This window comes from Chrysemys picta, chromosome 4 (genome assembly GCF_011386835.1).
Source record: "Chrysemys picta bellii isolate R12L10 chromosome 4, ASM1138683v2, whole genome shotgun sequence".
Taxonomy (NCBI): domain Eukaryota; kingdom Metazoa; phylum Chordata; order Testudines; family Emydidae; genus Chrysemys; species Chrysemys picta.
The window spans coordinates 5,312,203-5,384,018 of NC_088794.1; the positions used below are offsets into that span (position 1 = coordinate 5,312,203).

General features: G+C 45.2%; 3 protein-coding genes and 1 pseudogene across 3 annotated transcripts; 2 read left to right on the forward strand and 2 right to left on the reverse strand.

Moving 5' to 3' along the window:
* Positions 1-1,802: 1,802 nt before the first annotated feature.
* On the reverse strand, positions 1,803-10,881 carry LOC135983304 (up-regulator of cell proliferation-like; annotated as a pseudogene).
* Positions 10,882-19,831: 8,950 nt separating this feature from the next.
* LOC135982854 (up-regulator of cell proliferation-like) lies at positions 19,832-32,074 on the forward strand. Its single transcript, XM_065591229.1, has 3 exons — positions 19,832-20,400; positions 25,226-25,342; positions 26,970-32,074. The coding sequence occupies exons 1-3, from the start codon at positions 20,124-20,126 to the stop codon at positions 31,274-31,276; spliced, it is 4,701 nt and encodes a 1,566-aa protein (XP_065447301.1). The 5' UTR covers positions 19,832-20,123; the 3' UTR covers positions 31,277-32,074.
* Positions 32,075-49,768: 17,694 nt separating this feature from the next.
* On the reverse strand, positions 49,769-50,698 carry LOC135983475 (olfactory receptor 4S2-like). The gene has a single exon (XM_065595781.1). It carries the CDS (start codon positions 50,696-50,698, stop codon positions 49,769-49,771), a length of 930 nt encoding a protein of 309 aa, XP_065451853.1.
* Positions 50,699-59,493: 8,795 nt separating this feature from the next.
* Positions 59,494-60,423, forward strand: LOC135983476 (olfactory receptor 4S2-like). The gene has a single exon (XM_065595782.1). The coding sequence runs from the start codon at positions 59,494-59,496 to the stop codon at positions 60,421-60,423; it is 930 nt and encodes a 309-aa protein (XP_065451854.1).
* Positions 60,424-71,816: the final 11,393 nt, after the last annotated feature.

The window sequence follows — 71,816 nt, forward strand, 5'->3', positions numbered from 1 at the left end:
AGAAATGAGGGCTCAGGAACTGGAATGGATCAAGACATAAACACTATAGGCCCATTACTAGTGCCTCAGCTTCAGGAGTCATGTGATTACAGCAAAACCTCAGCTTTCATTTTAAGCAAAGGTTTTAGCGCTGAAGAAAAGTTGGCTGCTGTTGAGAACTGATCAAAGAAGCAAACAAAATATGAGCATTTATAAAAGATGTCTGGTTCTTTTAAAAGGATTTTGTAATGTAGTTGATGGGGCATTTTAAAAATTAATCCTATTTAAACGCATGCAAGTTTCTCCTCAAGTTTCCCAATCATTGGCCTTCTCCATGTTCCGACCCAATAGGATCTAAAGTTTGCTTCCCTTTCTTCCCTTTTCAGCACATCCTTCAGGTAGCGAGGGAAGATGATTTTATCATCGTTCAAGAGTCATCATATATAAAGGTTAGGAATAAAGAATTCTGAGGGGAAGAGAGCCAAGGTAAATTTGAAAACAAATGTTACAGAAATTGTATTGCAATTGTTCATTAAACATGACATGATTTTACTTAGCTGGAAAAAAAATCTCAATTTTAAACATTTTACCACCTTGGATCACACATTGCCTAGTAAGGAAGTAGACTGAGCTGCTCCCTCCAGATAAGAAGTGGATAATTTGTGGCAATGGAGCAGAGGCGGTGCGTGACTCCTGCGTTTCGGGAGGCTGGGCGGCATAAGTGCTGGAAGCTCCCTAGAAATTGGGGGAGCCACCGGCACATGGACCGTGGCCCCACCCCCTGCTCTGCTCTGAGGCCGACACCCACTTGGCCTCCTTCCCCTGAGGTCCCGCCCGTGTTCACCCAACTCCACCCCAGCCCTGGCCTCCCATCCGCAAAGCTCCGCCCACACACCTGCCACTCTTCGCCCCCTCCCCTGTGGCCCTACCCCACCCACTGTTCGTGTCTTTCCACCCCGAGCGGTGGGCGGGGAGGGTCCTTGGGGGAAGAGGCGGAGCAGGGGCGGGAAGAGGACAAGCAGGAGGACGGCCTCAAGGCGGAGCATGGCGGGGCTACAGCCCAGATGCCCTTTTGACGGTGGCGCTCACTAGAGTTTTGTTGGCATGAGTATGTCACTAGGGGTTGTGGTTTTATCAGGCCCCTGACTGGCGTAGCTATGCCGGCATAAGTTTTAAGTGTAGACCAGGCCGAAGCAGATCAAAGGTGATGCTTAAAAATGCTAATTACAGAGCTGCATTTTTGCATATTCCTCACTTCAATTCTGTCATAAATCACCATGATGCAAAATGTGAGGGGGAAAAATTCTTTCCCTGTTGAACTCTCTTTAGAAACTCTGAATTTTGTTACAGAATCTGCTGCCGTGTTTCGGACCCTTCAGTGGCCTCTGTGATCACAACAGCAAGCTTGCTACGAAGCTGTGGACCTACAGAACCACAGTTATGGCAACTCCGTTGTATGGCGGTGAAACATGGGCACTAAGGGACACCGGACTGAAGTTTTCAGTTCTCGTCCTCAGCTGCTCCGTATCCCGTGGCAGGACTTGATCGGCAATGAGGACATGTGAAGCTGAACCCAGCAACTGCCGGCATCAGCATGACTGCAGGTTCGGTGGCTTTGTTGGCATGGATGTAGTATTAAGATGGAAGACCAACAAATTCTAAAAGGTATTTACCAGGGAATGTTGCTACGTGGCCGGTGATCTTGTGGGCACCACAATATCACTAGTGATGGACGTAAACTGAATAACCACCTGAACATCACCTGAAGGATGTAGCCAGAGATCAGTCCAGGTGGTGCTCGGTCTGCAAGTAAGCCACATCTCTTTAGGATTTCCCATAATCGTGATTTTCATGAGCTAAAGAAATATGTACATAAGAAGCGATATTTTTGCATGCAATTAACAAAACAAAACAAAAAAACCCAACACACCCTGTTTTTTTGCCTATGTCCATCCCACTTAAAAAGACTCTGAGCTGTTTTTTTGTTTTATGTTAAATGCTTCCTCTAGGCTCTCTATCGCCTGCTCCTTGGTTATTTTTTTCCAACCCTGCGGCAGATTTGCTGGCTTAGCCTTGTACTTCTTAGCAAACTTATAGTTGAACCTGTTAAAAACAAACTTCCAGTAGTCAGAAGTGTCGATGCTGGGATCGGGCTGGATGCGCCATTCTGGGTAATATCGTCGATAATCTTTATAGGGATGAAATTTCTCTTCCGTTTCTGAATTCCTAAATACAGCGTTGGAAACCACATCGGAAGAACACAAAGAGTACTCAAGCATTCCTGTCCGTTTGTTTTTGCACTGCCCTAATCCCTGAGGCCGATGGACTGTAGCAAAGTGTTCCGTATGATCCATGCCTCCTGCTTCACAGGGGACTTTACAGAACGGGCACTGCTTCCCGCAGCCAAACACGCAGTTGAAGATTTCATCCTGGGGCTTCATGGACAGGTTGGAGAGTTTGGATTCAAATTTCAACTCTTCAAATTCAGCTAAGGTTTCTTTTTCCAGCTCGGGAAGGATGGCCTGAACGTGAGCCGAAAACTGTGCAGCATTTGCCGTGTTTTTAAACCGCACCACTCCTAGATGGTCCTTGGAAATCACCAAGTCTTTCTGTAACTCTCCACAAAATGTGTCTAAAAAGTCACAGACCGTGCTGGTGCTTTTGTCACGGAGAGACTCCAAAGCAGTCCTGACTTGTTTTATTACTGAGGACAGAATCTCTTTTTCCAGGTGTCGCAACCGTGCTGTCTGGCTGTAGCGATCTAGCAGGTGTCCTTCTACCCAGATTTTGACAAAACGTTCATAGTTATTAATGTATAGGATATAGGTGTCAAAGTTTTCATATTTCAGCAGCTTCTTCAAGACAGTGAACTGGAAAAGGCTTCGGTTTGTATATTCATCATACTGTCCACTGTTGAGAATGTCATCGACTATTTTTAACCCAAGTCTATTGTTCACATAGTCCACCAGGGCAGGTTTGAGACACCAATGACAGAAATCCCTGGCTCTTGTTTGGCAGGAATCCTTCCCCAAATAAAGATCTTTAAATGTGGAGAGATACTGCGGTTTTAGTTTCTCCAGAAATAGTTCAGGATCGTTTTCTTTGATGAAGCTTGCTTGCATCTTCTCTAATAAAGGAACCACTTCCCCCAAAATGTGAAGCTTCAGGTCAACTTTAAAGCAAGCGCTCGTGTGAAGTTCCTGAACGTCTGCCTCTTGAAGCCTCTCATTGATCATCCTCAACAGATTTCTGCTGTAAATTTCATCATAATCTACTTCGCCGTCTGCTATATTTCTAATATAATCTTTGCACTGTTCCATTAATGATTTAACAAGTTCTTCTGTTTTATGCCAGCATTCCTGTGTGAACCATTCATTCAGGGTCTTAATCCATGGTAAATCTAAGTATTCCTTTTTCATAATGAAAGATTTTGTTCCATAATTCAATAAATTGCTGTATTCCTGTAGCTTTAGACTGGATGGATTCCCCTGCTTTGCCAGGTCCTCTCTCAGCAGCAACTCAATGTCTTGATAAATTTGCCTTTCATCCATACAGCCGAGCCGTATTTTTGACACTGTCTCACTCCACATTTCCTCAAACTCCATTTCCAGTTCCTTGTTGTCTGCTTTGTTCTCTCTCATTTTACAGTCTTCCAAAAGCATGTCCATTTCACCTTCAATTGTTTTTATGCACATAGCCTGAATCGTGTTTTTCTTTCGCCATCCTTTGCTGGCAGTCACCAGATTGGAACAAATGGCACGTGAATAACTTGAACTGTGATGTGCAAATGGACGTGAATGCCTAACAAAATCTCCCATGTTCTTGTCTCTAACCGACTGCTTTACTGCTGCACTTTGAATCCGCTCCCAAATCCTGTGCGATTCACAGCTCACTTTCTGCTGAGTCTCACTTGTTAAGTTGGTCAGGACACAAGCATCTAATTTAGCTGGAGGTTGATTCTGGAAGAAAGTTTGTTTTTCAGTTACCCACAGATTCATTTCCTTGCGGAACTCCCATTCCCATCCTACAGACTTTGCAGCTATCTTGGTGTAGGCTTCAGTTGTGAAGGGGTTTCTAAAGCTGAAGAGGAAGTCATCATGTTTTAGAGCATTCCACAGACTCTTCACCCATTCGATAAATTGGGGAATGTCTTTGGGAATGGTGTTAAGTGAATGTTGTCTTACAAATTCAAACAAGCCTTTCTTTAGCCCCCACACACTCTCACTGTACCCAGTGTTCACTGGTGCCATTGGAGGGTCCCCATGCCACTGGCTGGGGATGTACCAATTGTGTTTCTCAGGATCATGGTCCATAATGTCAGAAACCGTAATTTCTTTCTGTAGTTTTTCCATCTTTGCTGCAGCTACAGTCATTTCATTCAGCTGCTCCACAAGATATTTCTTGTCTCTCATGTTTTGTTCATATGCAGCTACATCATTGACGTTCTGATGCGCAAATTGGCAGATGGGCATGTGCTCCGTTTCCTCCATTCTGAGAAAGGCATGGACCACAATTTGCAGAACATCCTGCATTTTGGTGGCATTCTCCATGGCCAGGTTAACGATGGTTATGTCGCTCAGTCCAATCACCAGTGTGGCCAGCTCATTGTCATGTTGATAACTGTCCTCCAGTATGGCCAGTTCAGGGGCTTTCAAGCCTTCTGTGTCTATTACAAGGATGAAATCACAGCCCAGTTCCTGCTGAAAGTTCTCTGCCACTTTAATGAGTGACATGAAGGCTCCTCGCGTACATCGGCCACTGCTCACTGCAAACTGCAGGCCGAACATGGTGTTGAGGAGGGTGGATTTCCCAGTGCTCTGCCCTCCCAGCACCGTTAAAACCAGCATTTTGGACTTTCCCCCCAGCTTGGCTTGGAGCTCAGTCAGAACATCTGTTACCCACTGCAGTGGGATGTTGGATACATCTCCATCGATCAGCTCCATGGGAAACCCTTCCAGCATCAGGTCAGCTGCTAACCTCGGGAAATGAATGAATTTCCTTTGAATTTTTCCCATTTTGCCTTCCTTCACCATTGAGTGTTCAGCCTCGTAGAACTGCCCCAACTCACGCAGGAAATGCTCCACTCCTAGGGAACTGGCAGAGATGGATTCATCCAGTTCTGGTAGCTTTTGTTCGTTAGGCTGCAAGTTAGGACGGTTCCCCTTAGCAATGCCATCTAAATTAAATTTCATGCATTTCAGGAAGTAGCGTATTTCCATTTGAGATAGTGTTCCTATTCCACTGATAAATTTAGTCAAACCATCAGTAAGGTCACATTTATTCTGCTGTGTACGTAACTCCAACAATTTCTCTTTCAGCCTAGATTTATATTCTTCTGTGGGGACGTCCCCTTGTCCTTTCAATCTGCACATTTCTCTTTCCACGTTGCTTAAGCTCTTCCACAGGTCCCCTTGCAGTTGCAGTGTTTGCCTCTTGTAATTTCCAATATCTTTTATTTCTGCCGTGATTTCTTTAACGCGGTTCTTTGCTCTCTGACATTCCTCACAGTCCTCATCCAGATGGATTCCGAGTTCACGTGCGGTCACAGCCATGCCTTCCATATTCATGTCCTTGTGATGATCGTTCATTATACTTCCTATAGCAGAGCACAACTTTTCCATGAATTCCTCTTTCTTGGTCCCGATTTCTTTCTCTAGGACATGTTGTTTACTCAGTTTCAGCACTGGTGCTAATTTATTAAGGAATTCCTGAGTTTCACTCTGTTTGCCAGACTCGTAATTGAGGATGAAGTAGTATTTAGTGGCTGATCCCTGCAGAGATGATAAGAGCGTGTATTGTCTCTCATTGATACGCTCCGTTAATATGAACACTGCTGAGGAGATCTCTGTTAAAAAGCTGAACTGCAGCCAGTGGGACTCAATGTCTCCACGCAGATTTGTAACCGCAACGGGCTCTGGGAAAAGATCTGAATCCTCATTTCCAGCAGGGAAATACCAGGAAATCTCGACCAGCCCATTTGCGATTTCCCGAGGGATGTTCCCAGACTCCATGTCCCGATGGATGAAGAAATCGTGGTGCTGCTGGGAGGGGCTGAGAACCTCATTGAGGAGTTTGGACTTGGAGAAGCTGCAGCTCCCCATCCGCACAAAGGAAATGGTTGGCATTGACGTGAGCACCAGGCTCTCCTCTCTGAACCCTCTGCTGTCTGCCAGGGAGTGTGGCCTCCACTTCCTCACAATGTCCCTCATGGCCCACAGCATTAGGTGCACCTGGGGGTGTCGAGGGCAGGGAGCAGCAGAGGGAGGGCAAACTGGCACATGGACATTTTGGACAGGATCTCCTGCTGCAGGAAACTGTCTGAGCAAAGCAGAACGGCACAGAGAACATCGAGGGGGTGCAGAGAAGCTCTAGCGTCCATGTTGCTATAATGAAGAACATTGCCACCATCGCCTTGTCTCCCATTGTCATCACTGCTTGCTTTGTCAGCAGATGCTCCCTGCCCAAAGCTTGTGTTTCTGGCGGTCCCATTCAAAGCTATGACCTTCCTCAGAAAATGCCACGGTAAATCCCCTAATGCCCGAGGAGTCCAGTTCTGTAGACTTTCTGGGTTGATTTCCTGGAGTTCTCTCAAGCCCAGCTTCGTGCTTCTGTGCTTCTCCATCTTCAGCTTGGCCAGAAGGTCCTGGAGTGCTCTCCTTCTCTCTGCAGAAAGAGGTTAAAGCATGAGCAGGTTTCAGAATCCCTCTGGTATTAAATATACCTGTTTTGAACGTGTTTATTCTGACACGTATCAGTGGGAATTATCTGTTTGCAACCCCTGCTAATGCAGTCTGGCTCTTTTTCCTGCACTAGAACCTGGAACACATATGGAAGTTTGAGTCTGCTATAGCCTGCAGGCTATGGAAACTGGCTAAATCGATACAGCGGTGTTGATTTAGTGGGTCTAGTGAAGGCACAGTAAGTCAATGGCAGAGCGCTGTCCCGTCAACATCTGTACTCCACCTCCCTGAGGGGCAGAAGCTATTTCAATGAGACAGTGTCTTCCATCGACATAGGTCGACTTACAGTGATGTCTATACCATGCTAAGTTGCATCAACTTCAGTCATGTAACTGAAGTAGTGTAACTTAGATCAACTTTCAGCATTAGTGTAGACCAGCCCTTAGTATGTGAACCCAAGTTCCCCCTGGCATGAACACTCTAGGAAACTGGAAGTTGACATACCAAAGCCTTCCTTTTTACAATCTCATTCTAGTCAAATTATTGACAGAAGTACTGTTAATCTAGTGCTTCAACAGGTATTACACGGACTCTTACATTACACGATGTTTCCATTAAAATAAGAAAGATTCAAATGTATTCAGTGTCCATGCTAGAAAATGGTTCCTCAACAATTAAACCCCATTCCAGCGGCCGATACGCTCAAAATATAGCTAAAAAAAGAAAAAAACTAATTTCTGCTGTAGGCCAAAGTTTGCTTCCCAAAATGCATTTACAACAGACAGCCACCACTGCTGCTAACCCAAACCAAAACTCACTGAGTTCCCCTTCTAGGCCTAGACCTTTTCTGTTCACACGCACACACCACTGGATGGAGAAAGGGAGGCCAGCTGCCTTAATGTGACATGCTCTGTTTTACTTCACATTCATGACACACATAGACATGGTCATACAGTCAAAGCGAATGTGATGAGGGTCACATCTTCAATTAAGGAGTGATGCATATTCATACCTCAAATACGGATAGAGAAATTTGGGATGCTGTCTCTCACACTGACCCACTTCTGTGGTCTCATGCCCCCTTTTTTGCTTCCTTTTTACCAGTAGATAGCGCTCTCTGGGATGAACTGGGGGGACATTTTTGTCATGAAAGCAAAAAAAAAAAAAAGTATCAACTCAAACCAATGGGGTCTCACCCTAATTTTTTCTGGCCCTGAGGTGCTTCCAACAAAACATGCAGTTGGAAATTTTGCTCTCTCTCCTCTCATTCCAACCATGAGGATCCATGGGCCTTGAAGGCTGGTCCCCAGGTGGCCTTCGCATCCCGGCCCTCATCCGGCCACTTGTTAGTAAGCGATGGGCTGAGAATGACTAATGGAACCCTAGCCCCACCAGAAGCACCGCCCATGGGAGTCATGATTGGAGGAGCGGCTGAGCTTTTTAAGCCAGAAAGAGACACAGGAAGTTGTCTGTGCAACGAGGTGAACTCCTGGCTGGCTGCTATGTCGGTCTCGGCCTTCTCGCCGAGCCCTGAGCCCAGCTTCCCTGCCTTGCTCCTGGTTCCTGCCTTCCAACGTTGTTTGTGATACCTGCCCCGGGTCTATGACTCTCGTGCCAGTCTGACCCTTGGCTTGACTCCCGACTCCAGCTCTGACCACTAGGTCTGACTGTTCATGTCCTGGTCATGATGCCAACCATGAAATCTCTTCCCAGTTTCTCTCCTAAGTTCCAGGACTATGGAAATGGCCATGTTTAGCCTGGAAGGGCTAGGCGCTTACCAGATTTCAAAAGGGGGACTGAGTCACCTACAACCAACATTTTAGCACCACTGGCATTCACAAAACTTCTGCTTAGCTGCTGCCTTATGCTGTAGATGCCCAAAATCCCCGAGGTGCCCAAGTTTCCACCAGTAAAGTCCCTGAGGCAGCTCAGTTTCGGCAGCTGGGCCTGCGCGCAGACACCTACATCTTGACGCTGCCCAGCAGCTTTGTGTCTAACTAACATACCAGCCCTGGTAGGACTCAAATTCAGCCTCCCCCTGCCTAGCTCGCCCAGACTGGTCAACGTGCTATAGCATGTCTACTAGAGCAAACCTCTTGTTATAGTTAGTGGGTTGCTCACTGTCTTAAGATATAAAAGATCTGGGTTCAATCCCCACTCTGCCACATGCCTTATTGGCTAAAATTGCTGGGAATCAACTCATACTGAAAGTCATTCCATAAATGTGTTTATCTAGATACAGAAGAGGAATTACCTACCTTTAAAAAGATCTTTCTCCTCCAACTCTGGATCTTGCTGAGTGTCTGATTCCTGTTTGGAGTTTAAAGCATCTAGCAAAGAAAATCAGAGAGACAAACACATATTGGTTCTACGTTTATATAATCGCTGTGCATTTTCTCTAGCGACTTACGTGTGTCTGTGCATTTTCCCCACCTTTGGTTTCATTAGGAACAACATGAGCATGATGACGAACTGTTTAAAATTCCATGAAAGTAATCTGACACAAGCAGGTCACAATAGGGAGGTGGAAACTGTTGGTAGAAGACCACACCTTAACTTTTGGTAAGCCAAAGTTGGACACAAGCCACACGATGACTCAATTGAAATGGAAACTATTTTTTAAAAAAAGCATTGACTAAAAGTGCAGAAAGTTTCAAATAATAGGTAAGAAAAGCAAAATGAAAATAAGAAAAATATGCACGTTACATTGGAAGGTCAGGATAGTCGTCTCCCTTTTACAGATGGGGAAACTGAGGCACAGATCTGGGAAGTGATGGCAGAGCTGGGAGTAGAACCCAGACAGTCATGATCCCAGAACCAGTGTAAGGAAAGAGCTGCAACCACAGGTTCTGACTCCATGGGTGCTCCAGGGTGCAAGCACCCATGGGGGAAAAACATAGTGGGTGCTCAGCACCCATCAGTCACAGCTGTTCAGAGGCGCCACCGATCAGCTGTTAGAGGGGGCTGCCAATCAGCTGTTTGGTGGCTGGGGGAAGCACTTGGGGGAGGGCAGAGAGCAGCAGGTGGCGGGCAGGCGGGGGCCTCGTGGGAGGGGTTGGAGCAGGGGCAGGAAGAGGCAGAGTGAGGGCAGGGTCTCAGGGGAAGGGGTGGAGTGGAGTCAGGGCCTCATGGTGGAGTAGGGGTGCAGCGTCCCCAGGAAAAACGAAAAGTCAGCCCCTATGGCTGTAATGAAAATCAAGAGAGCATTTGAGGCACAAAGAGGTCAGAGGGGATATTTCTCCTGCTTGAAGAGCTTTGCACAAACTTATCAAGGGGAAACCATTAGAAAGGAAAGAAACTGCAGCTGGGGAGTGAGAAAGGAAAGCAAATCCAGAAGTGAAGAATATTCAGGGTGGGGGGCTGATTTTTTCCTGGGGTTGCCACTTACCATTTCCTGTTGCCTTGGCGAGTTTCTCTGCTAAATCCCTCTCATTTATTGATTTCAGCGCCTCCACGGTCACCTCCACCGCATAATTTCCTTCATAGCAGCTGATCAGCTTGTCAGTGAGGTCGATGACATCCACTTTCTTCAGTGTCCCACGGCCGATATGTTCATATCCCTCCTTCAGTGGCATTTCGTGCAGTTTGAACTTGAACTTCTTGAGCTCATCTTCCCCCAGGTCTTCCAGGGTCAGCAGCAGATGATCTCTCAGGGTCTTCGCCATCCTGCCTCCTCAGAGGAAAGCTGTGCACACTGCCAGGCCAGGGCAGAGTGTGTCAGGAAACAGCTGCACGCACGCAAAGGGCAAATTTCTTCCTGAGGCTCCGGAAAGCTGAGAGGTTGTTTGTTTAGAGACCAAAAAAAAAAGCAGAGAGAGCAAAAACGAAACTAGAGCTGTACGGAACTAGACTCGAAGCAAGCCCCTCCTTTCTCTCCTCCAGCTCCCCCGACAAAACCAGCGCTGTGCCTCTGGTTACTATCCCCCGTGCAAATTCCAAAACACGCATCTGATCCCTTGTCTCCATTCTGCTGGCATCTCCTTGCACCGGCATTATGACTGCATTCCTATTATTACGCCCTCCCCTTTCCCTCTTGCTATCTATGGTAGATAAAGACACTGGCAATAAGAAGCCCACCTTGTCTCTCTCATACACACATTTTTCACCATTGATTTTAGTGACGTCATTCCTGATTTACGTCAGTGTGATGGAGAGGAGAATCCGGCTCAAGGAAGGTTTGGAAACTGGTGAATGTTTTGGATCAATGCTCTGGGCCAAAAATCCAACAGAAAGGAATGGAAAAGTAAAGAAAGGATCGGATTGAGTCTAAGTCCAGGTTTTGAAGCTTACCCAAGATGCGAGTCTGTTCGTCTCAGTACTGTTTGATAAGAAGCAGGGGCTGTGACTGCTTCCTGTTTGGAACCTGCGGAAGGAAGGTGTTGGGAAATCAACAAGGGATGATCATCATTTAAGCTGTGCAGGGCTGTTAAGTGGGTCCTGTGTCAAGCTGCGCATGGTGCAGGGAAACAGATAAAGCCAATGACCCGGGCTTCCCTCGCTGTGCTGGGGTGATTAATGGGATGCGTATCTCCCTTTGTCTGTTCCCCCATAGACCCAACCTTGCCTGTGAGTGCGCACACCAAAAGAGCTACTTAGTGATTGTTATGCAGGCCTAAGTGGATCACTGTGGACAATTTATCAACATTAACATTGGCTGGTCACGATGCTCCGCTTTTTAGACCCAGAGGACATTTTGACAGGGCGAAAGCCTTTCTGAATAAGTCATAAATTCCAAGGCCAGAAAGGACCATTGTGATCATCTAGTCTGATCCCCTGTGTAACATAGGCCAGAGACCTGCCCCAAAATAATTCCTAGAGCAGATCTTCTAGAAAAACATCCAGCCTTTAAAAATAGTCAGTGATGGAGAATCCACCACGCCACTTGGATCAGTTGTTCCAATGGTTAATTACTCTCACCTTTTTTAAAACGTGTGCCTTATTTCCAGTCTGAATTTGTTTAGCTTCCAGTCATTGCATATATACTGCAAATACGTTCTTAAAGTCTGCACCTGTCAGACAGATGGATAAATATCTCTGATCTGTTGACATATTGTTAAGTTGCACTCCTTATTCTTTATGGAAATATGCTTATGAATATGACATAACTGGAATACGCTTTATGCAAAATGAGTCATGTAAAATAACTTTCCCAAGGGTATCATCTACTGAATGTGTTCATTCTATTTGCACGCATATATCATTCCTATGTCCGAAGTTTGAAATATGAAGTGTAAATCTATGTTATTAATGTAGTTATGCCAAGTGAGGGCCTTTAACGATACTTCAGGATCTTGATGACGCTTAAGCAAGAAACAATTGGCTGCGAATGGATTTGTTTTTCTGTAAGTCCGTGGGACACCTGTGAGGAGGAGGGGCGATGGGGGTCCCTGTGAAGACGTGTCTGTGTCATCTGATGCTAGAATCCATCTTGGATTTTATATTTTTCCATGAGGCATGGAAAAATTTTAAACAAGAGAACAAAGGATTCCCACCTTCTGCAAAAGCTATATAAGGGTGGGAAGCCTAACATGAGAGGCCAGTCATGAGGATACCCACTGCTTACCACCGAAGATGTCTGCTGGAACTAACAGAGACTGAACAGGGGGAAGGATTGGGCCTGGACTAGAAATGAGTCTAGTGTGTGAAAGAAGCTTATTGGAACATCTTTGAGGCTGAGATATTACATGTCATCAGTTCCTTAATGTATTAAGCTTAGCTTTGCATGTTTGTTTTGTTTTGCTTAGTAACTTACTTTGTTCTGTCTGTTACCTCTTATGATTCACTTGAATCCTACCTTTTATACTTAATAAAATCACTTTTGTTTATTAATAAACCCAGCGTAAGTCATTGTTACCTGGGGGGGGGGGGGGGGGGGCAAACAGTCTGTGCATCTCTCTCTTTACTTTGAGAAAGAGGATGAATAACAAACTTGTACTGTATAAAACTTTATACAGTGTAAGCTGAATTTATCTGGGGTTCAGGCTCCCAGAAGGGCTGTGCACTGGGGTGCTGAGGCAAGTCCCTTTAACTGAGTCTGCCCAGAGCTGAGCTGATCTCAGTATCTGTATTCTGCCGAGGGGCGCAGCCCTATCTCTGTGTCTGTGCTGGAGGAGGCCTGGAGGGTCTGGCTCACCAAGACAGAGGCAAGGGGTGCCCATTTTGGCAGAAGGGTTAGGCTCAGTGGTATTTCAGCACATCCAGTGACAGTCCCAAAGGGGTCCCGATGAGAGAACCCATCACACATGTAAATTGAATATTGTCTCATTCACAGTGGGTCCTTTATTACCAGTCTGAACTGAATGAAAATGAAGGATTGTGAGGACATCAGAGAAGAAAATTCTAATAGGAAAAGACAAGGAGTGGGGAAGGAAAAAAACCCTATCTGGAAGAATACGTCAAAGGTTTGCTCCACTATATCTATGAGACAAAGACAACAAGCTGTCATGCATAAAGAAAACGGACACTACTTTTGCTTGATTGAAAACACTGAGGAGACCTTTGGGTGAGAGAAACTTCTGTAGACAAGAGAGTAACGTACTAGTTAAGTTTAGTCTCTAGAAAATGTGTTGTGATTTTGTTTTATATGTAACCATTTATTTCCAACGTTCTTACTCGTTATGACTTGAATTTCTGTAAGCAGGATATTTTGCTAAAGAAGCAGCATCTTTAAACATAAAATTAGGGCTGCACGAGAGTGATATTTTTGGAAAGATAGCTGCTGGGAAGCTAGTTCAAAATGACTTGCAATGGTGGGAAAACATATATAAACAAAGTGACGTGCAAAGCATTCCTGTCATGATGATTCATTTATTGCATAGCTATATCACAGAGAGGAATATTACAGAGAGGCAGGCTGGACGGCTTTGTGGCATGGGACTTGTGTGATCTTAAGCAAGTCGTTGAATCTCTTTTCCCATCTGTGTGGATAATACTTCTTCCTGTGTCTGTTGTGTCTATTTAGATCGTAAGCCCTTCAGGGCAAGTCTTGTCTCTTACTGTTTATGTGCAGCATCTGGCAAAAAGTGTCCCCAAGGCACTACTGTAATATAAATAATGATATCTAGCCTGATCTTCCCTGCTTCTGTTGGAGCAGCCAGAGAAGTGGATTTGAATAGGCCAAAGCCCTGAATTGGAAGGGTGATATGGTGTTGGAATCTTTCCCAAAGAGTTTTTCTCCTAACTCTCTGTCAGGCATTTGAGTTAAATATGGATGCACAAAAAGCAATCAAAGAGCAGTTTAAAACAGCCTGACTTAAAAATCGCTTCCCCCTTTACCTCCACTCCCATGGTTCTTGCGATGTCATCATTCTACTAATTTCCCAGTTGTCCATAGTATCTTCCAAGGTAAATAAGGCCTGCATTTTTAATGCAAAAAAAAACCAACAAATAAAATCACACACGCATCACAAAGAAAACATGCTCACCCCACCCACTGAATGCACACACTCTAAAAACACATGTACTTTTAGGCCGCCTTTGTTCATTAAAAAGGCCACAAATGCATTTCCTTTCTTTTGTGGGTCACCCTTCAGTTACTTGTCTTCCTGTCCCCGAGCTTGTGTTTCAAAGCTACGTGCTTAATCTTCACATTCTACCGCAACACAGAACTTGCACCAGCAGATGGGTTAAATGTTTGTATCCCGGCTGCTTGGAGGGTTAGCACTGCTGCCCTCAGACAGATTCCTCAGGAAAGGAATGAACGACAATCACTCCGCCTCTTTTCATTGTAACTAGAATCTTTGCTGTTTCCTGTGAGATTAGGGGTCTGATTAGTGGAACTCCAGTTTGTGTGTGTGCATCTACTGCCCCCTATTGGTTGGGATTGTATGTGTGCATGCTAACAACTGATGGTTATGCATATAAAATACAAAACCCAAAGCAAAGTTCCTTACTGGAAATGAGATGTGCGAGGAATATTGTAAGGAAATTAATTAACAGAGCCCTCTGAAAGTATTATGCTGAGGAGGGAAAAATCAAATGCACAACTACAAAATGGGGAATAACTGGCCAGGTGGTCATGCTGCTTAAACGGATCTGGGGGTGCTAGTGAATCACAAATTGAATTTGAGTCAAGAATGTGATGCAGTTGCGAAAATGGCTAATATCGTTCTGGGCTGTATTAACAGGAGTGTCGTATGTAAGACAGGGGAAGTAATTGTCCCGCTTTACTCAGCACTGGTGAACCTCTGCTGTAATACTGTGTCCAGTTTTGGGTGCCACACTAAGAAAGATGTGGAGAAACTGGAGAAAGGCCAGAGGAGAGCAACAAACATGAGAACAAGTTTAGAAAACCTGACCTATGAGGAAAGGTTAAAAAAATTGGGAATGTTCAGTGTAGAGAAAAGAAGACTGAGGGAAGATCTGATAAGTCTTCATCTATGTCAAGGGCTGGGATGAAGAGGACAGCGGCCAATTGTTCTGTATGTCTGCTGAAGGCAGGACAAGAAATAATTGGCTTAATCTGTAGCAAGGGAGGCTTAGGTTAGATACACCTCTACCCCGATATAATGCCAAAAAATCTTACCGCATTATAGGTGAAACCGCGTTATATTTAACTTGCTTTAATCCACTGGAGTGCGCAGCCCCGCCCTCCGGAGCACTGCTTTACCGCGTTATATCCAAATTCGTGTTATATCGGGTCGCGTTATAGCGGGGTAGAGGTGTATTAGGAAAAACTTTCTAACTGTATGGATAATTAAGTGCTGGAACAGGCTTCCAAGGGAGGTTGTGAAGTCCCTATCACTGGAGGTTTCTAAGATCAGGTTGGACAAACATCTGTCAGGTGAATCTAGGTTTACGTGGTCCTGCCTCAGCTCAGGGGGATGGACTTGGTGACTTCTCATGGTCTCTTCCATCCCTACATTTCTATGATTCTATAAATGGGTCAGATGTTAGGGAACAAACAGAAAGAAACTGGCTAGAGCAGGGACGATGGGCCATCTAAGCACCGAAATAGGCTGAATTCAACAATGGGCACTGGTGTCTCTGGGACTCGTTCCTTTCCCATTCTCCCAGAGAAGCTGATGGTAAATTGCCCTTTGACTTCAGTGGAACTGGCCCTCTTGTCCGTAGTCTCTGGGTAGGGAGGAAGAGGGTAATAATATCTTGCATAGGTGCCGACTCCGGAGCACCCATGGAAAAAAGTTAGCGGGTGCTTAGCACCCACCGGCAGCCATGCTCCCCTTCCCCCCCACACTCCCTCTTGCCTGTGGCCCCCGACGATCAACTCCTCCCCTCCCTCCCAGTGCCTCCCGCCCGCCGCAGAAGAGGGCTCTGCTACTTCCCTCCACGGGCAGCGTCCTGCTGCCACTAGCACTGGAATCCCCTGATTCCCCTGAGGTGAGGCTCCTTGTCCAGCCCAGGAGCAAACCACCCTGATCCCAAACTACCAGCCCTTCCTGAACCCCCAGACCCTGAGCTCATCCCTTCCTAAATGGAGAGGGGAGAGTCCCTCTCCAATCCCCCAAGCCTGAACTCCCTTTCTTGTCCCCAGGGGGTCGGTTGTGTCAGTTTAACTGTCACTCCAGAGACATGCCCAGCTCCCCTCTCTCTTCGGGGCCGCCTGGGCCCTCGTTAGCCTCAGGTCACGTGGGCAGGGCGCTCGTTTGCATAAAGGGATGCTGGAGAAGCCAATCAGGAACCAGAGAGAGGTCTTAGGGGAGCTCCCCAGAGGCCCTGTGGCTGGGAACATGTCTATGGCAATCAAGCCTGTGATGCAAGGAGTCTGGGCAAGGAGCACAGGGGTCTGGTCCCAGCCCCACAGCAGGGAGGGGCAATGGGAAATGGAACAGGAAACATAATTGCATCCAAGAAAGCAGGGCTCAAATCTGGACAAATGAAAAAGGGGTGGTGCCCTCCCAACCTCTGCCCCCAAGCCAAGCTACACCCATTGGAGACACAAAAAGGAGATACAGCCGATTGCACATGGGTTCAAATGGGCACCAATTTTTGGTGACTGGATACTGGTAAAAGGCTCTTATTCAGTCAAAGAGTCCTCCGTGGTGAGGGAGAAAGGGTTGGTTCTGTTGTTCCGTTTTGAATCATGAATGAAAGTCACTTTCTTGCTTTGGACAAAACAGACCGACATAGGATGGGGAGAAGAGCTAGGAAAGTAAAGGTGAGGGAGATACGGGTTTTGTTGGTGTTCTCGGGATACAGGGCAGCTGGTCAGTCACGGATGGAGGCTTTGGGGGGGGGCAGGTTGGCCGTGGCCGCTGTTTCTCTGGAGACTCCAGTTCACCTTCCCCGTCAGGTACGTCTGGTCAGCTCCCTCTCTTTCAGTGGTCCTTCACAGTCTGGACAGAGTGGGAGAGGCCATCTCATCTCACCGTGCTGGTGCCATGCACTACAGATGATTACAGGGTCAGATGAAAAGCCCAGAGGGAGCGACTGGACAGGAGGAAGATGAGGGGGGCAGAAAGGGGCAGACAAGGGAAGGGAAGACAGAGCAGGATCTCCCATATATCAGGTTGAGGTTCTTGCTGATACAGCAACGTCAAGCGTCCCCATTGGAGTACCAAGGTCTGGCGTCCGAACAATCCTTCTGCCACAGCAGTGGTGATGGTAAAAGAAAGGTGGTTTTGTTCTCCCTCTAAGTCTCTTTTTAAGAGCTCCAAACAGGTGGTGGGTGGAACAATCCATCGTCATTATTTGATCCACCAATTAGGTCTAATTTCTGACACACCAATTTTGGTTCATTAATTTCCAGTCCTCTGCTCCTCTTAGTTACCAGTCAGAATCTTAACACAGCCCTGGAATGGTGTCAGCAGACCCTCTGATTACATGAATACAATCTTTCGGTCCCCCCCTCACAACCTTTCTTAAACAGTTTGATATCACAGATCATTGTGGCAACAAAGGAACCTTTACTCCCTTTTCACTATGTCGGCTAATTACTGAGGTAGGCCCTGCTAGGCCCCAATTATTACAACTGGGCCCCTGCAGAGGTTACTCCTAAAGGGATTCTGCGTGACTGTGTCGCCGCAGAAAATGCTCCCCACTCCCGGGCAGAATTCCTATGCTTCCCTGCTGAAAACAGCAGCGAAGCCGCACAGGAGAGGGTGGATGACCATGGATGCAGTTTTTTGGGGGGGGGGATTGCTCCCCCCAAACAGAGGTGAGGCATGAGGGGGCACACGGGGTTATGTGCCGCTGCCCCCCATCTTTTCTGCAAGTGCAGGGCTGCCCGGCTGAAGGAGGTTGTCTTGGGTCTGCTGACTCGACAGATGAACGCCACCTCCTGGGACCTAGTGCCAGTCGTGCTCCCCTTCTGTGTGCTGGGAGCCTTCCTTTTTTCTGTGGAACTGTGAGTGCCCGCCGTGGGGCTGGGTAAGAGGGGGTGGAGGAAAGGAGGGAAGAGAGGGTGAGGGGATGGGGAAGGAAGGGGGTGGAATAGGGCAGGGGGAGGGGAATGTGGGAGTGGGGGGAGGGGTGGAGAAGAAAAGGGGATAGGGGAATCGCGGGAGAAATGGGAGCACAGTATGCAGCGTCCCCTCAGTAGCAGCTGGGGCTCTCCCGTTAAGCAGGCCCATCAAACCCTCACCCTGACAAGCCCTACCCCCCTATACCTGGACCCCTCCGACAAGCCCCCTCACCCAGACCCCCACCCCACCGAGCCCCAACCAGCTGCACCTGGACCCGCACCCCATCAAGCCCCTGGCTCCCAGACCCTCCACTGAGCCCCCTGCACCCAGACTCCCCCGCTGAGCCCCATCTCCCCACACCCAGCCCCTCCTGCTAAACCCCAATCACCTTCACCTGGATCCCCTGCACAGTCTCATTGTCCCTGCACCTGGAAACCCCCAACAAGCCCCTGTGCATCCAGAGCCCCCCACTGAACCGCCTGCACTCAGATTGCCCCACACAGAAACCACTCACCCCACACCTGGATCTCCCCACACTAAGCCCCTCCACATTTGGATCCTGCTGGGCTGAGCCTGCCTGCCCACACCTGCTGCATCTGGTGCAGAGGGCAGGGCCCCGGGGTGTTTCTGGGGCAGGCCCAGCTCTTGCACTGTGACAGGGTCAGGGGCAGCCTCACTGCCGAGTTCCTGTACCAGGGAAGGTGGAGGCTGCAGGGTGATCTCCCACCTCAATGCAACCAGTGGCCTGTGCTCCCCAGAGCCATGTTGGAGCCACATTTATGTATTGACAAAGAAAATGTGCATAATTTAAAAATATTGTGCGCATACTTTTAATTTTTTTGGCGCACAATTCCCTCAGGAGCAGAGGTGCATGAATGCAAACTTGGGACCCACTTCTGACAAGAGACACCAGCAACAGGAGTTGAGGAGTTTCAGCAGGGACTGTTGGAGCCCTCTGTCTTCTCTTCTGCTACATGACAGGTTTCAGAGTAGCAGCCGTGTTAGTCTGTATCCGCAAAAAGAACAGGAGTACTTGTGGCACCTTAGAGACTAACAAATTTATTAGTTATTCCACTCTGTATGCATCCGAAGAAGTGGGCTGTAGTCCACGAAAGCTTATGCTCTAATAAATTTGTCAGTCTCTAAGGTGCCACAAGTACTCCTGTTCTTCTGCTACATTTCGTCCTAATAGATGTAGGACACTTGGGCTTCTTAAGCTGCTCCCCCTGCTCTTCCTCCAGCTACGGCAGAGTAAGACAGGGATCATACAACCCAGGCAAGTACCTGTGCAATGGAGACTTCTCTGAGTCCACAAGGATCTGGGCGAGTGTTTAGGGCAGGGATCTCAAACTCAATTTACCTTAGGGCCAGGGCCAGTCCTCAAATCCTCCCAGCGGGCCAATATTGTCACTGAAGATGGTGTTCAGAAAAGAAAACGTTTATATTGTATTTTTTATTTCAAATTTCTTAGAAATAATACAACTTTATACAATTCTTCACCTGCCAGAGAGTTTTTAGTGTTTGCCAGACACCTGGCAACGCTTCAGTTCTGTCTGTTTGTTGATGTTTGGCCTCAGTGACGGAGCAGTTGAAACTTTCAGGATTGCAGCAAGGTGTGCATCAGATAGTTGTGCTCGGTATTTTGACTCGCTTATATTCATTGTGGTAAAAAGTGATGCTGCCTCCATGGCTGACTCTGCCCGGCAACTAGTGATGGTATTGTTGTCCCTCTCCCCCAGCCAATGGGAGCTGTGGGGGGTGGCACCTGCAGCAAACATTGCCCTCACACCGGCAACGCAGCTTCATGTGTCTCTACTCAGTGGGCCGCAGTGGTGAGGTTCTCGGGCCGCAGATGGCCCGTGAGCCGGGACTTTGAGACCCCTGCTTTAGGGTCTTGCCTTTGGGACTGTGAACTGAACTGCCCAGGCCCGAAGCAGAGATGTAAATTTCACGGGGCTGGCTGTAAGCCAAAAATGCTAGAGTTTTAGTTTCATTTCCTGAACTTGTTCTCTCTTTGCAAAGATTTTTTTCCCCCCAGCCAAGTCTCTGGCTCTGGGGGCCAGTTTGTGGCTCCTTCCTGCGCTGCCCTAGGGCTTGTGGCATGGAGAAGACTGTGACCGATCTCCTGCTGGAGACCCTGGAAGAGCTGGGGAAAGATGACCTCAAGCGATTCAAGTGGAAGCTGAAGGAAATCAAGGTGGAAAACCAGTATAACAACATCCCCTGGGGCAAGCTGGAGACAGCACGTCCTGTGGATGTCGCCAAGGAATTGCTCAACTACTACGGGGAGCACTACAGGGTGGAGGTGACCATTCAAGTGCTGAGATCCATCCACCGGAGAGACCTGACAGACAGACTCACCAAGGCAACACAAGCTGGTAAGGGAGTGACCAAGTTCCTTCCCCATACGTAGGCTCCCATGGGCTTTGGGATTCTGCTGCAGGATCTAAGCATCATTGTTGCAAAAATATCACAGATCTAGCCTTTATAATGGCTTAAAAATATGAACTGTGTGTGGCGATGTCTGCCCGAGTCTGCAGACAACCTGGAACAAGAGCATTGAGGTTCATCTCAAAGCTGCTGGTGAATCCTGATGTCTGAACCCTAATGACAGAATGCCAACATTGTTAACTCTTTAGGTGCTGATAATTTAAGGAGAAACATCCAGCGAATCCCACAATCCATTACCTCTTACCACCGTAGAAGCCCCCCGGGTCCCTTTCCCAGCTGCCGAAATCTGCAACAGCATCTGCAGTGCAGCTGTGTGATTTCAAGGCAAAGTTATGCGGCATATTGAAAACTAAGACTTATAGGGCAGGGTGAGATGCACTGAACTGAATATCAGATAAAATCGCCCAGGAATTACAATATTGATTGTGTTATTCATTTATGCATTTAAGTCAATGAAACTCCTCTGTTTTTAAGAAGCTATTGGATCGCTAGTTTGCAATACCAGAGAACCACAGAACTTGAGGGACCTTGCTGCAGAATTTAGGCCACAGAATATAAGGGACCCTGGCTCACAATTGGACACCCAGCTGCACCACCTCTGCAGTTTTACAAGCTATTGTCAGATCCTTCTTAACTACTGCACTAGCAGCTGAAAGCCAACTGGGCCAAGTAATCCACCATCTGTGCAGTCTCCTCCACACAGCCAATGAAATTGTTGTATGCAGATTAGCTGTAGAGTAAGGGTGTTGATTGGCTGAGCTACCTCTGACATCACAACTGCCTAAAACTTCTGGCATGGCATAGCTACATGCCTTGCTTTTGTGCAGGTGTAATTTGTAAAGTCAAAATGGCTGTGACTTAAAAATTGGACAGTACCAATCCGTGAAACCCAGTGGTGATTGGTAATAGTCTGAACAGAAAGTGCTCTGGCTTCAGAGTGACGCACAGACAGAGACAATCCTGGAATCTTCTCATATAGATAATCCTACCTTCCAAGGAAACTTGCAAAGGAATAAAATTGGGCATGTGCCCTTTTTTTGGTGCTTTACGAGCCTTGTTTTGAACACAAGTTCCCTTTTAGGAGGGATGTTGAAAAATTGGAGAGGTACAGAGAAGAGCCACAAAAATGAGTAAAGGGCTAGAAAATATGTCTTGCAGCGAGAGACTTATGGAGCATAATCTGATTATTTTATCAAAAAGAAGATCCTAAGGTGACTTGAGGACAGTGGGGAGGAAATATCAGGTACTAAATGGCTCTTTAACCTAGCAATGAAAGGCAGAACTAGACCTAATGGATTCGAAGTTAAAACCAGATATATTCTAATCAGAAATAAGGCACCATTTTTGTTGGGGGGTGGGTGATTAACCATTGGAACTAATTCCCCTGAGAAGTGGTGGATTCTCCATCCTTTGATGGTGTCCAATCCTGCCTGGATGTCTTTCTAAAAAATGCTTTAGTCAAACACAAGTTACTGGGCTCAGTACAGGGGTAACTGGGTGAAATTCTCAGGCCTGTGTTACACAGGAGGTTAGACTAGATCAGGGATCGGCAACCTTTGGCACGCAGCTAGCCAGGGTAAGCACCCTGGCGGGCCAGGCCGGTTTGTTTACCTGCCCCATCCGCAGGTTCTGCCGATCACGGCTCCCACTGGCAGCGGTTCGATGCTCCAGGCCAATGGGGGCTGCAGGAAGTGGCGTAGGCTGAGGGATTTGCTGGCTGCCGCTTCCCACCGCCCCCATTGGCCTGGAGCGGCGAACCACGGCCAGTGGGAGCCACGATCGGCAGAACCTGCAGATGCAGAAGGTAAGTAAACCAGCTCAGCCCGCCAGGGTGCTTACCCTGGGGAGCCGCGTGCCAAAAGTTGCCAATCCCTGGACTAGATCATTTGACGGTCTCTTCTGGCCTCAAACTCTGTGAATCTAAGAAAAAAATCCTCTCCTCTAAAAAGGCACACAACGTGTTTGCTGGCTTATTGGCAAGCCACATATATACATGTTTTGGGCAGGTCAGCACCCAGCCTCATTACAATACATTTGGGAGCTGGAATGAGGAGCAGGAAATAAGACTGAAAATCATTGACTCATAGAAATGTCAGGCTGGAAGGGACCTCGAGAGGTCATCTACTCCAGCCCCCTGCGCTGAGGCAGGACCAAGTAAACCTAGGCCAACCCTGAGAGGTGTTTGTCCAACCTGTTCTTAAAAATCTCCAGTGATGGGGGTTCCACAACCTACCTTGGAAACCTGGTTCAGAGCTTAACCGCCCTTAGAGTTAGAAAGTTTTCCCTGATATCTAACCTAACTCTACCATGCTGCAGATTAAGGCTGTTATGTCTTGTTCTACCTTCAGTGGACATGGAGAGCAACTGATCACTGTCCTCTTTATAACAGCCCTTAACATGTCTCAAGACTGTTATCAGGTCCCTTCTTTTCTCAAGACTAAACGTGCCCAGTGTTTTTAATCTTTCCTCATAGGTCAGGTTGCTCTCCACTTTCTCCAGTTTATCCACATCTTTCCTTAAGCATGGCACCCAGAATTGGACACCGTGCCGAGTAGAGCAGGACCATTACTTCCCATGTGGGACATACGACACACCGACCTGTTCATACACCTGTGGCGCTTTGGGGCTTCACCCAGATCAGGATTGGATTCTGTCACTGCTGCCCTGGAACCCCGGGTGCCTCCTGCTGTGTAGCTTTAGCTCTGAGCCCTGATGCCAGCCATGTGCCCACCGCACAAAATTCCCACCCTGAGCTACTGCCAGCCCAGTTACTCCTTGCAGGTTGACCCCCAATGCCCCCCTCTGTCCTGAATCTCCCCCAAACTGTCTCCCCTGTCGTGTTCCTCTCACTGGACACTCAGAGTTAACACCACATTCGCGGCCTCCCGAGCCAGGGCACACCACAGCTTGTTAGCTCAGCGGGGGTGATACACTCCACCTTAATGCACTACCCTGAGACAATCTGATGTAAAACTAAGGCTAAGTTGATTAACAAAGAACATAGATTGGTGTGATTTCAAGCCAGAGTAAAAGGGGCATGAAAGGGTTACAAAGCAAAACACGCTTTCTAATGTCAAAACTGAATTGTAGCAAGATATAGCTTCGACTATTATTATTGTTACGTCAATTTGTCAGCTTTCTTCAGGCCTGTTTTAGCAGGAGGACCCATTTTTCACGAATACAAAGCATGGCTTCTTCGTTCTCTCAGGTGATGGATTCCTCAAAGTTGTTCAGCAGTTCCTAATATCCCCAAATTTTATCTTTGTCTTAAAAGTTAGGAAGCACTCCTGGGGCTCAGCTTTCTGGGTCCACCAGGGAGCGGACACCAGGTAAATTTTCTCCTGTGATTTACAATGCAAATGATCCTCCTGAAATCTCCAATGCAAATGAATAACCCATGGACCCTTTCTCTGGTCACACCTAGTTTGATCTGCAATTGAGCGAAAGAGATGTTTGTCCTTCCCCTGCTTTGACTTATTTGTCCGTTTATAGACTCCAAATAGTAATATCAGAGAATGCCCATCATTTCACAAACAGCACTGTTGCATAGATTTCACACTGATATTTAATGACCAGCATGTTATTAGTTTTCAAATGATATACTACAAGACACCTTTTAAATGAATATCATGACAACAGTGTGTGAGGTTTATGAGCTGGTCAGGCCAGCTAAGATTTATGGTTACATACCAGGAGCACCTTGCCGTCTGGCATTGGGGTGCTCTTAGGGTCACAACACCCCAGAATGATATTAGTTTTTTTTGCAACTGCATCATATTTGTTGATTCATATTCAATTTGTGATCCGCTCTAACCCCCAGATCCTTTTCTGCAGTACTGCTGCCTAGACAGTTATTCCTCATTTTGTAGTTGTGCATTTGATTTTTCCTTCCTAAGTGAAGTACTTTGCACTTGTCTTTATTGAATTTCACCTTGTTGATTTCAGACCAGTTCTCCAAGTTGTCAAGGTTGTTTTGAATTCTAATCCTGTCCTCCAAAGTGCTTGCAACTCCTCCCAGCTTGGTGTCATTTGCAAACGTTATAAGCATGATGCATGCATCCTTCAGCAACATTGAAAGGCACAGTAAAAAATCTAGGGGCGGGCAAAGGGAATGTTCCGCTTCATTCCCTGCACCTGATTCGCTGCCTCTATGACAATACTAAGTTTCTGACCTGGGTTTACTTCACTCCAGCAGCTGGGACTAGGGTGGAAATATTTCTGCCGTTCTGGCTGCTCAACACATATGGTGGGACTGGTCGGCAGCCCGCCAATGCAGCTCCAGAGACAGGCAAATGGGATGCACCATATGAGTGGGTGGAGGAAGCGGGAGCAGGCAGGCTCCTACCATGGATGAACGGGGGCAAGAGAAACAGGAAACCCCACATAAAAAATAGGGGGTTCAAAAAATGGCGGAGGCCAAGTGGAAGAATGTGTGCTGTGATTGGTGGAAACGCATCACAGAGAGGGACGGGGAAGTTCAGGAAGGGGAGAGAGAGAAGGAGAATAGGCCATTTGCACAATAAGAAGGAACAGGGATCCAGAGCTTTCTCTGTGTGTGTAAAAAGAAGAACAGGAGTACTTGTGGCACCTTAGAGACTAACAAATTTATTAGAGCATAAGCTTTCGTGGACTACAGCCCACTTCTCTGTGTGTGTGTGTGTGTGAGGATTAGCTAAACAGGTGGGAGCCTCCATATCAAAGAGAGTTGTTGATTAGGTACCAATAACACATTTTCTCTATATTTCTTGCTAGATGTTTTAAATCTGGAGCTGGAATCAATGACGCCACAAAACCCAGAGCCAGGGGAGACAGATGGGTCCAATCTGGAGCAAGAATCCAATATGCAGCGGATGCCAGCCTCTTTCAAAAGTACTGTCTCTTATAACCCTTCCTTCTGTACTTGCAGTTGAAGCACTGTAGTAATGAACATGTCACTGAGTTTTATTAATTTGCATTACAACACAAGGGGGACAATAAGCTGTCTCTTACCTGCTTGGAATCTCCCTTCTCAAGCTTAGTGGTGTGGATAGCCCTGGGAGCTATTAATGTTGTGCTGGAGACATCACCAGACTAAAACTTGTCTATGGGCTTGAAGGCAGCATTGCTTCATATTGAACGGCAGGAGAATCTAGTCATTGGGCAAGGCTAGGTCTGCTAACTCCATAAAAGGAGAAAGAGAGAGACCATTGAGCCACGAGAAAGAGGCTTGGGCCCAAATTGTCAAAGCGGATGTCCAAACTAGCTGTGAGTGCTCAGAACACTGGAAAATTAAGTCCCAGATATCTCTGAGTGACAGCTAGACCTAGGTGTGTCAAGTAGAAAGACACCAAAAACTAGTGGGCAAGTTTGAAAATGTTGGCGTTAGTCTCTAGAGATGAAGACGATGCTACGCTGACCTTTGCGCTCAAGCTGAGAGAATAATTGATTGTTTTGGTTCGGCCCTTAAAATCATTTAATTTTGGGTTGAAAACACCTGAAAATAAAACACCAAAAGCTCTACTCTGTGCAGCTATTATATAAGCCAGTTCATAGCGAAGGCACAGAGGCAGCAAACAGGAATAATAAAGATGGAAAGAGTGAAAAACAATTAAATTTGTTGACATTGAGGAATGGCATAGACTGAATGAAAACCAAGCGGTTATTTAAAAGACCAAGGAATGGAAATTTTCACAGATACAAATGGGAGCTAGGCGTCCAATTCCGTGGACTATGAATGGGGATTGGGTGCCCCGCTGCAATTTATACTTTTGCAATAATCTATGCTGAAAAGTGACTCTGTAAAAAAATTGTGTCATATGGCTGCATGTTTAATGTGGGTGAATTCTTTTGAAATCAAGCATTTACACACTTCCAAGAAAAAGGACGATTTCTCTGACTTCTCTCCTTGTGGGCTCAGAAAATTTGAGGCCAGAAGGGATCATTTTGATCCTCTAGTCTGGTCTCTGGCAGAACCCAGGCCAGAGAATTTGATCCGGTGATTCTTGCATCCAGCTCGTACCTTATGGTTGAGTTACAGCAGGTCTGACCTGGGGAAGCTGGGTTCTTACTTTCTCCATCATTAGTTTTAAAGTTTCTGCACGCCAAATTCTGCCCCCAGTGTCCCTCTCACCGACTCTGCTATCACCCATCCTGCCCTTGGTGACCCCCTCATGGTCCTCTCTGCCTTCCCACCCTGCCCTCTGTAATTGATTGGCACCTATAAGCCGTACTAATGTTGCATAAAAAGGACTCTAACCCAGCTCCCCAATTCATAGCTACGCTGGTTCTGCTGGGCCGGAAAGAAAGATTTTACTTTTGTCCCTAAAGTCAGAAGATCTGTTGAGTAAAAACAGGCTGTGTAGACAAAGTCACCTCTCGGAGTGAAGCATATTCCGTTGCCAGCCTGTGACGTTAACTGCTGTTCATTTTGTTCCCATCGCTGCCCCAACCTCCAAAGGATCAATTCCATTTAAAACCATTTCTTCACCACTGCAATATCCTCTTTGTCTTTCCACAGAGCGGAGGAGAACATTCCAGGGCACCCTGTTCAAGCTGAAACTGAAGAAGTACAGAAGCAGAAAGCTCACATTACGTGACCTCCAGAAAATCGGCCCGGAAAGTCTAAAGGACTGGACGGCTCAGACCTTAGGGGATTTACCGTGGTATTTCCTGAGGAAGGTGATGGCTCTGAATGGGACGACCAGAAACACAAGCCTTGGGCAGGGGGAGCTTGAAGATGAAGCAGTCAGTGAGGATGAGGAGGAACTGGATATTGAAGATGATTTTTTTTCTCTTAATGACACTTGCACTAGTGATTCCCTGCACCCCCTCGATCTTCTCTGTGCTGTGCTGCTTTGCTCGGACAGTTTCCTACAGCAGGAGATCCTGTCCAGAATGTCCATGTGCCAGTTTGCCCTCCCTCTGCTGCTCCCTGCCCTCGACACCCCCAGGTGCACCCTAATGCTGTGGGCCATGAGGGACATTGTGAGGAAGTGGAGGCCCCACTCCCTGGCAGAGAGCAGAGGGTTCAGAGAGGAGAGCCTGGTGCTCACGTCAATGCCAACCATTTCCTTTGTGCGGCTGGGGAGCTGCAGCTTCTCCAAGTCCCAACTCCTCAATGAGGTTCTCAGCCCCTCCCAGCAGTACCACGATTTCTTCATCCATCGGGACATGGAGTCTGGGAACATCCCTTGGGAAATCGCAGATGGGCTGGTCGAGATTTCCTGGTATTTTCCTAATGGGAGCAAGAATTCAGATCTTTTCCCAGAACCCATCGCGGTTACAAATCTGCACGGAGACATTGAGTCGCACCAGCTGCAGTTCAGCTTTTTAATGAAGGTATCAACTCTTATGATCATATTTGTTGAAAGACTCAGTGAAAGGGAATATGCTCTTTTATCGTCTCTGAAGGAAGCAGGCACAAAAGTGTATTTTATGCTCAGTTCTGAGGCTGAGAAATCAAAGGACATGTTGGGCTTCCTTAAAAAGCTAGTTCTGGATCTGAAATTGAGTAAATCACACCTATTGTTCAAACAGAGCACAACTAACCAGGCACAGCTTGTGAAAAAGCTGCGCTCCACCATTGGAAGAATAACAAAGTTTCCTCATAGGCGCGTGACTATGGAAGACATGGCTGAGACGGCTCGGGAACTAGGAATCCAGGTAGATGAGGACTGCGAAGAATGTCAGCGCGCCAGCAAGTGCGTTAAAGAAATCACTGCGGAAATAAAAGACGTGGCAAAGTACAAGAGGGAAATGCTGAGACTGCAAGGGGATCTCGGGAAGACTGTGGCTAAAGTGGAAAAAGAGCTGTGTCGAATACGGAAACCAAGGACAGCCCACTTAGAGAAATATGAATCTGAGTTGAAAGAAAAATTGGTGGCATTACACAAAGAAAAGAATCAGTGGGACCTTACTGATGGTTTGGTTCAATTTATCAGTGGGATAGCATGTCTCTCCCAAGTGGAAAGATGTTATTTCCTGAAATGGATGAAGCTTAGCCTGGATCACATTACAAGGGGGAATCTTGCTAGCTTACAAGCAGAGTATAAAGAGAAATGTAAAACTTCAGAGAGCGACCCTCAAGAGCTATCAGAACTCGGTAAAATAATCTCGGCCAGATCCTTAGGGTCTGAGCATTTCATGCGTGAGTTGGGGCAATTCTATGACGCTGAACATTCAAGGGTGAAACAAAGCAAAATAACAGAAAGCCAAAGACAATTCATCCATCTTCCAGGCATAGCAGCTGACCTGATGCTGGAAGGGTTTCCCATGGAGCTGATCGATGGAGATGCCTCCAACATCCCACTGCAGTGGGTGACAGATGTTCTGACTCAGCTCCATGCCAAGCTGGGGGGAAGGTCCAGAACGTTGGTTCTAACGGTACTGGGAGGGCAGAGCACTGGGAAATCCACCCTCCTCAACACCATGTTCGGCCTGCAGTTTGCAGTGAGCAGTGGCCGATGTACACGAGGAGTCTTCATGTCACTCATTAAAGTGGCAGAGAACTTTCAGCAGGAGCTGGGCTGTGATTTCATCCTGGTGATAGACACAGAGGGCCTGAAATCCCCTGAACTGGCCAGGCTGGAGGATAGTTATCAACATGACAATGAGCTGGCCACACTGGTGATTGGACTGAGTGACATAACCATTGTTAACATGGCCATGGAGAACGCCACCGAAATGAAGTATGTTCTGCAAATTGTGGTCCATGCCTTTCTGAGAATGGAGGAAATCGGGCACAAACCCAACTGCCAGTTTGTGCATCAGAACGTCAGTGATGTGTCTGCACATGACCAAAACATGAGGGACAGGAAACACCTCCTGGAGCAGCTGGATGAAATGACCAAAGCTGCAGCAAAGATGGAGACGCAAATCAAGGAAATGGCAATTTCGGATATTATGGACTATGATCCAGAGAAACACAACTGGTACATCCCTGGGCTGTGGCATGGAGTCCCTCCCATTGCTCCAGTCAACATAGGATACAGTGAGAGGGTGTGTGAGTTAAAGAATTACCTGTTTGACTTTACAAAATCTTGCTCGGCTAACAGATCCCTTAAGGACATCCCCCAGTTTATTGAAAGGCTGAGAAGCCTGTGGAACACTATAAAACATGAACATTTCAGCTTTAGCTTCAAAAGCAGATTTGTAGATGAAGTCTATAACCAGCTGTCTATGAATTATGCAGAGTGGGAATGGGGTTTCCGCAAAGAGATGCATCTGTGGGTATCTGAAAAAGAAACTTTCATCCTCAACCAGCCAGCAGCAGACCTAAATTTCTCTGTCTTTAAAAACATAGCACTGGAAAAACTGCAGTATGGTGAGCAAAAGATCATGGACTGCTTACAACAATATTTTGCAAGGAAGGCCTCAGACCTGCACCTAATGGAAAAGTACAAAGAAGATTTTATAAGGAGCACTAAAACACTCAAGAATGACCTTAAAACCCACGTGTTCAGCAAATGCGAAGAAGCCATTCTTACTCAAATAGGCAGGCTGAAGTCACACGACATACACATTAACTACATGAAAATTATTGAAGGGGAAATCGATCAGTTATTGGCAAACTGCAGGAGGAGCACACAGGAACTAGATGACAAGAAACTGGAGTCCAAATTTGAAACAGTATGTCACGAAACATCACTCTGTCCTCTGCAGAACTGCCAAGTTGAGGGAGATATGGAGGCCCAGTTGAGAAAGGACCTGATGAATCGAAGGAGTGCCATCACAGAGATGCTACAAGGAGCAGGAAGCCTGAAGGATTACAGAATGAACTCGTTCAAGATGAAATCTAAGTATTTGGAAAAATGGCTGATACAAAGAGCAGGGTTGCACAAAGATAGTTACCTTCAAAAAGCAAAAGCTATTGCTAAATCACTGATGGATCAGTGCCAGGATTACATTCAAGAAAAGGTCATTTCCAAAACAGACTATGACAAAACCTACTGCAGGGAATTGCTGCGCATGATCAATGAGAGACTCCAAGAGGCGGATGTTCGGAAATGTTATACTAATGCATTCTTCGAAGTTGACCTGAAGCTTCACGTTCTGGGGGAAGCGGCTCATGAGTTTCAAAAGATGCATGAAGTATTTATCCAGGAACACAATCCCCAGAAACATCTGGAGAAGTTTAAACCTCAGTACTTCTCCCGATTCAAAGATCTGTATTTAGGGAAGGATTCCTGCCAAAAGAGGGCCAGGGATTTCTGTGAACATTGTCTCAAACCTGCCCTGGTGGACTACGTTAAGAAAAGAATCACAATAGAAATAGTGGATGACTTCCTCAGCCGTGGGCAGGCCATTAAATATGGCTGCAATATCTTTTTCCAGTTTACCGTGGAGAAGAAGCTCCTGGAAGATGGGAACTTCAACAACTATCTGAATTACATTAACAGCTATGAAGAGTTTGTCCAAAGCTGGATCCACAGACACCTGTTAGATTACTATAACAAGACTGATGGCTTGGTAGTCCCGGAAAGAGAGATTCTAGCCACAATAGTAAACAAAGTGAGAGGAGTTTTGGAACACACCAAGGACATAAAGCCTAACTCGGCCTCTGCTTTCTTAGATGACTTTTGCAAAGCACTGGAGCAGGATCTGGTCATTTCCAAGGACAGCTTAGTGGGGATACTGTTCAAAAACACAGCAATGGCCCAGCAATTTTCTGCAGACATTCAGACCTTGCTGCCTGACCTGGAACAGCAAATCTTATCTGAGTTTAAGGAGCTGGAGCTGGAGTCAAAACTCTCCAACCTGCCATTGAAGCCTCAGGATGAGATGTTCAAGCAAGTTTCTGGATTTGCAGAAGCCTCCATTCCCTGAGGGTCCCAGAGAAGCAAGAGAGAGATAAATTCCTTGTAGTAGGATTTTGGTATAAATGGGAGGCCAAAATGGCAATATTGCCACAGGAAAGAAACTGGGCAGTAAAGAGCAAAAGCCACTCTGACAATGATGCTATGGGTCAGTCCAAACAACTGTCTTAAATGCTTAAATGATCTACTCGCGGGTTGGCTAGGGTTAGACAGACTGAGCAGGGTCTAGGGATGGAGATAGAGTGACCTGCTTGACATGAACTCTGTTGGTGCCTACTCAATCAAATAAACGGCTACAAAGAATATCATACTCAGCCTGTCAGTTTGCTGGGTCCCCAAAATATCCTTTCAAATCATAGAATGTCAGGGTTGGAAGGGACCTCAGGTCATCTAGTCCAACCCGCTGCTTAAAGCAGGATCAATCCCCAGACAGTTTTTTGCCTCAGATCCCTAAATGGCCCCCTCTAGGATTGAACTCACAACCCTGGGTTTAGCAGGCCAATGCTCAAAACACTGAGCTATCCCTCCTCCCTAGCCCTGTGGGAGGAATATAGGACAGAGGGAGAGCATGGGCGTGCATGGGTTGGTAGCTCCAGACAAAAGAGCCCACAATGAGCAGGCCCTCATGTAGCAAAGCAGCTGAGAACCACCCTGAAGCCTGGGAGGGACACAGTAGCCGACCGGGGACGTCCCAGGATGGGAGCCAGGAGGAGCGCTGTGCCAGGGAGGAATCACCTGAGAAGGACAAATCAGAGTTGGATCCAAGATCACTGCTGCCCGCAGCTGTATGGGGCCGTGAGCAGGGCCGGCTCCAGCATTTCTGCTGCCCCAAGCGCCAAAAAAAGAAAAGAAAAAAAAGCCGCGATCGTGATCTGATCGGCAGCGGCAATTGGGAAAAAAAAAAAAAAGCCGCGATCGGCGGCGGCAGTTCAGCGGCAGGTCCTTCACTCCTAGAGGGAGTGAGGGACCTGCCGCCACAGAATTGCCGCAGGTGCCGCCCCTCTCCCTTGGCCGCCCCAAGCACCTGCTTGTTAAGCTGGTACCTGGAGCCGGCCCTGGCCGTGAGTACTGGGGCTTGCGGCCTTGCACTGGGAATAAGGCAGGAGGCTGTAGCTAGTTAAGTTGGGAGGTGGTCGCTCTGTGTGGGTTTGCAGAGAGCAGCAGAAGAGGGCACCAGAGAGGTTTGTTTACTGGTGTTGAAGACGGCTAGGAGCACTCAAGATTTGCTGCCGGACTTGAACACTGCCCAAAATTCCTGAACTCTGAGTGTAGACGCATTGCTTGGTGTCTATCCTGGTAATTTTTGGGGCCTGGGGGTCCTCACATGGGATCTAACCTATTTTACTGCTCCCCCATCTTTCCCCCCTGATTTCTCCATTCATTTCTCTGTAAAAAAATATTTCCTTGTCCTATATTCATTGTACTATTCAGGTGTGTGTGTGCATGTTTACTCCAAGGGGTTTGAAACAGGTGGTAGAAGGGAGTTTCCCTGCTGCATTCCTGTGCCTGCCTTTTCTGGGCCGGAGCCACAGGTCAGACTCCATGTTGGCCATGAGGGCGCTACAGGTACACGACTGACAGTAAATCATCAGAAAGCAAATCTGACCAACTCTGGCTAGAAGAGGAACATCGCCTTAAAAGAGATTCCCCCCATGGGACACAAGAGGGCGCTATTGCTCCATCCAGCCACCTTCTCAGCCCTAACAGTGAGAGCTCAGAACTGCTGTGAAGTGAGTGCAACTCCTGAGATTTAACTAGACTTGCAGCCAGAGGTGGATAATGCTTTGGTGGGGCCCTGGGCCAGAGCAAGGGGAGGCCCCTCCCCACCTCTTCTACCTGCAGTCCCCCCTTAACCTCCCCTCCCGGCGTTCCTGCCAGGGAAATGGGGGTCGGGGCACAGGGGCTTGATCCGCCCCATCCTGATGGGCTAGGAGATGACCAAACAAGGGCCAGTCTACCCCACACAGCGCTCTGATTGCATAACGAGGCAGAAAATCAAACTGCATGCACTGCTGGAGAGGGCACATGTGGCTGCTGCTAGTATAGGGACTCTCAACAGGATGTTGCGAGCCTGAGTGCCGGGCCGGGGGTCAGACCCAGTGAGCAGCCTGTCCCATGTGAGCCTGCACCACATGCAATAAGCGGCCAGAGCCCACAGGAAAGAAGGCCTCTGCCCAGTGACTGAGGGACGGATGCTGGAAGGGCACTGAGGTTATGCGTGGATGAAGCTGATGGCAGTGTTGGAGTGGTTTCTGGATGAAATTCCTGCCTGCCAAAGGCTGTAGGAGAGATCCCCACTCCACATCCAGGGATGGGAGTTTGAAACTACATACCAGAAAGGGGATCCCCCATCCCAAGAAACATCATAGAGGATTGAACACCCAGGACAGTGTCTGAGGAGAATCCCCAGCTGGCAGCCAGCCTCCCTTCATTGAATTTAACATACTATCGCAGTTCAGGGAAACCTCACCTGTATTCCCCCACTCCTGGGCAGAGACCCTCATCTCTCTCCCTCCTGAGCATGGGTTTTCCAGGCTGCACAGTTCCCTGCCTACACTGTGATATCCCCAGCAAGCCAGATGGCCAAAACAGGCTAGCATCTGGGCTTTGTTTTGTCTCTAAATGCTGTGCCCAGTGTATTGCCCGCAGTTATCGGTTACCACACCACTCTTTCTAAGCAAGCACATTTATTCGTAAGGTTAAAGCATTACACAGAAAACATTAAAAAAAGAAAAGAACCTACACGCATGCTAATCAGCTTACCAGAGACCACCCCAATCACTTCAGCTGATGAACAGTCCTTCAGATTTCACTAAGGAATTGTTATGTGTTTACTAGTTTATAACATCTTCAGCTCAGAACCAGCTCCTGCACAAAGTGGTCAGTCTTTCCCTTATTTGGCTTGGGCCTTTGATCTTCAGATTCCAATAACAGGTGATCAGCAGACAATGGTCCCCATCTCAAGGCATACAAGGCTGGATTTTTGTATAAGTGGAGGTGGGAATTTGCATTCACCTCGCCCTAGGTATTCCACCTAACTGTCTGACCCAAAAGTCCATTCCTGTCTGGCACATTGATAATACACTCCTTTGAAGTTCATAACACTTCCTAGGGGCCAGATCCCAACTCCCCCTTAGAGATCATATATAATCCTGGTTTACAATACTACATAACCTTTGCATTTAATATAATGGATTCCACAAATACTTAATCTTAAATCAATAAGGACTTTCCCAAGGATACAGCAGGAAATTGCCATATCTGTCACACATACCACATCATTTCCTCCAGGTACTGGCAGGAAACCTCGTCCCCTTTGCTCATTACATATCAGCCTCATTTACCAACAATTTTACGTTTTCTTCCAGACCACCGATAAAACTATTAGGATTGTGTGAATAACAGACTCTGTGGAGTCCCAGTGGAAACACCTTCATTTGATGGTGATTCCCCACTTACAATTCCTTTTTGATCTCCATTAGTTAGCCATTTAAAAAATCTATTTATTATGTGCTGCGTTGACTTTGCATATGCTATTTTTGAAAATCAGAATATCCTTTGTGTGGGGGACAAAGTCAAGTGTCTTACAGACGTCTAAATATATTTTGTCAACAAGTTGCCTTTATCCACCAAACTTTTGTAATCTCACACAAAAATGACATCAAATTTGTTTGAGACCTATTTTCCATAAAGCAGTGTTGATTAACACTAATTATGCTGCCAGTTTGTAATTCTGTCCTGGTCACATCCCAGAGCTGCCTTTCTATGATTTGTCCAGGATTGAGAGGCACCCTGATATGATAATAAGGATGGAAGTGATGGAAGGAAGTGATAATTATGCCATGAAAGTGGCTCACAAATGTGACCTATGTGGGTTTGCATTTTTTTTTTAAAACGGGATTTCTTGCTCAGCCTCATCCTGGAGCAGGAGAGTGCTGAAAGGTAAAAAGCAGGTCAACCCTGCTGTGACCCATGTAGCATTGGACAGCAGCAGGACTATGTGGACCTGTTTAGTTAAAGTGGAAGAGGGAGGACCCCACGCTGTCACGAAATTGATTTGATTTTCAATGAAGAAGAGTTGCTTTGATTGCAAACCAGAGGAATCCTAGCAATTTAAAACCACAGATCTGCCCTGATTAGACAAGAATATCTCTTGGGGTGGAGCAGAGAAATTATGGATCCCTACAAAAGGTGTTAATCATACAGAAGAAGGTGTGTAGGGGAAGCAAGGGGGTGGGAACTATCATGGACCAGCAAGATATCAGAAGTTGTATCTTACTCCATCCCCTGGATTGGCCACCCGGTACCCAGAGGAGAAGTAGTAAAGAACACTGACAGCAACAGGAAATCTGAGGTGCAACCAAGAGAGAGTAAAGCTCAAACCCCACTGCATGTGAAGGAGCTCAAGAGATGTCTTCTCTAGGCAGATACTGGTAAATACCCTCTTAAGTCCAAGCTAGGACCAATCACGCGAGTTAGAGACTTAAGAAGAAGACAGTGTGAAAATCTTTCTGTACAGCAATTTGAGGACACTCAATTCACTCCAGCAACCACTACTATGTGCACAGATGTGAGTGTGTTGTGAATGTGCGCAAGCATCTGTGTGTTACTAACTGTTCCCCACGTAGACACTAAACCATCAAGTCTGTTTTTGATACATTAAGGGATCCCAGGGTTAAACCAGTGTTTCCACTATAGCCTCTGTCCTTGGAGGACCTGAAAAACTTATGCTTATGGGTCCCTTGTGCCGGGGGAGTACAAACCAATTTGTTGGTATGGTTTCACCTGAGCTGCTACATGCCCCTCCTATGTGTACTTCATAGGGGGGAAAGGATGAATTAATTCAGGCCTAAATCCTCAAAGGTATTTATGGTCTTAACTCCCCTTGATTTCAGTGGAAGTGAGGAGACTAAATTTGTTTGAGGATTTGGGCCTCAGAAACCAAAACAATAGCATATTTGGACACTGCTGTTATAGTTCTTATAAGGGTAGATAGATACAGCAACTACTGCGTATAAAAGTACCTGTATTTCCTCATTACCTAATTCTGTCCATGCTACTTTTTCCCAGGGAGAAAAAAATATATATTAATGAAACAAAACCTAGCCCCAAGCCTGTTGCCTGCGCAATCAAATTCTCACCTCCAACAAACTCAGCTCTGAGCTGCTGCCATATTGTCACGACAAGGGTGGAACGGCTGCTGTTGTCTGCAGAAGGGTTTTAATAACTCCATTGCTGTTGGCTGGCCCATGCCAGGGACAGACCCTAAATAGCAACCAAACTCCAACAGAATTTGAAGATAGATATCACCATTACTAATCAGATCTGCTTGATGTATGAAGGTCTTTTATCACAGGAGGTCAGAGTAGATAATCAAAGTGGTCTCTTCTGGCACTGAAATCTACGAATCGACCCAGGTATTAAAATAACTCAGCAAGGATGGAAGCGTTCAGGGGGAGGGATTACAGGAGGGCTGGTTCTTGTCTGCTCAATGACCCCATTTCTCTAGAATCCCCCACAGTCCTCCCCAGACACAATCATTTGGTGGCACCAGCAGATTTGACCTGTCTTTTCATTTGCCCCATTATCCCATGTCATTATTTTTTATTTATTTCTACTCACTTATAAAAATATCCAGTGCTCTGGGCATCCAGGCTATAAATTTAACACTTGGTGGAATGGAAAGGACTGCCAGTAAATATCCAGGCAACACAATGAGCAGACAATTGGTGCTTAGTGCCTCTTGGACAGCCTGGTGCTCCTGCAGTGACTGAGGCTGTCTGAGACAATAGGGGGCTAGAGTAAGACTGTCCCCTACAGAATCACCCAGGGTATGTCTACACTGCACACTAAGCCTGGGTCAGTGGGACCCAGCCTTGTGGACTTGGTGTTTCCATGCCCATGCTTGGGCTTCCACACCGCATTGCAAACCTGGGTTTATAGGTGCTGGATCCAGGTCTCACTGCCATACTAATGCATCCATATTGTGCTATGCAGACCTTCTGACTCAGGTCGGCAGTTTGACCTGTGTCCACACTGTAAAATTATAGAACTTGAACCTGAGTCACAATGAGACTTGGGCTCTGACACCCCCCTTCCCCACAGCAAGGTCTTAGGGCTGAGATCAGGAGTGCTTGCTGACCTGAGTCTCATAGACTCATAGACTTTAAGGTCAGAAGGGACCATTATGATCATCTAGTCTGACCTCCCGCATGATGCAGGCCTCAAAGCCGTCCCAACCCCTTTCCCTTGACTGATCTGTTTGTGCATGGAAAGGGGGCCTTGGGCTCAAACCTGAGTGAGAGCCCAGGCTTAGTGTGCAGTATAGACATATCCCCCACCCCAGAGACAGGCGGTGTGGGGTGTCTGTTCCATGCCCCTCCACATACTTCCCTTTTCCCCCCAGTATCTCCAGCTCTGGGGGTCTCCCTGCTTGGGAGTGCATAGGGTTGCCAACATTGTATTTCAAAAATAAGGGACTGCTTTCTTAGCACTCCTGCCCGACCCCTCCTCCTGACATTATTAATTGCTATTATTATTTATTATTTTATTGTATTTATTAAGCAGTATTCACCGATGTTTGTCAAAGGTATCTCTTGCTGCTTTTTGCAGCACTCAGCAACTCCTGAGATCGTTGTGCGGAGATGAAGAAATAAAGGACTGTTGCCAGCCCTAGGGCAGCAGCAGCTGCCAGGGATGGGGGCCTGGGAAACGCCTGAGCTGCGGCTCGGAGCTGGGCCCTGCTGGAGACCCAAAGAGCCCGGCTTGACCAGGGAAAGGCCCCCACCCCATCTTAGGGGAGAGGGGAAAATGTCTGTCTCCCCTGCCTTGGGGGGCTAGAAAAGTCCCTGCTGGGGAATGTAGCCTGTTTGCATCCTATGCTGGGGAGGGGGAGCTTGAATTATCCCTAAACCACCACCCCCCACCAACGCTGACCCCCTCACGAATTCTGAATCCTTCCCTCCCATGTCCACTTTGATTGACTCCCGTTCCCCCGGCCCCTCCATTTCCTCTCCTCAGCCACCCCCCAGTTCGTCTAGAATGTTCCATGAGGTGGCAGTTAAACCAGCAAACTATGGGGCTGGGGGGCACAGTGGGTGGGGGAGCTGCTGCTGTTCCCTTCTGTGCCCCATCCCCTCAGCCCAGCTGTGCCCCTCTGCCCCAGGCAGGGGCAGGACATTCAGGACGGGGCTGTTTGCTCTTCAGCCTCGGCCCCTCCTGGTTCCCTGCCCCCAGGGAGCCGCTGCCCCATCTCCCTCAGGTTGAGCTGTGAGGAAAGAGCCCTGAGCCGTCTGAGGGAGGGAGGCCAGCACCGAGGCTATAGATGGGAGCAGGGAGCAATGGTGGGGGAAGGGCATTCAGACACTTGGCAAGAGGCTTGTTAATCAGCAGTGTAGCAAATGTGTCCAGATGGCACAAAGTGAAGGTGCAAAAGGTGCATGGCGACAGCACCCCTGTGAATCACCGTCCTTCAGGGTCTAGCAGAGGGACTTGACGGGGAAGAGCGCTTCAGGCCTGGGCTGAGGATAGTTTCTTAGTGGGAAAGGACCAGGAAGAGCTGGGTGTTTCCTTGGAGGGACTGGACAAGAACAAGGTGCATTTTGTAAAGCCTGCCTGTCTTTGAAGCTTGGTGCTTTGGGGTTTTTTGGTCCTTCCAGCCACCTTGGCCAGCATGTCACACGCAGATGGTCACTAGCACAGGGGGTGGCATACGTGGTTGTATTGAGCCCCTTAGATGTATTTTCTAGCCTTGGTCATTTAATTTAAATAGACCTGTAGGGTTTATTGCTCACATGGTGTCCCTCTGCACAGGGCTAGGACCTATTATCCCGTGTGAGGGGCAATTGGGCATCTGGCACACAAGTGCCCTGACAGGCAGAATTGTGCAGGAATCAGTGGCCGGTTCCCCATGTGAGAACAAGGTCAGTAATGGGGTTCCTAGGGAGCAGTGCCACAGCTGGGGTTCTTTGTTGTATTTATTAACGACCTGCAATAAAGGAGTGAAGAGTGAGATGGGAAAAGTTGCAGATGCCAGTGAATTATTTTGCTTGGTGGGGATTGAGAGGGACTCCAGACAGGGCTACATATGCAGGTAATTGGACAGCATAATAACAGGCGACATTCAGTCTAGGAAGGGCCAGGTGCTGCATGTGGGAAGGAACAATTGAAAGTGGGTGACATGGGGTAATCCACTAAGCAGTTTGATTGTCAGCTCTTTGGGGCAGTGACATCTCTGTTCTGTGTTTGTACAGCACCTAGCACTGTGGGGGTCGTGGTCTGTTCCTGGGGTTTGTAGGTGCTACCACAGTTACAGATAACAACAACAGTAATAATTGAGAGACAGGGTACAGCACTTGAGAAGAATGTAGAAATGATTTCCCCTTTCGGACACTAGAGGGAGTCTTTGTCCCATCCAGCCGCACTCTGTACCCTACAGGGAGAAGAGATTGGGGCAGGGAGCGGATAGGCTGTATGGGCTGTGAATGTCATTACTGGTGATTTCTAACCCTGCACAGTTAGATCACTGTTTGCATTTTTCTTTTTTTTTAAATACAATCTAGTTCCCCTTGTAAGTGGGGAAAATTCATTCCCTGGGGTTGGGGTCTAGCTGCTTCGTTGTGTGGCTGGCCCTGTGTATCCCACCCAATCAGTTATTGACTTGTAATGCATTGTGTCTGGGCCCAGGCACTGCAGGGACAACCCAGACAGCTGTTGCCCGATCTTTAGTTTATGTATTAATTACATTGATAACTTGGAATTCTTAAGTAATCACTTTGAGGGTTGACAGGTTCTTGCCATAAGATCAGGCCCAGTATTATTCAAATTATTATATAGTTGGGAACCCTGATGTGCACAGTTGCAACACTCACACCATAGGAACTTTTTTATATTTACAAATATAGTTTATTAATACATTTAGCACAGTCACAAAACACCCCAACACAGTAAGGTAGATAGAGATACTACAGAATGTACATCTCTACATCCATATACTGACACCATCCCTTGCAGAACAACCTGAAGTGTTAACCACCATCTTCCTCATCACCATCACTTTCCCCATCATCACCAGTGAACATAATTCTGCCACCTCCCAAGGACTACATCGCCTTCTCCTACTGCCCCCGGCTGGATGCCACTTTTATAATATGTTAGGTCGATGCATATTCAGTATGGGATTTTTCCTCTTTTCCTTATTTGTATTTCCTCGCCTTACTAATGTTGGAATGTTTTTTTTCCCCTATAGGTTAATATATACATTTTCCAAACTTATCATCATATATGTCAATTCATTACCATGCCCCTTTTGTGGTTAGGTATCACATTGTTATTTCTGTCCTAACTGGTTATTTTGGTTCTTTTCCAAGTTCCAAGTTGTGGTGAACCTGTTAAGTTTAAAAGAGTATGAACTTAGGAAAGCCCCTATGCCAACCTACGTCAACACATCCTCTATGTTAACGGTTGCAGCCATATATGGACCGTATGCTTTAGCTCATCACCATCTATCTAGTTGAAAGGTCTCAAACATATCTATACTAACTTTGCCTTAGCTCCACATACAGGATGTGGCCTGCAGATCCCTTGTGTTACGGCCCAAATATACTCTAATATAAACCTATTATAATAAAACAAATAATCAAACCCAAAAGAAACGTATAAGAAAAGATATAGAGGCAAGCAAGCAAGCTAGTCTTGGGCCTGGTCTACACTACGAGTTTAGGTCGAATTTAGCAGCGTTAAATCGAATTAAGCCTGGACAAGTCCACACCACGAAGCCTTTTTTTCGACTTAAAGGGCCTTTTACACCGGTTTCTTTACTCCACCTCCAACGAAGGGGTGGGGCCTTCGGCAGAAGGGGCAGGGATTGGGGGGGTCAGAGCCAGCCCCATCCTGCCCTGTACCAGTAAGTGCCCTCCCCCTCCCCCGCCGGGGTAGCAGCGGCAGCCGGGGGCTCCGGCAGCCATTTAAAGGACCCAGGGCTTGGCCACTGCTACCGCCCCGGGCCCTTTAAACGGCTGCCGGAGCCTCCAGCCCCCAGACAGGGTAGGCCCATTACTCAATGAAGAGGGAAAAACAATAACAGAAACTGTGAAAATGGCAGAAGTGCTAAATGACTTCTTTGTTACGGTTTTCACCAAGAAGGTTGGTGGCGTTTGGATGCCTAACATAGTGAGTGCCAGTGAAAATGGAGTAGGTTCAGATGCTAAAATAGGGAAAGAACAAGTTAAAAGTTATTTGGACAAGTTAGATGTCTTCAACTCACCAGGGCCTGCTGAAATGCATGCTAGAATACTCAAGGAATTGTCTGAGGAGATATCTGAGCCATTAGCTATTATCTTTGAAAAGTCCTGGAAGACAGGGGAGATTCCAGAAGACGGGAAAAGAGCACATATAGTGCCTATCTATAAAAAGGGAAATAAAGGCAACCCAGGCAATTACAGACCAGTCAGTTTAACTTCTGTACCAGGTAAGCTAATGGAGCAAATAATTAGGGAATCAATTTGCAAACATCTAGAAGATAATAAGGTGGAAGTGATAGTCAGCATGGATTTTTTCAAGAAGAAATCATGTCAAACCAATGGGATAGCCTTTTTTGACAGGGTAACAAGCTTTAGTGGATAGGGGGAATGAGGTAGATGTGGTATATAGTAAGGCTTCTGATTCAGTCTTGCATGACCTTCTCATTAAGAAACTAGGGAAATACAACCTGGATGGAGCTACTATAAAGTGGGTGCATAACTGGTTGGAAAACTGCTCCCAGAGAGTAGTTATCAATGGTTCACAGTCATGGCGGAAGGGCATAACAAGTGGGGTTCCACAGGGATCAATTCTGGGACTGTTTTTTTTCAATGTCTTCATCAATGATTTAGATCATGGCATAGAGAGTACACTTATAAAGTTTGCGGACGATACCAAGCTGGGAGGGATTGCAAGTGCTTTGGAGGATAGGATGAAAATTCAAAATGATCTGGACAAACTAGAGAAATGGTCTGAAGTAAATAGGATGAAATTCAATAAGGACAAATGCAAAGTACTCCACTTAGGAAGGAACAATCAGTTGCACACATACAGAATGGGAAATGACTGCCTAGGAAGGAGCACTGTGGAAAGGGATCTAAGGGTCATAGTGGACCACAAGTTAAATATGAAGCAACAGGTAACGCTGTTGCAGAAAAAAAGCAAACATCATTCTGGAATGTATTAGCAGGAGTGTTGAAAGCAAGACACCAGAAGTAATTCTTCTGCTCTACTCTGCACTGATTAGGCCTCAATTGGTGTATTGTGTCCAGTTCTGAAAAGATGTGGACAAATTGGAGAGAGTCCAGAGAAGAGCAACAAAAATGATTAAAGGTCTAAAAAACATGCTATGAGGGAAGATTGAAAGAATTGGGTTTGTTTAGTCTGGAAAAGAGAAGACTGAGAGGGAACGTGATAACAGTTTTCAAGTACCTAAAAGGTTGTTACAAGAAGGAGGGAGAAAAATTATTCTCCTTAACCTCTGAGGATAGGACAAGAAGCAATGGGCTTAAATTGCAGCAAGGAAGGTTTGGGTTGGACATTAGGAAAAACTTCCTAAAAGGGTGGTTAAGCACTGGAATAAATTGCCTAGGGAGGTTGTGGAATCTCCATCACTGGAGATTTTTTAGAGCAGGTCAGACAAACACCTGTTAGGGATGTTCTAGGTGGTGCTGGTCCTTCCATGAGTGCAGGGGACTGGACTTGATAACCTCTCCAGGTCCCTTCCAGTCCTATGATTCTATGAAAATGTTGACTATTATATTATCATAATCTGACATGAGATGTCCCATTCTGACATAACTTGACAATTATGCACCACTACTCTGAAAATAATAAAAGTATTGTAAAAATAAAAATAAAGCAGAAAAAATTTCAAAACAAAAAGTTTAAATTTTTTTTCTGAAATTAAATTTTCTGATTTCTTTTTATGGGAATTTTCACGGAAGTAGATATGATTTCATGAAAAAAAAATCATTTAAGTTGATATGACATTGTCGGACAGAAAACTTTTAACAAAAATGTTCTGATCAGCTCCACTGTCAACCTTTTGAATGCACATAAGCATTTTATGTACTCTATGGCCTTGCAAAAATATACGAAATCATACAGCGCACTTATGGAACAATGGGCCAAATGCTTGATTCCTAGTCAAGTGCAGCTGTGTTCCAGCATTGTCAGAACAAATCATTGCAAAAGATGGAATCTCCATATTTTATTTTTACAATCCAGCAGAGCTTCAAAATCCTGGAGGTTGCAGGTTCCATTAAGAATTTCCTTTGATCGTTGGTAACTTAGTAGTTTTTGAAGTAGGACTCGGATCTGATGATAACTTTTTTTTATAATCTTGTTCTTATCCCAGATAAACAGCAACACAGGGATGCCACGGTAACATCCAGAGATACTTAGCATGGGTCCAGTGGGCACAATTAAAACTTCTTTGGAAAAAAAAAGTTCTGTAATGACTCAAGTTGCAAACTGAATTATACTGTAATACACACTTAATTACTTAGCTATAAAGTGAGAATTTGCCATGCACAACAACAATTAGGGGAATCTCCAGATGCTGAAGTAAACTTGGAACAAAAGAATTACAGACACTGGTTTGCTTCACTCACGTTAGCCCAGCTCCTATGCCTGGTCTAATAGTTAAAACAAAGCAAAACAAAAAATTGATTGATGAATATATCTACAACCAAAGCAAGCACTTTGGGTCACTCTGATGCATTGAGTTCTGTTATTTGTTTTGTGTGATTTCAGCCTTTGGGTGACCACTGGTATGTTTATGAAAGTGTTTGCAAACCCCAACTTTTCACAGATATTATTGCAAATTCTTCTGAAAATTGGTCCCCAAAAGAGCACTTTTCCACCTTTCATTATTCTCCAGATGAAAAGGTTTTATGTTCATCCCTACAAGTGGGGAGTAGGAAGTATATCATATGGCTTAGGTGTCCTGTCTCCCAAAAGAATAAACAGCAAAGACTGAATAGTCAAGATGAGCAGTTTGTGAATAACCCATAAATGAACATCGTTTGACCAAAGTACTGTCCAAAAACTTATAAATACCAAATTCATTCAAAGGAAATCAGGTTCATTTGACAAATGATTTGCTAAGCAAAAACTGAGGCTAGGTCTACACTACGTGGGGGTGGGGTGGGGTGGTTGACCTAAGATAGGCAACTTCAGCTACGTGAATAGCGTAGTTGAAATTGCGTATTTTAGGTCGACTTACTTGGCTGTGAGGACGGCGGCGAGTCGACCGCTGCCGCGCCGCGGTCAACTCAGCTTCCACCTCTTGCCGCTGTGGATTTCTGGTACCTTTTAGGTACTTAAAAACTGTTATCACATTCCCTCTCAGCCTTCTCTTTTCCAGACTAAACAAACCCAGTTCTTTCAATCTTCCCTCATAGCATGTTTTTTAGACCTTCAATCATTTTTGTTGCTCTTCTCTGGACTCTCTCCAATTTGTCCACATCTTTCCTGAAATATGGCACCCAGAACTGGACACAATACACCAATTGAGGCCTAATCAGTGCAGAATAGAGCAGAAGAATTACTTCTGGTGTCTTGCTTTCAACATTCCTGCTAATACATTCCAGAATGATGTTTGCTTTTTTTGCAACAGCGTTACCCTGTTTGTCTGGATCATTTTGAATTTTCATCCTATCCTCCAAAGCACTTGCAATCCCTCCCAGCTTGGTATTGTCCGCAAACTTTATCACCTTATTATCTTCTAGATGTTTGCAAATTGATTCCCTAATTATTTGCTCCTCCTCTGTGTTTTAAATCTTTTTATTTACCCTGTAAAGTTACCTTCCATCCTGATTTTGCAGGTGTGATTCTTTTACTTAAAAAAAATATATATATATTCTTTTAAGAACCTGATTTATTTTCAGTGTCCTAAAAACCCAGGGGTTTGGTCTGTGCTCACATTGTAACCAATTGGTTAGTATATTATTCTCAAGCCTCCTCAGGGAAGGGGGCGATGGGGTTTGGGGGAATGTTTTGGGGAAACAGGGACTCCAAGTGTCTAAATCACTTGGTGGTGGCAGCAATACCGTCCAAGGACAAGGAAAGGATTTGTGCCTTGGGGAAGTTTTAACCTAAGCTGGTAGAAATAAGCTTAGGGGGTCTTTCATGCACGTCCCCACATCTGTACCCCAGAGTTCAGAGTGGGGTGAGAACCTTGACAGTAAGCCTATCTGGTGGATGTGAGGGACTGATCTTTGTATTGCAGGATTTCTTTTTCCCCCGGCATTGAGACCTTGTTGTCTTTCTTCCTTGCTAATTGTGCCTCTCTCAAGCCTGCTGCCATCATACTTCCCCTTTGTGTGTCTGACCCAGAGGTGAAAGTAAGCCAATACGCCCCGGTACCGCGTACCGGCAAGAGCCGGTGTGCCGTACCGGGGCAGCCCAGCTTCCCCAGGCAGCAATTTAAAGGGCCTGCGGGTCCCAGCAGTGGCTGGAGCCCCGGGCCCTTTAAATTGCCAACAGAACCCCACTGCTGGAGCCCTGGGGTAGCGGCAGTGGGGCTCCGGGGGCTATTTAAAGGGCCGGGGCTCTCCTGCCTCTACTGCCCATGGCCCTTTAAATAGCTGCCGGAGCCCCACCGCGAGCTACCCCAGGGGGAGGGCACTTGCCGGTACAAGGCAGGACGGGGCTGGCTCTGACCGCCCAATCCCTGCCCCTTCTACCCAAGGCCCTGCCCCTTCCAGGGGCCAGAGCCGGCCCCAACCCAGCCCTGTACCGATAAGTCCCTATTTCTACTTTCACCCCTGGTCTGACCTTCCCAAAATGGCTGCGGCCACACTTCCAAAAGAAGGGAGAGAGAGCAAACTGTCATGCCCAGTCACATGTCAGGGAGTGAGGAAGACCCCATTTCACCCACCCATCCTACTCCAATTTACCAACCATCCAGAGACGTGGGGAGAGGAAGGGGATTCAGCCATGACTTCCAAGAGGTAGTTAGGGAAAGAGGGTTGTGAGGAAAGATGAAGGAAAAGGGGGAACAGGAGCTGTAACCTCTCTGTTATCTCCACAGCAATCGCCCCACCCCCCCAGTGAAATTCTGTGTATAGTTTCTCCCAAGTTACAGACTGGGTCTGGTGTGCTCCCTAAAAGTTGCCCTGAAGATTGTATTTTATCTCAACTTCCTCAAGAGCTATGTAAAGATTCATCTCCAAAGGGGACTTTAATAAATAGCTGAGATGGTGACATTACCACCTGTCCCATACATTCCATTACATTTCCTGAGGTTGCCTGGTTTCTGCTTGCCCGGGTGCTGGGGGTGAAGTCCAGTTAAATAGCTTTAAGATTGTTTTGGGTATCGTAAACCAGCATCATGGTGTGATGACATGTTATCTTCATGTTGAATCAACAATGTTTTACCAAGCTGTTCTTGTGATACAATACCATCACATGCTGATGTGACCTCATAACGCAGTATCAGGACTTCTGGGACATGACTCTTTTCTACTGTGGGGCAAATTCCAAGAGGCAGGAACTCAAAGGTGGAGGAGGTGATAAGCTAGGAGGTCCTTTCCCACCCATCTCAAACCATCCCAAGTCAACATTAACCAAATACCATTGCCTTCTACCAACTGTTTTGTTGGGTGAATGAAATATCTAGTCATCACAATACAGCTCCTTGCTCCTTGACATATTGGTGTTAGCCTTGTCCATGAGAGACAAGCACAAGGGTGAAAAAGTTCAGTCTTGCTCCTTCTCTGGAGATTGCTAACCATGGTATCCAAGTGGGGCAGCTCTCTTGGGTGGCCTGGATGACTCATATTCTAAAAAGATGATCTTTCTGCATGTGTATAATATGGGAGCAGAGGGAGGGAACAGCTGCTAGAAAGGGGGTGGTCTCTTACTGGAAGATATAGATTTGTTTTAGAGGACTCTCATATTCTCACAACTGGAGGTATGCTCTGCTTTGAGTGCTCTGAAGTTCTGGTGGTCACATTCAGAAAGTTTGCAGGAATCTGTTGATTTTGAGGAGGAGTGTTAATGTCTCAAATTGAATGTAGCTTGTTTAGGAGGGTAAGTAGCATCACTGTAATTAATGGAAGCGAATCTGAACTGAATGAGCATACCATCACCAGGGCTGCTGTTCTTTTTGTTGGATCGTTGTGTTCACATGAGGGTGGAGTTGTTCATTGTGGGTCATGCACCAGATTTCAAATGTCTTAACCATTGTCACTCACAAACCTTCTCTTTTCAGATGGGTCGAAAAAACCCTCTTCCATGACTCTGTCCAAAATAGCTCTAATTCCAGAGAGACCCATATTGCACAACCATCTGTGGGCAGCTTAATTAAAATGTACTACACTGACATGAAATAAATTGCATTGTACTTAAACGCAAAGCTAGATGGTTCTGAATTCTGCATACTACCCCTAAAATGCAATAAGCTTTGTTTCTTCCTCACTCATAATGATAATTGTTTGCAAAGGGACATAGTAAAAAAAGGACACATGAGACGCTCAAAAGGATTCACACAGTTTTATATATATATACATTTGCATTTAACAGATCCTCATAGTGAGCACATGCCTACATGTTCATGAGAACATAATGCAAAATTATTACTATTATGCATCCGAAGAAGTGGGCTGTAGTCCACGAAAGCTTATGCTCTAATAAATTTGTTAGTCTCTAAGGTGCCACAAGTCCTCCTGTTCTTCTTTTTGCGGATACAGACTAACACGGCTGCTACTCTGAAACCTTACTATTAGTAGTATTGCAGCATTGCCTAGTGGCCTCAACTGAAACTGGGACTCCATGTGCTTGGTGCTGTACAAACATAGTAAAAGACAGTCCCTGCCCTGAAGAGTTTACAGTCCAAAATGGCAAAATGTGGGAGGGAAGCAGAGGTCCAGAGAAAGGAAGTGACTGACCCAAATTCAGAATGTAACAGAACCAAGACTAGTACCCCGTCACTTCAGAGCCGCAGTCAGGGCTATCGCTGGGTCATACTGTTCCAGTGCTACTGGGACTACAATAATGATCATAAATAATCTAACTGAAATTAGGTATAAAATTGAACAAAGAACTGGAAAAGTTTCCACTTTTCACTGAGCCTTAAATGTTGCAAGCATTCACATCAAAGTAGAATGGTAATATGTAGCCTGATTTAGGGTGTACTAATAATATTAATTTAAGTCATCAATTTAATTCTATTTCGATTTGATTAATGTTATTATTAATAATTTATTAGTAATATTAATCAGTATGGGTCTTAGGCTCGCCAATCTGTTTGATCAGAAGATAAAAGTTCTTGTCCCGAATCAGGCTCCACACAATTTACAAAGGACCCTTGGGGGTATGACGGGAAACTCACAGATATAATTGTAAAGACTTTTTATTAAAATCAATGAACTAGTAAGTAAATGGTAAAATACAAAGTTACAATTGCATTACTGCTATTCAAAAGATAGTATTATAGGCTACGCAGCTTTGGTTAATATACTCACACCCTTCCTTGATAACCTGGTGGTGAGAGACACTGCACCAGCCTCGCGGTTCAGGTTTCTCAATTCTCGAGTGAGAGATGCAGTGCTTAGAAGAAATTAATGCTCAGAGCTGTCAAAGCTAACTTAGTGTTTACTTGACTAACTTAAACTTAAACATAAAACCTAATAAACAAACTAAGAATAAAAGTTTAAGGAAACCAGATTTAGCCTAGTTCCCTTGAAACTTAGAAAATTAAGAAGAACAAGTACAGCCTACTAACAGTAGTAGTTGTAGTAGAGAGATAGAATAGAAGCGGAATAGGAATAGGAATAGAGATAGACTAGAAATAGAATACTATAGCGAGGTGTGTCACCTCTTTTATCCTTCCTCCTATGCCCAAATTTCATTCCTCACCCACAAAATGTTAGGGTACACTTACTCCATAGGCTAGTATGTATCAACTTTGCTTTCTGGGTAAAAGGTCTTAATACGGATATGCTAACTTTGCCTTAGCTTAACATACAGGATATGGCCTGTAGGTCTCTTGTATTACAGCCGAATTTACTTTAATATAAATCTATAAACCTAGTACAATAAACCAAATACTTAAACTAAAATAAAAATAAAATATATATATAAGCAAGCAGGCTAATCCTATAGGCTACACATAGCAGGATTCAGAGAAAATCATTGGGAATTTTCACAGAAAAACTGAACACTTGTGATATTAAAGGTTTCAGAGTAGCAGCCGTGTTAGTCTGTATCCGCAAAAAGAAGAACAGGAGTACTTGTGGCACCTTAGAGACTAACAAATTTATTAGAGCATAAGCTTTCGTGGACTACAGCCCACTTGCATCCGAAGAAGTGGGCTGTAGTCCACGAAAGCTTATGCTCTAATAAATTTGTTAGTCTCTAAGGTGCCACAAGTACTCCTGTTCTTCTTTTTGTGATATTAAAATCTCTTTTCCCTAAAATTTCTGCTGAATAGCATTACTTGGCAGAACTACCATCATTCCACACATCACATTTTTCATTTCACCCCTAAAGTCACTTTTCTGCTTCCTAATTTTCTCATGGCATTTTTCACCTCCTTATTGCGCAGGGTGTAGATCAAGGGATTCAGCACCGGAGTGATAATGGTGTAGAACACGGTGACCATCTTATCCTCCGAGAAGGTGATGGAAGGTCTTAAATACATGAAGATACATGGCCCGAAAAATATAATCACTACAGCAATATGGGAGGCACAGGTGGAAAGAGCTTTGCGACGACCTTCGGAGGAGCGAGTTCTCAAGGAGACTAAGATGATGACATAGGATACAACCAGCACAACAAAACAGGTCAGAGAAATCATCCCGGTATTGGCAATGACCATGACGCCAACAAGGTAAGTGTCAGTGCAGGTCAGTTTCAGCAAAGGGTGCACATCGCAGAAATAGTGGTCAATCTCGTTGGGCCCACAGAAGGGTAACTGGATGGTCAGGAGAGTCTGAACGATGGAATGCACAAAGCCACCCACCCATGAAGCCATCACAAGGGAGCCACAAACACACCCAGTCATGATGGTTGTGTAATGGAGGGGTTTGCAGATTGCAATGTAACGATCGTACGCCATCACTGTGAGGAGGAAGATTTCAGTGCACCCAAAGAAATGGAACACAAACAGCTGTGCTATGCAGCCATCAAAGGAGATGGTTTTCCTCTCCACAAAAAAGTCTGCAATCAGTTTTGGGGCTGTGACAGAGGAAAAGCACATGTCTACAAAGGACAGATAGCTGAGGAAGAAATACATGGGAGACTTCAGATACTGGCTGCTTTTTACAGTGACAATAATGAGAAGATTTCCCAGCACAGTCGCGATATAGAGGAGTACAAAGAACACAAAACACACTGGCTGTAACATCTCATTGTGGCAAAGTCCCAAAAGGATGAATTCAGTCACATTCTGCGTGGCCTCCATGTACTCAGTTTAAATAATGGGTATATAGAATACCGCTAATCCACCTGCCGTGACACAAAACAAGGATAGGAATAATCAACAGATATTGACCGGTGACCAGGTGAATGTCAAGATGCATTGACTGAAGTGGTAGACTTTGTCCAAAAATAAAAATGAGCAATATGTAACTCAAGGAACTAGAGAAATTGGCTTGAGTTACATATTGCCATGAACAGTATATACACCTCTACCCCGATATAACGCTGTCCTCGGGAGCCAAAAAATCTTACTGCATTATAGGTGAAACCGCGTTATATCGAACTTGCTTTGATCCACTGGAGTGAACCCCCTCCCCTCCCCTGGAGTGCTGCTTTACCGCGTTATATCCGAATTTGTGTTATATTGGGTCGCATTATATCGGGGTAGAGATGTACTCAAAATAATTAGAGTGGAAACTCTGAAGACGTTTCATTATATTCTTCCCCCATAGTGAATCATCAAAGACTTTAACTGCAAGTGAAATATTTAACCTTAACTACGCTTTGTAATCAGCCCTTCCATGATACGCATTCTATTTTATTCTTATTGCATTGTTAAACACCCTTCAGAAATCCCATTTTTCAGCCAAGGATAACCACATCGCTTACCTTTGCATTTGGGCACATAAATGCTCAAAAATATTGATTTGTGCATGCAAACATGAAACTGAGTTACCTCATTAAGTAACCAATGATTGAAAACTGGTCTCTGATTATTTTCATCACAAAATTATTTCACAAAATTTACATTTAGTTGAAAAGCCATTTTAATTGGAAAAAAATGATTTCAGTGGAGAATTTTGACCAGCTTTGCACAAAACCCTACTGAAACAAGAATTGAAACAGTAATTTATCATCAGGACTCACGGATACACTTTAGATTATCTATGCTGCTCCAAAAACGCAAAGTAGCCATAAACACTGTTCGATTGACCGGTTAACTCTGTCACCAGAGTGGTGGAAAACAGCTGAAGCCTATTAGTGAACCTGACCCTATATGTGTTATCATTTGATTTGAGGTGACTGAATTAAATTTTCTGTGTTCAAAAGGAGGTATTTATGAATGGTCATAAACAGGAATGGATTAAATATGGTGTGGCGGGTGGTCATTGCTTATGGACTAGCATCTAATAAACCTATTTTATAGATTTCAAAACTAAAATTAAAATAACAAATAAAAATAAGATGAAGATTTTTCAAGAGGGAAGTTTGTAATGAAGATTTTAGAGTCATTCATCATACTTTAGGTGAATTAGTTGGAGACCGATTGATGGAGGGGGGAATTAAATTGGAGTGAGTCGGAATAAAGTGTTTTCTTTTTCTTTTACATTGGTAGAGCTAAGCAGGAAAAGAACAGCATAAAATACTCAACCTTGCTGGAAAACTCACATGGGTTGTATTTGCAGATCTCAAAACTTACCTGGATGGTGATGGGTTTTATTTCCCCTGCTTCTAACCTGCTCCCGTAGCAAAGGTGTTTGGCTCTGAACAACAGTAAGCAGTTGATGAGGGTGATTTACAAGATCATCAGTTACTCCCTACTATATAGATTTTCTGCTTTGTAAATTTCATCCTAACACCCGTCTTTACAAGCCCTGTCTTAGGATGTCCTTTGCTGTCTGTCAAATCTGCGAAGACCAAATTAGCGAACTAGAGAAGTGGTTTGGTCAAGGCAGCCCCCAGGAATCTTTTCACATCAACCACTCTCCTAACTCACAAAGCCTCAGGTCGAAGACCATCTCCATCCCTCACTCTGCAAAATCTAAGACCCAACAAGATCTTTGGGGAAAGCTGTCTCCCTCTTTGCTGTGAAGTCACAGCAGAAATTTTTAAAATAAATATGTAGTGGCAGTGCGTTAATCTCTGGTTAATGAGCTCCCAGAGGCATTTCACGGCTTCTCCCCTGGAAATAGTTTTGAAGAAGCACTCCCCTGTACAACTTTAAACATGTATGTGAAGCAAACTTTCAAAGCTCTGCTGAGAGTTAGTCCCTTTCATTGTTTTCAAACTCCATCTTTCAATAGGAACCCCCCCCCGCCTCCTCATATTTTCACCAAGTGGTGGCCTTAGAGATCTTGATATTATCTGGTTCCTTCTACTCGTGCCCCCTACATAACAAGAGGGCACAGGAAATCCAGTGTCAAGTTCCTCATTTCACTCCTATGCTTAGAAAGGGGACCTCGAGAACTTGGGCAAAAGGCAACAAGCTCTGTGGACCTGCTGTGTGTGGACAGCCATTGGATCAGGCCTTAACCGAAGAGAACTCATGCCCAACAAAATCAATGGAAGATCGCCGGGTTGACTTCAGTGACTTTTGCATCACCCTTAATCACTGATATATGGGATTGAACAATGTTTGGATTTCTCTTCTACGTGATAATGTGACTCAACGGTGACAGGACCAGGGCTTGTGACAAGACTGGGGCAATGGGATTTCACTGCAGCGTCAGTTCTCAGAGACACCCTGGCTGCACAGGATGATGGGAGTTCGGAGGAAATGCCTGGTGATGTGGCCACTGCTGCTTACGTTCCAGGATGTTATCTTGTATTCCGCCCTATGCTTAGTCTGGGGTGCCACGGCTGTGGAAAGTGTGGGAAGTCTAGCAGCATCACTGGTGCTGGGACCTCCCACCTCATATAGGCACTTGATACTGTTCACAGTGAAAGTGTAGCCCACTAGTGAATGTGCGTCTCCGACCTTCCTACGTGCCAAAGTGCTGACGCTGTTGCTCTTTAATTCAAGCTCTACCAACTCCTGCCTTTACTTCCGGAGATCCCCAGTTAAATCTTTGGTGTGTTGGGTGTCACAGATGGAGGCTGCTACAAAAACAGTAGTGGGACCATGTAATCAAGGATATAAAATATGTTTGTACTTCATATGGCTTTTCCAAATCCGTACACGGGGGTGGGAGGGGAGAGAATATGGCTTGATACCCTCTCTTCTACTTATGCAGCCATAGACAAACTGGTCCATCATAAGAGAAGAGTTAGTTATTCCCTGGGGTAACAAAATGTTGTGTCATGAAACCACAATTGCAGTGATATGGCCAGATCGAGCAGATACAGCAGCCATTTGAGACAATCAAACTATGCCATTGACATAGTATTCATTGGGAATGTATCCCCTTTTTTCCTAAGCGAATCATTCATAAAAGCACTACTGATCTTCTTTGATCATATTCGTAACTCTTACGTCTACATGACAATGTTCAGATGGGTAATTTTCACTTCTGAGTTGTTCACAAACTGTTCGCTCGGACTTTTCTCTCTTTGTATTGAATTTGACATGTTGGTGGCCTGCCAATCCCTTCCTAACTCTAAGTGGGGATCCCAGCTGGCTTCAGTAAACTCCCACTGTCCCAGTCATGAATGGAAACAATGGAGGGGCTGCGGAAGCCTCTTGAAGCCCCTTTTAGGTCAGAGGATAGAAGAGCTAAGCAAGGAAATTATCCATGTACTTGTTTGGAGACACTGGCCGTCAGTCATGGTGCTTTGTCAGGTCCACTTTGGCCTGACTGACTCACCCTGCCGAGCTGCTGTTTGTGGCTTCCAAGGTGTATGCTCTATAGCACAGGGAGGCCAATTCCTCACCCTGCTTTGCCCCTGGGTCCATTAATTGAGCTGCCTCTGCAGAGCAAAGAACAGCACAGAGCCCTCAGTCATCCTTGCCTGGCGGCTCTGCTGGCCCTCCTTCTCTTGCTGTGCCTTGGTTTCCCCTCTCTGAAAAGCAGGAGTGAATCCATTTCACTCTCCAACTCACCCATTGCTGACTCAGTTTCCCCCTTGTTGTCCCTCCCATCTAGTTAGTCCTGCCTCCCCTGGCACTGTATTTGCAGGGTTGAGGGGCGCGGCCTGCTCACAGCCTGGTCATAGGGCAGCGCAGGGGCTGAAGAAACACTGGAGACTGAGGTATCATGATGGCAGGAGCATGCCTAGCTTCAAAACTTCCATTGGGCAGCCCTGCATGAACTCCTATACTGTATCCCCACAGGATGTGTCCAGTACTGTCAAGGATGAGGCTGGGGCCTTTCCAAAGGTGAAGGGGCCTGAGGTATGATACCCCAAACTGCTCCTAGGTCTGATGACCCATGCCTTGGTGGGGGTCTGTGTGTGCTAGCTCTGTGCAACTGGTGAGTGGCCCCATCAAATGGAAGAGGTGAGCATAGAATCCACACGTCCAAGATGGTGGGGAGGGTGAAGGAATCTGCTGCCCCTCCCGCTGAATAGACACAAGGCCCAGAGTGGTCCTTTGTGGCAGCCCTAAGTGAATAATCCACCCAAACCCCTATTTCTGCCGACTGAGCATGAGCTAAAAGCCAACGAGCTGTGAAGTTACAGCAGAAATATTTAGAGTGAATCATAAAGAGTAGCATGTCATTGCCTTGAGTAATGAGTTCCCAGAGGCATTTCAAGGTGTCGTCATTGGAAGCAACAGTGAAGAGGCAGCTAAGCCATATTGCTTTGGACACATCTTTCAGGCAAACTTTTGGTGCGTGTTGACAGTTAAGCCCAGATTTTTAGGCATTTCTCCACTTGGCATTACAAGGGCTAAGGGATTTAGGTACACTGCCTTTTCAGGTTCTAAGCAGCCTAAGTCAGACTGAGACTTAGGCTTCTAAGTGTCTAAATCACTTTTGAAAATGGGATTCAGCAATCTAAGTCACTCCGGCCTTGTGATACGGAGTGGAACAACATCTAAATACCTTTACAAATTCGTTCTTTAGTCCCTTTAGTGGTTCTGTGCCTCACACTTACAATTAGATGTTTTACCAACAGCTTGTGCTATAGAGGCCTTTCTATCTGATACATGGTTCATATCTGGTTCATTCTATCGACACCTTCCTACATAACAAGACATTGCAGGAACTCCTGTGTCAAAATCTTCAGTTGTCTCCTAATGCTCAGGAAGGGGGATCTTGAGAAGGGTAGCAATGGAGAGTTAGCCCTCTAGGAAATGGTGGGAGTGAACAGCCATCACTCCTAACTAGAGCTGTGTAAATAGATTTTTCAGTTCACTGGAAATTCCAAAGATAAACTGTGGGGGAGAGGAACTGTTTTGGGTTGAACCAAAACCAAGATTTTGGTAAATTGAAAAGATTTAAAAAAACGTTTCGTTTTGGGTCAAATGAAACATTTTGTTTGACCAATAATGAAACAGGTTGATTTGGTTTTGTGCAATTTTTAATAATTATTTTTATTTTTTTAATAAAATTAAAGGAAATGTTGAAACAAAAAGTCATTTTGAATCAAAAAAACTGAAAGATATTTTTAGAAAAATCAAAACAAAATATTTATTTTTCTCTGAAATTTTTAAAAAGTTTCCCTCCCCCCCTTACCAAAACAATTCAGTGAAATCAACACAAAGTATTTCAGTTTACCTGAATCTGCATTTTTTGCTGGTAAAAAAGTTTCCGTATTAAAATGTCACCTCGCTCTAGTCCTAAACAATCACTTAAATAAGAGATTTAACAATATTCTGTTTTCTGTTCTACGTGCTCATGCAGTAAAGTTACAGGCCTCAATCATAACAATGCAAAGGCCCATGGAAGGAATGATTCACCCTGCCAAGGTCAAAGCTTTGCAGCAGAGACATTATACCAAAATCAACCAGTGAGAGCTCTGGGGAAGTGCATGCTCAAATGGGTCCTGCCACATTTTGTCACAAGATGCTGCTTACATACCACTCCGTGACTGCTCTGGGCCTACAGCTGGAGCGAAGGGAGGACCCAGCATCTGTGGGAAGTCTACCACCACCAGTGGTGCTGTATTCTTATGGTGAAAGCCAGTGAAAGGTTCCCATTGATTTCACTGGGACCTGGATCAAAGGCCACACAGATTTAGGAAGTGGCTGCCCTTTGTTCACCTGTGTAAGATATGTATTGGGAGTAAGGATAAACAACCTCACCCACACCCTCACTTACCCACTGACAGAACCAGTCCGGCATTGATGCATAATGAGAGACCTGTGACGTTAGCCTATCTGTAATGACACAAAACAAAGACTCTGACATCTCTCTCAGAGCAGGCACATGGCAAAGCCAAACATATTCCTTTAATACAGTATTCACTGGGATTTAGACTCAGTTTTTGTTTAGGTACATAATGGTCCCACTACTGTTTTTGTAGCAGCCTCCATCTGTGACACCCAACACACCAAGGATTTAACTGGGGATCTCCGGAAGTAAAGGCAGGAGTTGGTAGAGCTTGAATTAAAGAGCAGAAGCGTCAGCACTTTGGCACGTAGGAAGGTCGGAGACGCACATTCACTAGTGGGCTACACTTTCACTGTGAATAGTATCAAGTGCCTATATGAGGTGGGAGGTCCCAGCAACAGTGATGCTGCTAGACTTCCCACGCTTTCCACAGCCGTGGCACCCCAGACTAAGCATAGGGCGGAATACAAGATAACATCCTGGAACGTAAGCAGCAGTGGCCACATCACCAGGCATTTCCTCCGAACTCCCATCATCCTGTGCAGCCAGGGTGTCTCTGAGAACTGACGCTGCAGTGAAATCCCATTGCCCCAGTCTTGTCACAAGCCCTGGTCCTGTCACCGTTGAGTCACATTATCACGTAGAAGAGAAATCCAAACGTTGTTCAATCCCATATATCAGTGATTAGGGGTGATGCAAAAGTCACTGAAGTCAACCCGGTGATTTCCCATTGATTTTGTTGGGCATGAGTTCTCTTCGGTTAAGGCCTGATCCAATGGCTGTTCACACACAGCAGGTCCACAGAGCTTGTTGCCTTTTGCCCAAGTTCTCGAGGTCCCCTTTCTAAGCATAGGAGTGAAATGAGGAACTTGACACTGGATTTCCTGTGCCATCTTGTTATGTAGGGGGCGCGAGTAGAAGGAACCAGATAATAGCAGGATCTCTAAGGCCATCACTTGGTGAAAATATGAGGAGGCGGGAGGGGGGGTTCCTACTGAAAGATGGAGTTTGAAAACAACGAAAGGGACTAACTCTCAGCAGAGCTTTGGAAGTTTGCTTCAAATACATGTTTAAAGTTGTATAGGGGAGTGCTTCTTCAAAACTATTTCCAGTGGAGAAGCTGTGAAATGCCTCTGGGAGCTCATTAACCAGGCAATGACGCACTGCCACTACATATATATTTTGAATATTTCTGCTGTGACTTCACAGCAAAGAGGGAGACAATTTTCCCCAAAGATCTTGTTGGGTCTTAGATTTTGCAGAGTGAGGGATGGAGATGGTCTTAGACCTGAGGCTTTGTGAGTTGGGAGAGTGGTTGATGTGAAAAGATTCCTGGGGGCTGCCTTGACCAAACCACTTCTCTATTTCGCTAATTTGGTCTTCGCAGATTTGACAGACAGCAAAGGACATCCTAAAACAGGGCTTGTAAAGACGGGTGTTAGGATGAAATTTACAAAGCAGAAAATCTATATAGTAGGGAGTAACTGATGATCTTGTAAATCACCCTCATCAACTGCTTGCTGTTGTTCAGAGCCAAACACCTTTGCTACGGGAGCAGGTTAGAAGCAGGGGAAATAAAACCCATCACCATCCAGGTAAGTTTTGAGATCTGCAAATACAACCCATGTGAGTTTTCCAGCAAGGTTGAGTATTTTATGCTGTTCTTTTCCTGCTTAGCTCTACCAATGTAAAAGAAAAAGAAAACACTTTATTCAGATTCACTCCAATTTAATTCCCCCCTCCATCAATCGGTCTCCAACTAATTCACCTAAAGTATGATGAATGACTCTAAAATCTTCATTACAAACTTCCCTCTTGAAAAATCTTCATATTATTTTTATTTGTTATTTTAATTTTAGTTTTGAAATCTATAAAATAGGTTTATTAGATGCTAGTCCATAAGCAATGACCACCCGCCACACCATAATTAATCCATTCCTGTTTATGACCACTCATAAATACTTCCTTTTGAACACAGAAAATTTATTTCAGTCACCTCAAATCAAATTATAACACATATAGGGTCAGGTTCACTAATAGGCTTCAGCTGTTTTCCACAACTCTGGTGACACAGTTAACCGGTCAATCGAACAGTGTTTATGGCTACTTTGCGTTTTTGGAGCAGCATAAGTAATCTAAAGTATATCTGTGAGTCCTGCTGATAAATTACTGTTTCAATTCTTGTTTCAGTAGGGTTTTGTGCAAAGCTGGTCAAAATTCTCCACTGAAATCATTTTTTTCCAATTAAAATGGCTTTTCAACTAAATGTAAATTTTGTGAAATAATTTTGTGATGAAAATAATCAGAGACCAGTTTTCAATCATTGGTTACTTAACGAGGTAACTTGGTTTCATGTTTGCATGTACAAATAAATACTTTTGTGAGCATTTATGTGCTCAGATAGCAAAGGTAAGAGATATGGTTATCCTTGGCTGAAAAATGGGATTTCTAAAGGTGTTTAACAATGCAATACGAATAAAATAGAATGCGTATCATGGAAGGGCTGATTGCAAAGCATAGTTAAGGTTAAATTTTTCACTTACAGTTAAAGTCTTTGATGATTCACTATGGGGGAAGAATAGAATGAATCATCTTCAGAGTTTCCACTCTAATTATTTTGAGTATATACTGTTCATGGCAATATGTAACTCAAGCCAATTTCCTCTAGTTTCTTGAGTTACATATTGCTCATTTTTTATTTTTGGACAAAGTCTACCACTTCAGTCAATGCATCTTGACATTCACCTGGTCACCGGTCAATATCTGTTGATTATTCCTATCCTTGTTTTGTGTCACGGCAGGTGGATTAGCGGTATTCTATATACCCATTATTTAAACTGAGTACATGGACCCCACACAGAATGTGACTGAATTCATCCTTTTGGGACTTTGCCACAATGAGATGTTACAGCCAGTGTGTTTTGTGTTCTTTGTACTCCTCTATATCGCGACTGTGCTGGGAAATCTTCTCATTATTGTCACTGTAAAAAGCAGCCAGTATCTGAAGTCTCCCATGTATTTCTTCCTCAGCTATCTGTCCTTTGTAGACATGTGCCTTTCCTCTGTCACAGCCCCAAAACTGATTGCAGACTTTTTTGTGGAGAGGAAAACCATCTCCTTTGATGGCTGCATAGCACAGCTGTTTGTGGTCCATTTCTTTGGGTGCACTGAAATCTTCCTCCTCACAGTGATGGCGTACGATCGTTACATTGCAATCTGCAAACCCCTCCATTACACAACCATCATGACTGGGTGTGTTTGTGGCTCCCTTGTGATGGCTTCATGGGTGGGTGGCTTTGTGCATTCCATCGTTCAGACTCTCCTGACCATCCAGTTACCCTTCTGCGGGCCCAACGAGATTGACCACTATTTCTGCGATGTGCACCCTTTGCTGAAACTGGCCTGCACTGACACTTACCTTGTTGGCGTCATGGTCATTGCCAATACCGGGATGATTTCTCTGACCTGTTTTGTTGTGCTGGTTGTGTCCTATGTCATCATCTTAGTCTCCTTGAGAACTCGCTCCTCCGAAGGTCGTCGCAAAGCTCTTTCCACCTGTGCCTCCCATATTGCTGTAGTGATTATATTTTTCGGGCCATGTATCTTCATGTATTTAAGACCTTCCACCACCTTCTCGGAGGATAAGATGGTCACCGTGTTCTACACCATTATCACTCCGGTGCTGAATCCCTTGATCTACACCCTGCGCAATAAGGAGGTGAAAAATGCCATGAGAAAATTAGGGAGCAGAAAAGTGACTTTAGGGGTGAAATGAAAAATGTGATGTGTGGAATGATGTTCTGCCAAGTAATGCTATTCAGCAGGAATTTTAGAGAAAAGAGATTTTAATATCACAGGTGTTCAGTTTTTCTGTGAAAATTCCCAATGATTTTCTCTGAATCCTGCTATGTGTAGCCTATAGGATTAACCTGCTTGCTTATCTATCTATCTATCTATCTATCTATCTATCTATCTATCTATCTATCTATCTATATTATTTTTCTTATAGTTTAAGTATTTGGTTTATTGTACTAGGTTTATAGATTTATATTTAAGTAAGTTTGGCTGTAATGCAAGAGACCTACAGGCCATATCCTGTATGTTAAGCTAAGACAAAGTTAGCATATCCGTATTAAGACCTTTTACCCAGAAAACAAAGTTGATCTACATCTTGTTACCTAAATAGCTAAGACCTTTTATCTGGACCAATAGACAATGGAGAATGATATAGGGGTTTTTTCAATTTGTACCCACAGACTTAACAGGTACACCACAAGGAAAGAACTGAAATGACAAAATAATATATGTGTGTAGGTACATGTCATCCATACACACATACATACTAGCCTATGGAGTAAGTGTACCCTAACATTTTGTGGGTGAGGAATGAAATTTGGGCATAGGAGGAAGGATAAAAGAGGTGACCCATCTCACTATAGTATTCTATTTCTAGTCTATCTCTATTCCTATTCCTATTCCTCTTCTATACTATTCTATCTCTCTACTAAAACTACTACTGTTAGTAGGCTGTACTTGTTCTTCTTAATTTTCTAAGTTTCAAGGAAACTAGGCTAAATCTGGTTTCCTTAAACTTTTATTCTTAGTTTGTTTATTAGGTTTTATGTTTAAGTTTAAGTTAGTCAAGTAAACACTAAGTTAGCTTTGACAGCTCTGAGCATTAGTTTCTTCTAAGCACTGCATCTCTCACTCGAGAATTGAGAAACCCGAACCGCGAGGCTGGTCTGTGACTCTTACCACCAGGTTATCAAGGAAGGATGTGAGCATATTAACCAAAGCTTCGTAGCCTATAATACTATCTTTTGAATAGCAGTAATGCAATTGTAACTTTGTATTTTACCATTTACTTACTAGTTCATTGATTTTAATAAAAAGTCTTTACAATTATATCTGTGAGTTTCCCATCATACCCCCAAGGGTCCTTTGTAAATTGTGTGGAGCCTGATTCGGGACAAGAACTTTTATCTTCTGATCAAACAGATTGGCGAGCCTAAGACCCACACTGATTAATATTACTAATCAATTATTAATAATAATATTAATCAAACTGAAATAGAATTAAATTGATAACTTAAATTAATATTATTAGTACACCCTAAATCAGGCTACATATTGCCATTCTACTTTGATGTGAATGCTTGCAACATTTACGGCTCAGTGAAAAGTGGAAACTTTTCCAGTTCTTTGTTCAATTTTATACCTAATTTCAGTTAGATTATTTATGATCATTATTGTAGTCCCAGTAGCACTGGAACAGTATGACCCAGTGATAGCCCTGACTGCGGCTCTGAAGTGACGGGTTACTAGTCTTGGTTCTGTTACATTCTGAATTTGGGTCAGTCACTTCCTTTCTCTGGACCTCTGCTTCCCTCCCACGTTTTGCCATTTTAGACTGTAAACTCTTCAGGGCAGGGACTGTCTTTTACTATGCTTGTACAGCACCAAGCACGTGGAGTCCCAGTTTCAGTTGAGGCCACTAGGCAATGCTGCAATACTACTAATAGTAATAATTTTGCATTATGTTCTCATGAACATGTAGGCATGTGCTCACTATGAGGATCTGTTAAATGCAAATGTATATATATATAAAACTGTGCGAATCCTTTTGAGCGTCTCATGTGTCCTTTTTTTACTATGTCCCTTTGCAAACAATTATCATTATGAGTGAGGAAGAAACAAAGCTTATTGCATTTTAGGGGTAGTATGCAGAATTCAGAACCATCTAGCTTTGCGTTTAAGTACAATGCAATTTATGTCATGTCAGGGTAGTACATTTTAATTAAGCTGCCCACAGATGGTTGTGCAATATGGGTCTCTCTGGAATTAGAGCTATTTTGGACAGAGTCATGGAAGAGGGTTTTTTCGACCCATCTGAAAAGAGAAGGTTTGTGAGTGACAATGGTTAAGACATTTGAAATCTGGTGCATGACCCACAATGAACAACTCCACCCTCATGTAAACACAACGATCCAACAAAAAGAACAACAGCCCTGGTGATGAGATGCTCATTCAGTTCAGATTTGCTTCCATTAGTTACATTGATGCTACTTACCCTCCTAAACAAGCTACATTCAATTTGAGACATTAACACTCCTCCTCAAAATCAATAGATTCCTGCAAACTTTCTGAATGTGACCACCAGAACTTCAGAGCACTCAAAGCAGAGCATACCTCCTGTTGTGAGAATATGAGAGTCCTCTAAAACAAATCTATATCTTCCAGTAAGAGACCACCCCCTTTCTAGCAGCTGTTCCCTCCCTCTGCTCCCATATTATACACATGCAGAAAGATCATCTTTTTAGAATATGAGTCATCCAGGCCACCCAAGAGAGCTGCCCCACTTGGATACCATGGTTAGCAATCTCCAGAAAAGGAGCAAGACTGAACTTTTTCACCCTTGTGCTTGTCTCTCATGGACAAGGCTAACACCAATAGGTCAAGGAGCAAAGAGCTGTATTGTGATGACTAGATATTTCATTCACCCAACAAAACAGTTGGTAGAAGGCAATGGTATTTGGTTAATTTTGTCTTGGGATGGTTTGAGATGGGTGGGAAAGGACCTCCTAGCTTATCACCTCCTCCACCTTTGAGTTCCTGCCTCTTGGAATTTGCCCCACAGTAGAAAAGAGTCATGTCCCAGAAGTCCTGATACTGCGTTATGAGGTCACATCAGCATGTGATGGTATTGTATCACAAGAACAGCTTGGTAAAACACTTGTTGATTCAACATGAAGATAACATGTCATCACACCATGATGCTGGTTTACGATACCCAAAACAATCTTAAGGCTATTTAACTGGACCTCGCCCCCAGCACCCGGGCAAGCAGAAACCAGGCAACCTCAGGAAATGTAATGGAATGTATGGGACAGGTGGTAATGTCACCATCTCAGCTATTTATTACAGTCCCCTTTGGAGATGAATCTTTACATAGCTCTTGAGGAAGTTGAGATAAAATACAATCTTCAGGGGAACTTTTAGGAAGCACACCAGACCCAGTCTGTAACTTGGGAGAAACTATACACAGAATTTCATTGGGGGGGTGGGGTGATTGCTGTGGAGGTAGCATAGAGGTTACAGCTACTGTTCCCCCTTTTCCTTCATATTTCCTCACAACCCTCTTTCCCTAACTACCTCTTGGAAGTCATGGCTGAATCCCCTTCCTCTCCCCACGTCTCTGGATGGTTGGTAAATTGGAGTAGGATGGGTGGGTGAAATGGGGTCTTCCTCACTCCCTGATATGTGACTGGGCATGACAGTTTGCTCTCTCTCCCTTCTTTTGGCTTGCTCTGCTCAACAGCTCCTTGAAAATGTTCTGAAGAATTACTGTCTTGAGTATCAGTGAGAGCCTGTAAAATGTCTAAATCCTTGAGCACTGGCTGCAGATTTGGGGTCAAAATACTAATAACTCAGTGACATAAAGTGTTTGTGTATTTTGAACTCCTAATTATTGTACCATAGTGCTTAGTGAGCCATTACCTTGGTGAACAACTATAGTGCTGCCCAGAGGAATCAAGCATTGGGCAAGTCCCCAGCAGGTATAAATTGGCATATCTCTGTTGAAGTTAGTCAGTGAACCAGATCCCAACTGGTGTCTGGAGTTGTTCGGAATCTAGACAGCCATGCCAACTTCTACCAGCTATGGATTTGGTCCTATTAACTTTTAAAGTGACAGGACATTAGATCCAAAAATAAATTCTTTTGCTTCCTGTTCCCACTGCTTGTAACTATGATCACAGACTCGCCACGAAATCTGTTAACAATTCTTGGAGTGGGTTCCCTTGAGTATAATTAAAAGTTGGTTTTAAGGGGGTCCTGGTGCAATGCAACATTTGAATAAGTCACAGCAACAAATCCAATTCCAGTTTTTAGCTAAATAAACCTCAAATGTTTGCCACCTAGAACTAGGCTGATGCAATATAAAATGTTATTGCTTTGCAAATGCTGCTGGAATCAGAATTTGGACCCCAGGTGCATGAATTTCACATAACTTACTTTAACTATTTCTCCTTCAACTTCCTCCCGAGGAGATCAACGACTGCCAGAAGAAGAGAGTGACCTGGTCAGAGAGACAGGGAAGGAAGCTACTCACTTAGGTCAAGGTCTGCCAGCAAGGACAGAAATAGCCATTGGTCCATTCTGAGCCCAGAAGGGCCTTGGTATGAAAATTTAACTCGGTGCTGACAGGGTTAAATACCCTCCCCAGATCCTTAAGCACATCATTAGTGACCTTTAGATTACATAGAGGGACCCTAAGAATGGGTCTCATTTCTGGCCCGGCGGTGAGGTTTGAACATCATCCGGCCACAAACTCTTTACTGTACCAATTGGCCAATGCCACACTTCAAATAGCCCTGTAGGAACAAGGCTTCCCTGTAGGTTCTTAAGCTGATTGCACCTGGAAGACTTTAATTCAGGACCAGGTTAAAGTAGCAGAAATTAAAAAAAACCCACCTCAGAAAGCATTGACAATGAAGCCAATGTAACCGTCCCACCTGTCTGTCTGTCTGTCTGTCAGTCTATCTGTGAATCTCTAATGCATCCTTCATCTAGCCCTAAATAGAAGGATGCGCTGATATATAATTAGTCTTCCTCTAAGACTGTAGCCTTTTCTCCTTCCACTGATAAGCCATATTTTGGAGAGTTTGTTTCCCTTTACTTTTTCTTTTCTTACAAAGAAATTAAAGCACAAAGGGTCAGATTTTGAAAGGTACTTAGGTGCCTAAGTCACGTTAATTGTCAATACCCTTAAAAATCTGGCCCTAAACCCATTGACGTTAATAGGAATCTTCCTATCGACTTCAGTGGGCATTTGACTGGGACCCTAGTGCTGGCTCAGTCCAATTAAACTCTCCCCTTTGAGGAACATGTTTCCCATTCTCCATTCATGTTTTGTTGGTTGTTCTGTATTTAAAATGAGTTGAGGCTAGAGAGAGGGGTTGGACTGACAGATCTGGAGAGTGAATGTTCTACAGTTATTGCCAGAACAGGTGCCCACCAAGCAGACAAACAAATTCCCCTGAAATGTGTCTCAGCCATGACTATGCAAGACCCCACCCCTAACAGCTACTATCGGACTGGGGAATTCAGCCCCCATGATCCAGGGGGGACACCTGGTGCCAATTGTGACGGTGGTTTTTGCTTAGCTGACACCTGTCCAGTCAGGAACTATACTGAGAACCCACCAACTCATTTCACATGTGCGCCTGAAGAGCCAACAGGTTGTAACAGTCCTGGGCAAGTCCTATGGGAATATACTGGAGGAGTTAATGCAGGGCTGACCAATGGGCGTTTGGAAGCTAGGCCAATTACTGCTTCTGCTGCTGGCCTGGTGTTGCCAGAGTCCCTGTTATTTCTTTTATCATTTAAACATATTCTTCAGAATTACAAATATCGTCAAAGAAAATCAGGGTTGCATTCACGAATGATTCGCTCGGCAAAAAAGGGGAAATTTCCCAAGGATCACTGTCACCGTTTGATCATGTTTACTGGATTCTCTTGTGTGTTAGTTCTTGCAGTATTGTCACAATTGTGTTTTTTTGACCCAACACCTTGTTGCCATAGGAGTGATTAACGTCACTCATCTCTCATAATGGACAAATACATGGAATACTGTGTAAGTAGAAGAGAGGGTACCAAGCCTTATTTCCTGCTCCCCATGTACAGATATTGCAAAGGCAGATGAAGGAAAAATATAGTCTATATCCTTGACCACCTGGTTCCAATCCTGCCTTTGTGACAGCTTCCATCTGGACTGACACATGAAGAGTTTAATCAGGGATCTCCATAAGTAAAGGCAGGAGCTGGTACAGCTTGAACTAAAGAGCCACTTTGGCACATAGGAAGGTCGGATATGCACCTTGACTAGTGGGCTACAGTTCACTGTGAACGTATCAAGGGGCTGGAGCGCAAGGCAGGATGTCGCAGCACCAGTGGTAATGCTAGACTTCCCAAAGTTTCTGGGTTCCTCTTCCACACCAATGGGGGTCCCAAACTAAACATGGGGTGGAATACAAGCGGCATCCTGGAATGTAAGCAGCAGGGGCCATGTCACCAGGCATTTCCTCCGAACTCTAATCATCCTGTGCAGCCAGGGTGTCTTCAAGAACGGATCCTGCGGTGAAATCCCATGGCCCCAGTTTTGTCATAGGCCCTGGCCCTGTGTCACAGTTGTCACAATATCATCTGGAGCAGAAATCCAAAGGTTAAATCCTGTATACCAAGGATTAACGCAAAAACTCTGAAGTCCACAAGGTAATTTTCCATTGATTTTGTTGGACACTGGCCTTAACTGAAGACAACTAATGGCTGGTCACACACAATGGATATTGGCCATTGAAGAATCATTCTAGACAGGACGTCTGTGATTAGCACCAATTTAGGTCATATCTTTATGTCTCTCTAACCAGGAGAACTATAAGAGACATGACGTATCCTAGATCATAGTCTCCCAACCAACCTATGGACACAGATTTGGAGCTGTGCTAAAGCAATGCTTCAGACATCTGTTTCTGGCCTCAGGGAAATGGGAGCAGGAATGAGGGGCAAGGCCAGAGACCTCCCAGTCAATGAGCAAGGAGCACCAAGTAGATGCAGAGGTAGACAGGCTCCTGTGCTCCAGAAATTTGGGTTGTGATGGAGAAATGAAGGGCAGAGACGGGCTCGCCAATACACAGAATTAGCCCCTCTTCTGCCCCTCACTCTGTTCTTTCCACTTCCCACATCACTAACAACCCTGCTCCATCCATATCTTCATACATCATAGAAGAAGTCAGGGAACATTGCTGCCCTCCACGTCTGGCCAATGACAGCAGGTGGTTCTTTCAACGCATTAGGAAAGACAGTCATTGTGACAATTTTCAGAAGTCTTGTTCCCTAACTATCTCTTGGATGTCAAAACTGGGTCCCCTTCTCCTCCCCACAACTCTGGATGGCTGGTAAATGGGGGTAGGTGGGAGAAATGGGGTCTTTCTCATTTCTTATCAAATGGTTAGAAGTGAGAGTTTGTTCTCTCTCCTTCCTCTGGACATTCACTGCTCACCCGCGGCTGGGAAACACTCCTCAGAATTATTGTCTTGAGGGTCTCCAGAGCCTGCTTGAGGATCAAACCCTTGAATTTTGGCTGTGGCATTTGGGGATTAGAGTTTGGTCCTTAATACCCATAAACCTGTGACATACAGTGTTTCGGTGCTTTGAATACCTAGGAACAGTGACCATACCATTATCTAGGTAGCAGCAAAGAGTCCTGTGGCACCTTATAGACTAACAGATGTATTGGAGCATGAGCTTTCGTGGGTGAATACCCACTTCTTCGGATTCATGTCACATGCATTCGACAAAGTGCGTATTCAGCCACGAACGCTCATGCTCCAATACGTCTGTTAGTCTATAAGGTGCCACAGGACTCTTTGCTGCTTTTAGAGATCCAGACTAACACGGCTCCCCCGCTGATATTATCTAGGTAAATACTTATACAGCTGTACAGTCAAAGAAAATATAAGGCCTGGGATCCTACTGGCAGAAATCAGTGTAGCTTCATTTAGGTAAACAGGGCCAGGTTATGTAAATCCACATATTTCTATCGAAGTCAATGGGTCAGACTCCCCTGGTGAGTAAACGGATGTGGATTTTTTTAGAAGCAACACTAATACAAATAATAATTAATAATAGGTTTATATGACCGTGATAACTAACTCCTGCTCAGCATTTGTCCCAATTAACTTGCAAAATGAGAGGTCTTTCGATACAAAACTAATTTCTTTTGCTTCCTGTTCTTATGCCTTGTAAGTATATCACAGACCCTCAATGAAATCCTTTGACACTACTGAGACCGTGTTCCCTTGGATATCACTAAAAGATGGTTTTAAAGTGGCCCTGGTGTGATGCAATAGACGCAAATCTAATTCCAGTTTTCAGCTATAGGCCACAACATCAAAAGTTTGTTTCCCAGCAGGAGGCTGACGAAATAGAAAATTTAATTGCTTTCCAAACGATGCCAGTGTCGGAGTTCGATCCCCAGGTGCATGGCTTTTTATGTAACTTACTTTACCTATTTCTGCTTCGGCTTACTCCTCCGGGAGATGAACGACTGCCAGAATAAGAGAGTGGATTGGTCCGAGAGATGGAGAGAAGCTGCCCAATTAGGTCAGGCTCTGACAGCAAGGATAGAAATAGCCATTGCTCCATTCTGAGCTCAGAGGGACCTTGGTATTAAACTTTCACTGAAAGCTGATGGCTTCAAGTCCTCCCCAGATCCCTAAGTGAGTCATTAGTGACCTCCAGACTGCATAGAGGGACCCATAGAATACATTTTATTTCTGGGCATGAGGGTGAGGTTTATACATCAGCAGACAGCACTGCGCTGACTGGCCAATGTCATAGTTTAAACAACTCTCTCTAAATCAGGTTTCCAATGCTGTTCACACCGAAGGACTTGTTCTCCGTAGCAGGTGAAAGCAGCGGAGATTAAACCAGACCTCACTCAGGAAAGCATCGGCAACGCATCCCATGTAAGTGTCCTGTGTCTCTGTCTGTCTGTCTGTCTGTCTGTGAGACATCCATCAGCCTGCACTAAATGCAAGACTTAGACTATGGTCCTAGCAGAAGAGTAATGAGGCTTCAACTAAGTTGTGTTTCTGGGAGATTGTCTGAGTTACTTCTTCTTTCTCTCACAGATAAATTAAAGCACAAAGGGCCAGATATTTAAAGGTACATTTAGATATTTGTCCCTAATCCCATTGATGTTAATGGGAGTCATTCACTTCAGGGACATTAGACTGGGAGGGGACCCTAGTGCTGAATCGGTCTAATTAAATTTTCCCCTTTGATGAACGTGTTTTCCTTTCTCTTTTTGTTGTTTTGTTGGTTGCTTTCTGAATTTACCATGAGTTAGGGCTGGCGAAACACGGTGGCTTGACAGAGCTGGAGAAGTGACTTCTGCAATGATCACCAGAACAGGTGCCCACCACACACACACACACACACACACACACACACACACACACACACACACACACACAATGCCCCAACAATGAGTCTCAGGCATGACTATGAAAGACTGCCCCACCTTTCCACACACACAATATTTGTGACAGGGGACTTCAGTTGCCACGATTCATTCAGACCTTGTCCTCGGTTGACGGACCAAGAGGGACAGCTAGTGCCAATCACGGTGGTGGTTTTTGCCACCTGTCCAGTAAGGAAGTGTACTGAGATCTCACCAACTCATTCCTCACATGCCTCGGAACAGCCAGCAGCTTGCAATGGTGTGAGACTTCCCTCGCTGAACTGACATATCAATAGGTGAGCTAGAGGGGGAAAGAATCAGTAACCCACAACCAGTGCAACAGATTATGCAGCCCTTAGTCCCTTGGGTAGACCGTCAGCATATGAAAGCTATCTGGACTACAGGTGCATGGACATCCCATATGGAGCCTCACTCTCCTAGGTCTCTGCTGGTTTGAATACAACCTATTTTTAATCATTGAAAATCATTCCCCTCTGATGGCCAATTTGAAATGAACTGAGGGTTTGAGTCTGGTTCCTAGACCCCCCATTGTAAAAATCCATAGTAGGCACCTGAAATCCAGGGGGAATACACCCACAGTAAGAGGCAGTTCCTGCCCCAAACCGTCTAAACAGACAAGAGAGACAAAGGGTGGGAGAGGAAACAGAGGTGAAGTGACTTGCCCAGAGTCACACAGCAGGTCTGTGGTAAAGCCAAGGACAGAAGTCAGATCTGCCAAGTTCCAGGTCATTGTCCCAGCCCCTGGACACATCGCCTCAGGCTGTCTTCTCCTAGAGTCCGGTCTTCCCACTTCAAAGTGTGACAGACCCAGACCAGTGGGGTACAGGAGTCTGGTAGAGGGCAAATATACTGGTCACTGGATGAGTAGTTTTCTGTTCCCTGAGTGACCAGAGCAGGGGCTGCACTAGAGTAATCAGGAACCTGCTAGGACCAGGTAAGGCAGGCAGGCTAATTAGGACACCCGGAGCCAATTAAGAAGAAGCTGCTAGAATCAATTAAGGCAGGCTAATCAGGGCACCTGGGTTTTAAAAGGAGCTCACTTCAGTTTGTGGTGGGAGTGTGAGGAGCTGGGAGCAAGAGGCACAAGGAGCTGAGAGTGAGAGGGTGTGCTGCTGGAGGCCTGAGGAGCACAAGCGTTATCAGACACCAGGAGGAAGGTCCCGTGGTGAGAATAAGGAAGGTGTTGTGAGGAGGCCATGGGGAAGTAGCCCAGGGAGTTGTAGCTGTCATGCAGCTGTTACAGGAGGCACTATAGACAGCTGCAGTCCACAGGGCCCTGGGCTGGAACCCGGAGTAGAGGGCGGGCCTGGGTTCCCCCCAAACCTCCCAATTGACCTGGACTGTGGGTTCTTCCAGAGGGGAAGGTCTCTGGGCTGTTCCCCAACCTACATGGTGAATCTCTGAGACAAGAAAATCCACCAATAAGCGCAGGACCCACCAAGATAGAGGAGGAACTTTGTCACAAAAGGTAAAATTACATGCACAAGTACACAAAGTATATCTCAAATATATAGCCACTACCAATGAAACAAGACCACCTTCATGGTATGGACTAGTAGCTATGTGTTACACAACAGTTAGTGTTACTGACACTTGTTTTTTTTTTTTTAATTTCCTTTTTTTCCTCTTAAAGTTCAATCCAAAATTAACAATTAAATATTCATGATACCTTGTGACAGGACTGACTCACCATGTCTCTGACACAGTGTGATGGAAGATCATGAGCTGAAATAGCATCTCTTTTGTTCCTCTAACCCAGGGGTAGGCAACCTATGGCACGCGAGCTGATTTTCAGTGGCACTCACACTGCCCGGGTCCTGGCCACTAGTCCAGGGGGCTCTGCATTTTAATTTAATTTTAAATGAAGCTTCTTAAACATTTTAAAAACCTTATTTACTTTACATACAACAATAGTTTAGTTCTATATTATAGACTTATAGAAAGAGACCTTCTAAAAATGTTAAAATGTATGACTGGCACGTGAAACCTTAAATTAGAGTGAATAAATGAAGACTTGGCACACCACTTCTGAAAGGTTGCCGGCCCCTGCTCTAACCTCTACAAATCAAGTTTAGGGCTCATGTAAGTTTCTGGCTTCCAATGGCGCTTTTCTTTCAAACAGC

Coding starts and splice junctions, on each gene's coding strand:
- LOC135982854 (XM_065591229.1), top strand. CDS start 20,124: ATGGAGAAGACTGTGACCGATCTCCTGCTGGAGACCCTGGAAGAGCTG. Junction 20,401..25,225: donor CACCAAGGCAACACAAGCTG/GTAAGGGAGTGA, acceptor ATTTCTTGCTAG/ATGTTTTAAATCTGGAGCTG. Junction 25,343..26,969: donor GATGCCAGCCTCTTTCAAAA/GTACTGTCTCTT, acceptor GTCTTTCCACAG/AGCGGAGGAGAACATTCCAG.
- LOC135983475 (XM_065595781.1), bottom strand. CDS start 50,698: ATGGAGGCCACGCAGAATGTGACTGAATTCATCCTTTTGGGACTTTGC.
- LOC135983476 (XM_065595782.1), top strand. CDS start 59,494: ATGGACCCCACACAGAATGTGACTGAATTCATCCTTTTGGGACTTTGC.